Here is a 65464-nt window from a genome sequence, read left to right as displayed (position 1 = left end):
TGTGATGTCATTGTGACATCACTGGCATGTTCAGGAGGTCCCTAGGAGGACCTCTAACCATTTCTGTGTAAAAATAATATATAAAAAATAAAAAAAAATGTAAAAAAATTAAAATGTAAAAAAAAAAAAAATCTAGAAAAAAAGATAATAAAAAAATTATTAAAAAAACCTTACTTCCCATTGCCCTAGCATAACATCTAGCCAGTATAACCCTTCTGCCCCCATTCACAACCCCCAAACCCGTTAAGCCATAGGCATAAAAATTATACAAAATTGTACACCTTATAGTATGCTCCCTGGTGCTGGGAAAGTCTGGAAAATCTATATAAATTTCTGAAATCAGGACACCTGAATTAATAAACTTGGAGGGGATTTTCCATCACTTTACCTTATTTTGTGAGGATTCAGAGGGAAAATGTAAAAAAAAATTAGTTTAATTTTCTAATCTTCGCTAGTTTTTACTAAATTTCTCATTCTAAATTTTCAGCTAATCATCCAACTATGGTATCAAACAAAAGCTCTATCTCTCCTTGAAAAAACAATATATAGTTTATATGGGTACACTATTCACAGGAAAAGAGAATCATCGCTAAACCGACATACCCCAAAAATGGCAAAATTGCTCTGGGCTTTGAGGTACCAAAAACCCCTGGGATTGAAGGGGTTAATGATATTGGGGTTGTTAAACTAATTCTCAATAAAAATGTTCCAACTTGTTATGCTGCATATACTTTTCCATTATGTCCCATTTTGGAAATGCATGTAGGGTTTCTGCAGTGTCCCCCCTATACGCATTTGCCCCCCTTTGCTCACCCGGGGTTATTTTCCATGCAGGAGGTGTGTTTGGCTGAACACATTTTCTCGTATGTGATGAATAACTAGTCAGCTCCAGTGTTGGCTCGGCAAACGCTGTGGGTGTAATTCTTTTGGCTTGTTTTGAAGACATCTGGTTTAAAAGCGAAGGAGTATTTTTTGCATTTCATGCAAAAAGCTACCACCAAGGGTATAATCAGAATGGCATAGGGCAAGTGCGCCAAGGTAGTGCAGTTGGTGGGACAGGTCACTTGTGCAAGGTCCTAACAAGAAACCACAAACAGAATAATTGTATCATTTGCCAAGGGTCGTAGGAACCGGGACAGACAAATAAAAACAAAACCAGCTAGTATTTGCGATGGAGGTGAGAGGTGCAAGGATTACAAGAGCTGTAATGCACCAGGGACTCGCATATTCCCAATGCATTCTCCCTAAGGAGGACAGCTCCAGAAGCTGTTTGTGTCGCTGTAGGTTACTAAGCAGGCTAACAGGCACTCGATGCATAAGGGTTAAAGCCCTGCACAGCATTTTATTTTAAAACACTTCACAGAAATTGGAGATGGAGACCAATATATTCTAGTCAGGACTGGTATAAAAAAAAGAATATTTCCTTTAAACATAATATTTATATCTCTATAGATCTCCCTTGTGGCTTGTTCCTGTACCAAGCCCAACGCTGGGATTTAATATCATACCCTGGGACTATGCAGAATTTAACAACAATATATACTTAAATATACCGTATTGGCTCGGATATAGGCCGCACCCTAAAAGTTTGGTGCTTTTTTAAAGAAAAAGTTTTTTAATAGACATGCTGCCACTCTGTCCCACCCACCCCCGAGATATGCTGTCACTCTGCCCCCCCCCCGAGATATACTGCCACTCTGTCCTCCCTCCCTCGAGATATGGTGCCACTCTGCCCCCCCCCCCGACTTACCAGAGCAGACTCCTGGGTGTCTTGCGGGGCCGGCAGGGGACATCTACGCAATACGCGTATACAACTCCCGGTGCCGGCACTCAGCGGAAGAGCCGGCACCGGAAGTTGTATATTCGTATTGCGTAGATGTCCCCCGCCGGCCCCGCAAGACACCCAAGAGTCTGCTCTGGTAAGTCTTGGGGGCAGAGGTAAAATGCATCGTGCGGACGTTCACCGGCTGCGGCGATGCGCGTAAACAACCTCCGCTGCCAGCACGTCTGCACGATGTGTTTAAAGCACATTGTGCGGACGTGCCGGCAGTGGGGGTTTACGCGCGCATCGCTGCAGCCGGTGAACATCTGCACGATGCGCTTAGACAATCTCCCGTGCCAGCACTCCCCCCGTGGAAAGTGCCGTCAGGGGAGGCTGTCTGAGCGTACCGGAGAGTAGGATACAGGTCCCCTGCACAGCTGTGGGGGATCTGTATCCTAACCCTGCTGCCTGCCCGGCGCTAGACCCCGAATATAGGCCGCACCCCCACTTTAAGTCTTTGGAAAGTGCGGCCTATATTCGGGCCAATACGGTATTACTTAACATTTGATGAACGTCCTTGCTCACAAAATCCCTCGCCTATAAAATAAGCTTTGTCACCGTGGAAATTTGCTCACTGTGCACCCTGCGACTAATTTGGCGGGCTCTTTTCATTCTGTTGCCATGGGCACATGTGAAGGTAATGGGGCTATGAAGGCAATGTCCAACCAGCCCACCAAACCAAGCCCCTACTTCCCCAAATCACCACAGATACCGGTGTATGGATGATAACAGACCATAGCATTTATTAACTCATACAGCATACTATATTTGTCTGTTACCAAACAGCAGAACCTTCATATAACATCAACACAAAATCCAATAGGGCTGAAACAAAAAATTTAAAATCAGTTTGGGGTCAACAGCAAGTAACAGATATGGGAAAGGCTGAACTTGATGGACGCCATGTCTTTTTTCAGCCTATGTAACTATATATAATAATCAATAATGAAAATCGTTGACGCTGACCAACTAGTTGAGTTATGGTTTTAGCGTATTTGCTTATAACCCTATAAGGTTTTGGTAGCAGTATAAACTGGTCTGTGTGCCCACTATGTAGGAGGTGAGAGTAGGTTCTCACCCTATTGAGAGTCTGCATTGACGTGGCAGGTGAGCTTAATTATGCTTTGGCCAATTCACATAACCAAAAGCTTTCATTTATATTATGTTTATAAATTTCTTGCCAACTTTATCGGGGTGAGAATTGCAGACGTTTTTTTTTGTATAGTTTTTATTAAAAATGGAAAAAATAGTTTACATGTGAATTACCGTATTTGCTCGATTATAAGACGACCCCCCAAATCTGAATATTAATTTAGGAAAAAAGAAAAAGCCTGAATATGACGACCCTATAGGAAAAAAAGTTTTACCAGTAAATCTTGGTTCACATAAACTTTTTTTTTTTAATAAAAGCTATGATTGAGAAAAATATTTTGGTTTTATTTCCTTCTATTTTCCAACCTGCCCCCCCCAGTTATGCACATCTGCCCCAGAAATGCCTTATACCCCCTATATGCCACTGTGCCCCATGATATGCCTTTTAACCCTCTAAATGTCACTGTGCCCCATGATATGCCTTTTAACCCTGTGTGCCACTGTGCCCCATGATATGCCTTTTGACCCCCTATGTGCCACTCTGCCTCCATAAATGCCTTATACCCCTATATGCCACTCTGGCATTTAGAGGGTTAAAAGGCATATTATGGGGTAGAGCGGCATTAAGGGGGTTAAAAGGCATTTCTCTGCCTACAGAAAAAATGCCTTATGCCCCCCATTTAACACTCCCTTCCTCCGCCCCCCCCCAAACTTACCAGAGCTTTTGAGTCCCCTGTCATGTAGCCGGGGCAGCGTGTAGAGCTCTACGCGATTCACGCAGACAACCCCCGCTGCTAGCCGCACCGCCTCCCGGCTGCAGCGGAAGTTGTGTACGCGAATCGCGTAGAGCTCTGCACGCTGCCCCGGCTACACACCAGGGACTCAGAAGCACCGCTAAGTAAGGCGGGGGGGGGGAAGACAAGGGGATCCAGGTCCCCTGCAGCTCTGCGGGGGATCTGGATCTTAGTCGTCTCATAGTCAGACCTATTTAAGGTCTGATTATAAGACGACACCGATTATAAGACGAGGGGTATTTTTCAGAGCAAATCTTATAATCGAGCAAATACGGTAATATTTACTAGTAAAACTTTTTTAGGTATTAAAACCAAGGATGAGAACCTTGTACCTTTAAAATATAAACTTGTATTATCTTGTAGTAAAATAAGGTGATTAGAGAAATGCCATTGTGATAAAGATAAAAGTGTTGTGTGCACAAAGTACAATGACGCGTTAATGTAAATTTTAAGTTTTTTATTCTGCTGTTTGTTTTTAGCAATTATTTGAAATAAGCAAAAAATGGCATTTTCTTTATCCGATTAAATAATCAGCCAACTAATCGAGTTTGAAAAGAATTGTTAGTTGCAGCCCTAAAATCCAACCATTACAGCATAAATTAAATAACTGAACATAAAACCAATTGTAGTACTGGAACCTAAACCGTCCTTGTCAGTCACCCTTTTAATTGGGGTTTCTCTCAATTTACTCACCTCCTCCTTTTACCACTAACTCCGACAGCTCGGCGGGCACGTCCAAGGCAATCAAACCATACCACATAAGAGGTTAAGGGAGGCCTTAGACCCAGTGGTGGATCTACCGGGGTCGCAGGGGTCGCGACTGCGACCGGGCCCCGGCGGCAGGGGGGCCCAAGCCAAGGGGCCGCCCGAAATCTTTTTTACGTTTTTTTTTTTTAAATAAGGCAGGGGCGTCCAACATGAGACCTCGAGGTGCGGCCCGCGTAAGATCGGCAGCCAGGGCAACCGATCTTACACGAGTCGCACCTCAAGCCCTGCTACTTACTTGTGGGAGGGTCTTCTGGACAGCACAGAGGAAGCGGAGTTCACGTGACTTCCTACTTCCTCTGTGCTTTAGCAGAGAAGGCAGAGGGAGGCCGCGCCCCCTGCTGAAGTCTGTGAGCGGCATCGAGGGAGCTGCAGTACAGGTAAGGGGGTGGGGAGGGTGTTTGAATGAGTGTGTGTGATTGAGGGAATGAATCTGTGAATTAATGATTATATGAATAAATGTGTGTGTGTGTGTGTGATAGCATGGATGTGTAAGTGCTGGAACCTAGGCATGATGGGACTGTGATTGCTGTTAGCAATCACACTCCTATCATGCCAAGTCAGCCAGTACATGCTGAAACCTGGCCAGCTGCCCCCCTTGTGTAGTGATAATGCCAGCAGTATGGGGTCTGCACTTACAGCCACCCTGTACCAGCATGTACTGGCTGACTTGGCATGATAGGAGTGTGATTGCTAACAGCAATCACAGTCCCATAATGCCTAGGTTCCAGCATTTACTGGATGGATGTGTAAGTGCTGGAACCTAGGCATGATGGGACTGTGATTGCTGTTAGCAATCACACTCCTATCATGCCAAGTCAGCCAGTACATGCTGAAACCTGGCTAGCTGCCCCCCTTGTGTATTGATGCGGCCAGCAGTATGGGGTCTGCACATCACTTACAGCCACCCTGTACCAGCATACAGCAATCACAGCGAGCACAGTCCCATCATGCCTAGGTACCAGCATTTACTGGTTGCCTAGGCTAACAGCAATCACACTCCTATCATGCCAAGTCATATTGCTAATTTTGTCCAATTGTGTGTTACCTACTTTTATTAAACATGTGAGTTTTTATTATTATTTTTAAAGGTGGGGGTCATTTTCGGTTTTGGCTAAGTGAACCCTGAATGTTTTGGTCCAGAATTTTCATTTTAGTTTATCCCTAGAATAAATCTAGGGAATCCTGAATTTGTAGTCGCAAAACTTTCAAGGCCCAGAAATCAGTGAGAGGAAGAGTAAAGGTTTTGTGTCATTTTACTTTATTTTAATCTGCATATTTTATTAAAGGCCATATTTTTTGTCACAGTGAAAAATGAGTGCGGCCCGCGCACGTATACAATTCTGATGAAGTGGCCCACTGCAGAAAAAACCTGGACACCCCTGGATTATGCCCTTTGTACATGCGCCCCTTTTTCTTTGATTATGATTCAATATGTAAATTGAATTTGTTGAATTAGTTGAAAAAAAATTGTTGGGTAAAAATCATGTTTTTTTGGGGGGGGTAAGGGGGTGGGGGGGCCCTTAACAGATTCTCGCACCCGGGCCCTGAGGCATCTAGTTACGCCCCTGCTTAGACCTGACTTGCCATCTGCAACACCAATTTCCTCAATTTACAATCTCTGACCGGCAAGGACATGCCACCCGTCTGCTGTGGCAGAAAAAAGTTGATGCTAGCTGGCTTTCAATAGAGGCACAGACTGAGGTCCCAAAAGCATTAAACTATGCTAATACACGGTGCCTATAATAGGGGCTACTCTAAATTACAATATAATCCTTGCTTGTCTGTAGAGGTAAATACACCACTTTACGGGGTGAATCGCTGGATGTCGTATATCTTGATTTTTCCAAAGCATTTGATACGGTGCCACATAAAAGGCTCGTACATAAAATGAGAATGCTTGGGCTGGGGGAGAATGTGTGTATGTGGGTAAGTAACTGGCTCAGTGATAGGAAACAGAGGGTGGTTATTAATGGTACATACTCTGAGTGGGTGACTGTTGCTAGTGGGGTACCACAGGGGTCAGTTTTGGGTCCTATTCTTTTTAATATATTTATTAATGACCTTGTAGAGGGATTGCATAGTAAAGTATCAATCTTTGCAGACGATACTAAGCTCTGTAACGTGGTTAACACAATAGAGGACAGCGCACGATTACAAATGGATCTGCATAGGTTGGAGGCTTGGGCTGGGATGTGGCAGATGAGGTTCAACACAGATAAATGTAAGGTTATGCACATGGGGAAGAAAAATCCAGGCTGGGAATATGTATTAAATGGGAAAACACTGGGGACGACTGACATGGAAAAGGACTTAGGAGTTTTAGTTAACAGTAAATTTACCTGTAGCGACCAGTGTCAGGCAGCTGCTGCTAAGGCAAATAAAATCATGGGGTGCATCAAAAGGGGCATAGATGCCCACGACAAGGAAATAATTCTACCCCTGTACAAGTCACTAGTCAGACCACACATGGAATACTGTGTACAGTACTGGGCACCAGTGTACAAGAAAGATATAGTGGAGCTGGAGAGGGTTCAAAGACGGGCAACCAGAGTAATAAGGGGAATGGGAGGACTACAGTACCCAGAAAGATTATCAGAATTGGGGTTATTTAGTTTGGAAAAAAGACGGCTTAGGGGGGACTTAATAACTATGTATAAATATATAAGGGGACAGTACAGAGATCACTCCCAGGACCGTATCTATAACAAGGGGACATCCTCTACGGCTGGAGGAAAGAAGGTTTCTACACCAGCACAGACGGGGGTTCTTTACAGTAAGAGCGGTGAGATTATGGAACTCTCTGCCAGAGGAAGTGGTGATGGTAAACTCAATAAAAGAGTTCAAAAGGAGCCTGGACGTGTTTCTTGAAAGCAATAATATTACAAGTTATGGATATTAGATTAATAGGGACAGAACGTTGATCCAGGGATTTATTCTGATTGCCATATTTGGAGTCGGGAAGGAATTTTCCCCCTGGTATGGGGCAATTGGCATCTGCTTCATAAGGGTTTTTTGCCTTCCTCTGGATCAACACAGTAGGGACACAATATGTATATAGGTTGAACTTGATGGACTTTGGTCTTTTTTCAACCTTATGAACTATGTTACTATGTTACTTACAGACACTGAAATGGTTGTCATTTGCATATTAATAATCCTGTGTACTAATGTACTTCAATAACTTTTTTTTTTTACAGAGGTATATGTACGATCTGTACCCGGATTCAACCTGCAGGGGGAGCTAGAGACCCTCTTGAGAACTTGTCATTGAACCTGTGAGGGTATATGTTTTTGAGGTGCTTTAAAGAGTTAATGGCGTCAAGATATATAAATGAGATCCTTTCTTCTGGGCACAGTGTTAGTTGGACTGGATGGTATATATATTATGCACATGATACCCCCAGTACTTATTAGCAAATATAATTGAAAATATCAGTTTTGCATGATTTTGTGTCAGTCTTGTTTGAGAATAATGGTTTCCTTGAGCCAAAGGAACATAATCCATGACCACATAGCATTAGAAATCTGCCACTCGGTGGCCATCAACCAGCCACAGAAAATACCACATAAGTACCACAAGCACTGCCTATATCTTGTTTCGGAGCAGGAAAATATTTCCTCCCGCCATTCTTATACAGACTCTGATAATGTGTGATTACAAATGTCTGAAAAACAGAAATCCTAAGTTATTGTAGGGACAGGACATCTGATCCAAGCGTAAGCCTTAGAACTACCCATTATTTATGTCACCCACTGAGAGGCATCCCTCTCCATGCCTATATGGGGAGGACAATTGTACCCCAAGCCATTTCTCTGAAAATGTAGAGGCCTTGAGCTGAATTTTGAAAATCAAATCAAGCGGTTTAGTGGATGTGACGTCTTTACTCATGGTGTGTAGACCATCTTCTGTTCCAATGGGTTCCCACAAAGCATAACAGTTGCTCAAAATAGACATAGTAGGTCATCCATGTGGAGCTCCTGGAGGGGACAGGCTAGGATGCCATCATTGGATAGTATTTCCAACAAAACACATAAATCGAAAGAACAAATTTAAATTTGAGATGTCGAAGCTAATTTCCCAGCGAACTGTCTGATATGTGTTATTTTGTCCTATTCTTGCTATAAGAAACATAGAATTTGGCAGCAGATTAAAATCGTTGTCTGCCCAATAAAACGATACCACTTATACTGGGAGACTATACCTGCAACTATCTAAAGAAAAATGCAATTTTTTGGAAGACAAAAAAAAAGCAAAGGTGGCTGAGCATAACATGTAAAGGACTACTCTGAAAGGGTGAGGGGGGAAAAATGGATAAAATGTCTAATAATTCATAGAAAAGATAGGCAGTGAGGGAAAGCAAAGAGATTGGGGGAGAAACAACATTTGCCCGGGGAACTAATACCAGAGAGGAGATGCTAGGAGGTTAGGAGAGATCCAGATCTTAAGAAAATGGAGGGGGCAACAATAGGGGAAAAAACTAGAAAGAGTGGCGCATTGAAACTACAACACAAAAGCAGTAAACTAAAAACATCTCTACGTGTAAAAAAACAAAAAAGTATCTCATAAAAGCATGAGCGATAGATAAGTTACTGTGATAAGAAATATTAAACTCTCCAATGTAGATAAGCACGATGCGGCGTCAACCAGTGGAGTCTCCTCCATAGGAGCACATGCGCACGTGAAAATTTGCAAAATTCATCAAAAATCCATTTTAACTTAAATTAAATAGAAATAATACGTATTATAATAATGTTTATTTCTATTTAATTGGAGACTGCAAACTCTGAAATAAACCCCACTGTACCCCCCGGTATTCCCACATCAAGCCTGTTAGCTAGAGACACACAGGATATTACAATATAATTGAACAGGAAGTTAGCCAAAGACAGAAGAGAATGAAAAACACAGGGAAGTGTGTGGGAAAATAGGACTAGAGTAACATTGTGCCTTCAGTAAGGGCGAGGTTGAAGGCAAGATCAAAAGGATACGGATGGCGGTAATAGAAAGAGGAAAGCTGAGAAATACTTGAGGAAAGTAGGACTTGGGCTGGACATTTCCTGTAGCAAACACAGCAACTATATTTCCCAAACAAAATGGACATCAAAGGAAACAAGGCTTGGATGAGAAACTTAAAAACCCTCTGGTTGGGAAGTCACCTGAGACCAGAGACAGCCAATCAACAGCAGCTCTTGATCCCAGCCTCCAATCAGAGGGCAGGGAATGAGGGCCATTGAGGGTCTATTCACTAAAGGGAGATTTAGCAGGCAAGTTCTTTACAATGGACCAATACTCTCAGGTTCCCCTGGCTAGTAGGGCTAAAATTGGCTTCTTATTCAATGAAGTTAGCATCTTATTCAAAACAGAAACCCATAATTATAAATCAATACCACCAAAAAAATGATTTTATGATTAGAAATCAATACCACAATAATACGATGACCATCAGGATGTATATATAAGTTTGGTAGACTTAATTTCTGCATACATAATCGCATGAGAATTTTAAACCCAAATTCCTAGACTGGAGTACAGGGTCCCTTTTGTGTAAAAAGAAATATTGACCAAAATAATACACTCAACGTCGCCACTATGATCTCTTACGGTCTAGGGATCTGTGACTCCTATACCCTCTACCTGCATGACTTGCTTGCTAACACAGGTAAGACCCTAGCGGTAACAACTAAATGCAAGCAGCCATCTAGGACACTATGGTAGGACCAGACCTGTCTATATTGGATCCTGTAGAATCTTAGAGGGATGAGTATATTATACATGAACCATTGAGGACAGTTCCAACACTTTTCTGAAATGTTAAATTAATATATCATTGGATACAATATCTTCAGAATGTATAATCCCTAAATCAGGGTAAAATATCTTGGCGCTGTAATTTATCCCGATACACAATAACGCTTTTTTTTCCCAGTAAATTATTTACAGGTAATTCAATGGAATGGAGAGAGAAGCAATTAAAAAAAAAAAAAAACACTTTGAAACTTTTTTTTTTTTTATTAATTACTAGACATCATAAAATTACACAATTTCTTTAAGTACAACATGCTTTCAACTTGTTTTTAACAATACAAGAGAAGAAAATGGAAAGTTTGGACACGTACAGACATTTTTTCTTATATTTTATACAAAGAAAACTAAAAAGTGCAAAGTAAAAAAAAAATCTTATCCATGGGATAAGATAATTAAGGTACAGACATACAAAAGTGAAACAAGCGATTTTATATACATATCTTGACCTATAGCTTAGCAGAGGCGTTATCTTTGTGCCACAAAACCTTATTATGCAATGGGAATGTAATTCAGACAAATATGAAACTAAAGATTTAGAGATTTCTTTTACTGTGTAGGAAAAGTATGCTTTGGATGGACCTTTAAGGGAAAATATTCCAAATAATGCAAGGTTATGAAAACCCAGTGGTTCTCCGACGCACATTTCTTTTTCAGGGACCATTGCTAGGGGATACATTAATTTATGGTGATTATGGCAAGACAGTCTCTCTAAGTTACTGAAAGGGGTAGAGGAAATAATACCCCCCCTATAAATACAAGTTGATAACTGAGCTAGTTCACCTACCCCCCCCAAGCATTTTGGTGTATTTATACCCATGGCTAGATAAGATGGTTACGGATTCATAGGTTCCAAAGTGTACAATCATGTTAACCTGCATTCAAGTGAAATCAAGTATCGGTTTCTCAATCAACCCTATAGGAATGTTTTGAACAATATGCCTCTTGATGAATGGACCAAAAAAAAAAAAAAAAAAAAAAAAAGCAGGTCATAGACACCTCAAAAGGTCATAATGATTGCATCCACCAAGCTGTTAAGATATTTCCAGTAAAGGAATTAGTTTAGAAAACTATGCTTTAGAATTGTCATAAAACTACTATTTTTTTTCAGTCTATAATTTAAGTTCTTCTTAGTAAGACATAAAGATGATGTAATAGGAAGTCATGTCTGTAAATGTATGGCCATACAATATACAATTTATCTTATTAATATACTGTATTACATATCATAATAGTCGTCTGTGGTGAGGTTGGTGGGCAATCACGTCACAGTATGAAGGAGTCTACAGATCATCAAGAGTCTTTACTTCTGTAATTTAATGCGACAGGGCCAAATCTTCAGCTTTCTATTGTTCATTATTGGGAGAGTTTGTAATGTTAAAATTCTAAAGAGGCAGCTTTTAAGACTTTAGGCTACCTTTGTAAATATGACAACATATGTTCAAGTCGTACCAAGGCATAGATTTATGTGTTTCTTAAAAATAGCTCAAATTGGCACTTAAAGATTGGAAGTTTTTTTTATTTATTTTTTTATTATTATTTATAAGCAGTATGAATACTGCCATCATTTTGATCCAGAGTAATAATAATGAAGCATGAATTGATACATTCCTGATCAGCTTTTAAGATCAATCCAGTGTATGGTGAGGATTTGTCAAGTTCACAGTGTTCACCTAAACATAATACAAAGTGGAAATCCCACTTGCTTTGTTATCGGTCATGTAAGGGTACTCCTAAAACCATAATTGCATGGGGTTACAAGAGTCAAGATCTCAGAGAAAGTATTTCATTTGGTTCCTAGTAACAATTGCACATATTTATTATATCAAATGCATTTTTACATAGCGGGAAATAAATAAGTTAATACTCAAATGACCCAATATACACACAAAAACATAGATAAAAAAAACAAAATTCACATTTCATTTCACACCATAAGTGATGAGGAAGTTGTACATTTAAGGAATATTGTCATTATTTTGAGCCTAATATACATGCAATATTTTGGTACATTTATCCCTAAGACTACTTAAGAGAAAGATGTATTATAAACGAAAATTTACATCACAAGGCCTTAAATATATAGTCATTTCCCCAAATATGTACAAGTGGTCTTTCACTTTATTGCTGCAGGAAAGTTCATTTATATCTTAAAGAACTTAACCTCACACCCATAGACCGTTTAAAAATATACAATCACAAAAAAAAAAAAGGAAAATACAGTACAATAATAGACTAAAATGTTCCAATCCAGACTAAAGACGACATAGTGAATGTTAGAATTGGTTCTGTGAATATTTATACTTTTATAAAGCAGAATGGTCTGTATTTTACTTGATTATTAGAGTATAACATGCTAACATATCTCTGTATTTTCTGTTTGTGGAAGCTGAACATGGGCAAGTAGAATATGAGCTAGATACCATAAAGTTACATTGCTATGTCATTTGTTGCACGACTCAAGACTCCAACTGGCCCTATGTGAGATTTAAGATCGCAATGATCGGAGTCTCCTTAAATGAAAGATTATATGCAAACCAAAACGGGTGCAACACAAAGGCCTCGGCACCAATCAATGTAATAATAGCCCCGGCTTTAGTTTTCTGACCTACATTATCTGGGCTTTATTCACATTTATTTAAATCAAGTGAAAACATACCACACACTGACTAGTAACAGGTTGTCCATGTTTAACAAAATTCAAACTTTTATGGGTCACCAGTTTACAAGACCTAATCCGATAACTAAATGTTAGGAGTAACATAGCAGGAATAATGTAGCCCCTACGCAATCTACATAAACTGTAAACAATACAGCGCAACAAATAGTTTAAACCGATGTGTTGCCTTAATACAGTGCATATTTATGATACAAAATATTACAGTACGTCTTTGCTAAACTACATCAAGAAATGTGTGTTCAAGCAAAACTACTTGAGCTGAGACACTGAAATTTCTCTCTAAGGGACTGAACAATATTTTGCTGATTTGAAGATGGTGGCCTCCAGAGATAGTCACTTAGTTTGTCTTCATCTTCATAAGCTATAACGTCAGATGTCTCTTTGAAGTTTGATGGTTTGCCTGGTGTACTAGGCCTGCTAAAAGAAGAACAGGACATTACAGCACTACACCGACTTTGTAAACGATCAGGATCTTGGTGCACTCTTGGATTTCTGTGACTTGAAGCAGCCTCCTGCTCTTCCTCGTCATCTTCAGATTTTATCTCCACATAGTCGTCGTCATCATCATCATCACCACCATCTCCTTCTGTGTCTTTAAAGTTTGCAAAATAATTTAAAGTGGCTATCTGAGCATTAAGAGAAGACAACTTGCTCAGCACCAATACCTTCTGAGAATCCTGCAGTGTCATCTCACAATTTTCTTCTTGATATACATTTTCCTCGATATTGCGATCTCCAGAATTTCTAAGCTCGGGCTTTCTCATAGCTCTAAAATTACATGGAGATGGTTGTACAGGCATGTTTTTTGATACTTTAGTGGACTGTTCCACCCTGTGAATGAACGTAGACGATGAAGACTGAGGCTGCATATGCAACTGTTTTTGCTCACAGGACACTCTCCTACCTAATGATTTATATGCAAGATCCTGATGGGTGTTTTCATCATATTGTTGACTAACTGTACTCCATCTCTGGGAATGCAAAGCCTTTGGAGTCAATTTGATCAAAGAAGGGACAGAGCTTGCATTTGTGATATTCTTTTGGTGGCTTCTAGGACAATTTCCAGCATAGTCAGATTTTGATTTAAAGTCCTTGAAGTCAGGCCACGTAAAAAAATCTGTAACGTCTCCATTAGTGTTTGTAGAATCCAAGGCCAAACTATCAGTTTGCAAACATTTACTGCGACGCCGAGAGGTTATAGGGGAGGCCGGCTGTTGAAACTGTTTCTTCCTTGAATCTGGTGAATTTTTTGGGCTGTCCTTGGCTTCATTTTGCATTCTCGCAGGAGAGTCACGAAAGATAACCTGGTCATAAAGCTGAGAATATTCAGCTATTCTAGCACCTATAAACAAAAAGAAAAACATCAGCAAGGTTCAGTGGAAAAAAAGCAAAACAATTTAGTTTAATCTGAACAGTCATAAAATTAGTACATTCAATTGTAACGTACCAATAGCAGGCCCTCCTTGCTTCTTTTCTTCCATAATAGCTGCTAGATCTTTTGGTTTTAGTTTCTGTGGTTTACAAAGTGGTTGTTCCTGCTCTGGACTTTTCAACTTTAAAAGCTGATTGGCCTTTCTTATTTTTTGGCTGTATTGGCGAGCCATTGTGAAGACTTTGTTTTTGGATTTATCAATGGTGTCCAAACCCTGAGTACTTAGGGCATCTGAACAAGAAAGGGTGGTTTCAGATGCAAAGTAAGAAGAATCCACTAAGGTCATCTCATTTGCAAGAGAAGTCCTATTTAGACTTAACATTGAGCCACTGGTAGAGGTTTTGGCACTCATTGCATCTTTTCTAATATTTGGACTATTTGTTATGGGTAAATATGAATTCTCTGGTGGACATAATGTTGAATGAGAATAGTCTACATCCTTTTTGAAAACGGGCACACCTGCTGTAAGACGCCTTTCATTTATATCATCTTTGCTCACAGGAAAGGATGCCAAGACACGCTCATTCTTCTTTTCTTCATTCTTTTTAATGTAGTTTTCCAAATCATTCCAGATTTCATCCACTTCTTCAGACAATTTATCAGCCGCAGACTTGTGAGATACAGAATCCGAGTTGGAGGAAGTGTCCAACAAATTAAAATATTCCCCATCTCCAATGGGCACACGATGGTCTGAAGAGTCATCTTCACTAAACTGCAGGCTTTCTTCAGAAACAAATCGATTCATAGGACCAAAACACTGAAAATCTGAGTCCATGCCCAAAAACTGTTTCCTTTTAGAATGCGAATGCGGTTTCACGTGTTCCAATGACTGTTCTGGGAGACATATAGAGTCATAGATGTTTTCTTCAATGATCTGAAGCTCCTGGGAGCAAGAATTGGATATTGCCTTCTGATAGTCGGTCTTCTCTCTGGTTGATGCAACAGAGCCTCTATTGCTGTCACAACACTGATGAATGGAATCACTTGCAGTACTAACAGAAAGGAAGTCAGAATCATGTTTTCTTAGGAGTCCCATCTGTTTCAGGTCTTCATAACTAATATTATCATAAACATGTTCAATATCATCAATAGTAAGCTCTTCTGAAGAATCGAGAGAAGAATGTTTTTGGCCTTGTTCAGATGAACGGTTTGAAAGTTCACCATGAGAAGACTGATAGTTTGATTGCCTGCTCCTCAGATTACGAGGATGGGATTTATTTTCCCCCACGCTACTTGCTCGTCTTACAACTCTGCCATAAGAACCAGACACATTTTCGTCTTGTATCAGTCCAAGGTGCCAACTACAGGGCCGACTAGATGCACCACTTTCTTGCTGTGCCCTTGAAGCAGATCCGGACATCATAAACATTTGGTAATCATCGTCATCCTCATCCTGTGGATGCCGTCTGGCAGGAAAAAGAGCTTGTCTAATTTGATGATCGGTCCAAATGTTTCTCAAAGTACAAGCGCCTCCAAGAATGTTCATGATTAAAGAGTTGCCCTGTGGTGTGCCCTGCTGTCTGCTCAGAGGGCAAACACGTGAACTGGGAAAATGCTGCTCTGCATTCAACTGTGATGACTCTTCATCCGACTGATCCTTTGAATTCTAACAATAAAAAAACAAACTAAAATTTATACCAAACACAAAAAAATATTACCACAACAACAACATTAAAGAGGTATTTTTAGACTTAGGAGTTTTGTAAGATCATCATGAGGAATAATTCCAAGCTGTCCCCCAGAGCGGCTTCTAAGTGGGGTTAGTGAGCGGTTACATTGATATCTTTTATTAATTAAGAAAATATACATCTTACAAAGGTAAGTGATTTGTTGAGAAGAATACTTACATTCATTACGGCCCTGCAAAACTTCCAAGTTTCAAATCAAACACAAGTCAAATATTTTGCCAATTTAAAACAACAGAATTGGCAAACCTGTGTTTATGCTACGTCACCTCAGTGTCAGGCAATTGGCCACAACCATAGTTTCCATGCCTGGTGACCATCAGAGGCAGAGGAAAGCATTAAGCCTCAGAAAAAGTCTTGAGGCTGTCTCACTGGTGCTGTTACCGCTTGCACCTTATGCAGTTGTCTATCATCTCAGTTACTAATTGACAGTCAGGCACTACATTTTTTTTAACCTTTAAATAAAACATTTATATATTCTTGTAACTGATCTATGTGTTTTAAGGTTTACTTTAACAAACAAGGCACTCAGTACGTTGGTCAATGCATTCAACAATACACTCACTGTGCAAGAATAGCTTCCCTGTTTGGAGGCCCAATCACTAAAGGCATTTATATTAGAATGTTTTTAAGAACAAAAAACATCCCATTGCACAACATGGTGGATTTGCTTTTGTGGGTTCCATTTAAGATTAATTTGCATGGGCCAGAGCAGTTGCTATCCTGCAACGATCGGATCTGAGAGATCGAAACAACCGTATGAAGGTGGAAAACTCAGCTCATGCATTTCCAAACTCTATGCTGTGCTCAAAAGTTGTGTCTAAAATGGTATTTGTAAATGAGAGCACACAAGACCAGATAAGTAATGAACAAATGGCACACTTGTATATTTTGTATGTTTGATATTTTATATGTTTTATATTGTTTGCAGTTCTGCTGTTAAATAACTAGACAGCAATGACCGTGTTTCCTATGTTAGCTGTTCTTTGGCAACAATGCATGGCAGTTGATAACATTTATTGCAGGAGATCAAAGCACAACCCAATAAAACTAACCTGGCCGTCACATAAACTAAGATTAATACTTCTGCGTTTTTCCACATTGTCTGACACTTGACTGTTGAGCCTCTTCCGGCCTCCTTTCATCTTCTGCTGAGAACATGGCAGTGAGTTCTAGAATATAATAGGCATGTTAAGCACATCAATATTACACATTTACAGGACTGATAGCAAATAGCCAATATACATATCACACCTGCTCAGACTCCTCCTCGTCATCAGCGTCGGTCTGATCTGATGCTCGCAATGCAAGACCTTCTCCGTAGGGCCTGTCAAAGTAGTCCTGGGTGTTTTGAATGTTACCGGTCTGACTTAGAACGCCTTTCCGGATCATTTCGCTAGACGCCAGTTTAGCAGCTTGACAAAGCAGACTGCTCTGTATGCTGATACGCTGCAAAATTGACAATATATACACTTTAGGTATTATCATCAGTTTGATCCATTTTTCCCCAGAACAAGAGGCCGGTCAGAATATACATGAGGCTCTTCTACGGTCTATATAAAATTGAGTGTGTCTATAAATTATATATGGGTCTATTTATCTGAAAAGCCACATTTGTTTACCTTTTGACAAATAAATGTCACCCCAAACAAGTCTATTAATTGTCAAGCAAACTTGGAGGCGAAACGCCGAAGAAACATTCGCTCAGTAATCAATATAATGTAAAATAGTAGGTATTTTAAATGACTGCAAATTTTTTTTTTATGTAAGCCGAGTCGTAATAATGGTCATTACGATTGTTGAATGAAAAAAAAGACTTGGCATTAAAGAAATAATTACACATCTCTTGGGTTTAGTGTCCCTTTAGAAAACTGTAGTAATATTGTTAAAACTCACCTTCTGAGTATCAGGACTCATATCTGGGGGAACAAAATAAATAAATAAAAAATTTAAACCAGAAGCACAAAGACTAAAGGGTGACTTTTTTTCTTGTGTGTAAAAAAAATAAATTGCCTACCATTTTGCTTCATGACCTTATGCAGGTTAGATGACGGTTCTGGAAAACAGAGATCATTACAATTTTAAGATTAGTCCACCAAGTATTATTTTCTATCACCTACACAATAGCGGGGGGCAGCTTTATTGTCAAGTGGGCACTAGGCCCTACTTAGAAGTCTATGCTTTCCTTCCATATGAATGAGGACCTCTCTTATTCTTCTCCCACATAAAGGGTGGATTTGCACTTTATAAGCACACAGCAGAAGGAAAAGGCACAAATGTAATTTGAAATTATGCACATTGCATTCTCAGCGTTCAATGACAGTCAAGAGCATACCTCCAAACAGCCACATTTGTTTTAAACAGATAAACCATCAAATGTGCAAATATTTTTGGTGGACCTTGCTCAATGTGCAAATAGGGTGGAAGGTCCATGAAATTGGACTATGAGGCCCCCTGGTGCATCACTACTCGGCCAGCTGGGTAGGTAAGATCTTCCCTGTATCCATCACAGTTACACTGTGGAAGTCTGTGTCCAACTAGTAAAACTTGCAAAGTAACCTCACCAGAATAAAATGTCATATCCCCGCCCCTGACCGCAGAAACAAATTGGGGTCAAAGCCCCAGCAAAATTACATCCCTGGTTGTATGTGTTTCTCCCTCTCCCAATGATCTCACACATAAGTTGGAATTTACCCATATATTATTTTTTCTTTATAAAAAGATATTTTAGTTGAAAATAACAGTTACCTGACTTCCTTCTGACTCTACATGTTGCCAGGTCATCTTTCAGTGTTGCAGTGGATTTTCGTTCTGCTTCTGAAGCGTAAGAAAACCCTGGATGATCTGAATATTTACAAAACAAATGTATCAGGACACAGTTACAAGGCAAGCTAAAATTATCAGAGCTCTTCATTATTCCCTTTGGCAATAATGGAATTTATGGAAACCCCTGGGAATTGCCAGTCCCCAATCGCTAGGGTCAAAACACACCATGACCATTACAGCTATGGAATCTGCTGGCATTCTATAAATGTAAGGTAGTGACCCTGTAGAAAGACATCAAAGGTAACTCATAAAGTTGTAGCGTTCTGGGAAACACGTACACTAGGGACAAGATGGGGAATAGAGGATATGGGCCTTACTAAAGACTTCCAAAAGAGAATTGTGGGAGGAAGATGAGACATCAGTTATAAGACTTCTAAAAAGGGACACTGGTTGCTTATACATTATAAAAGTGGCATGGACAAAGACTAATGTTATGTCATTTAATGCCATCGTCAATATTAAATTACTTTTGAGGTCTTGCTAGAAGTATAAGAGGACTGTCTCCAGAACACTAAGATGTTTTTACCTTTATGGAATCTCTTAACATTTGCTTATTCATTTGACCAGGTGATATTGGCTTTACATAGAATGTATTTTGTGTTCATTTTATATAAAAGAAAATATATGAGAAAAAGGAGAAAGAAAAGAGAAATAAAAAAAAAACCTGAATAAAATAACTTACGTATAGCATCCATCTCCAAAATCGCTTGTTTAGCCTAAAAACAAAAACAAATAAAAATGTACTGTGTGTACATGTATGTATGTATATATATTTAAAAGGCATAGGACCATCTATCCCAGCAGCGCTGCGAAACTGTAACAGCTTCCAGCTTACATTAAAATCACTAGGCTTGGTAATATGGTAAAGTGTATTAATACAACCCTCAACATGACATCATCAATCCTGAACATATCCATCTGAAAGCTGTTAGACCAATTTTGTAATGCTGGGGAATAGCCACTAGGTGTCAGTAGAGCACCATTTACATCAACAAGAAAGGCTATTGTTGAAAAATTCCTACCAAGGCTATAGTGCATGCGTGTGTTGCTGAAGTTGCGTCAATGCTGTTATCCGGTTTAATGATTCAGACTGGCCATCAGTCCCATTTTCAATGTTTTCACTTATAAACAAACACGCAAGTCAAGAAAATACCTTTGCAGGGATTTTTGCTGGGTGGTTCTCAAGAATCAACCTCTTCAAATGCAGTATCCACAGTCTCTTATCCTGCTGTGATTTAGCCTGTCAAAACAAAGCCGACTAATCTCCGTACATCAAAAAACAAAGAGACATGGAACATTTCTTAAACAGCTTTCTTTCTTAGCTAGACTGTTTAAGCATACTGGACCATGTAATTATGGTATATAACGTAACACATGCTCTGCAACATGTCTCAAAAATCATAGCATAACAACTTAAAATCAATTCAGGTATAAGGAAGCATTTTCCCCTCTGAACAATAGTTTACTGTTATTATGTTGAGTACTTGACCCAAAAGGCCAGCAATCCAATCACTGCGCACTGTGTGGGCGCGTATATTATATATACATATATTTGCATTCACACACACACAAAAATAATATGGATGCCCCCACGTCATAAAAGATTGGGGTTGCATAATCTGTATGAATAGCACTTCAAATTCTACAACTCTACAATATGTAGTGTGTCCAAACCCTTCACCTACTGACACACAAAGCCCCTTCCTGGTTTCCACCAAGAGAAACATTTTAGATTTTCTCGCTTTGATCCTGCATGCGCCATGTAAAGCCAGGATGATAATGTGAACAATTTACCTGCACGGTATGCTGTATCTTAGGATTCTTATAATGGAACACGCTAAAACTAAGTGGTTCTTTTGGAATCACTTCAACCAGCATGAGATTGCAGCACTGCGGGAAAGGAGAAAAAGATAAGAGTTATTTGAGAGAAAGAAACCCAAACATTTTGTGTTATGTTATAACTCTTGAAATGTTAGCAGCGAGTAAAGTATAAAATATTTAATTTTCTGATGATGGGTGTTTAATCTATACATTATTTTGTCGCATAATATATATTATATATATATACATACATACATACACACATATCTATATATATCTATATACACACACACACCATATTTGCCCGAATATCGGCTACACTTTTGTTTGAAGACTTTAAAGGTTTAGCGCAGGAATGCGCAATACACGAACATGCAGTTCCGGGTGCCGGGCAAACAGCAGGGTTACGATTCAAATCCCCCGCAGCGCTGCAGGGGACCTGGATCCAACTCTCCGGCAACCGGATACGCGTAGACAACTTCCGGTGCCAACACTTCCGCTGTGGGAAGTGCTGGGAGGTGAGGTTGTCTAAGCGCATCGTGCAGACGTTCACCGGCTGCGGCGATGCGCGTAAACAACCTCTGCAGCCAGCACTGCGCGATGCGATTAAACAACCTCCCTTGTCGGCACCGGAAGTTGTCTACGTGTTTTGCGCAGACGTCCACCGCCGGCCCCGCTAGACACCAGGAGTCTGCATTGGTAAGTCGGGGGGGGGGGGGGCAGAGTAGCATATCTATAAGTAAGGTGCATTAAAATGGCTATTGGTTTTCTGTTTGTATTTAATATATGTTGGCCAACTGCATAATAGATACCAAAAATGTTAAACTACAGTACGTTTGGTAGAATACTGTTTTACTATTCCACCTAACTTTTAGGGTGCGGCCTATAATCGAGCCAATGCGGTCTGTGTGCACACACACGCACACTCTCTCTCTCTAAAATATGGTATAGTACATTAGTAATTTTGTTTCTCAGAGATGAAAACTTCCTTGACTCCTCGACACGCTTCGTTTTGCCTTCTTTGCATGTGATTGTTTTCAAGTGTCACAATGCAAAACTCCATATGACTTCTGAATCATTATTAGCATGTAGGGCACTCACAAAGGAAACATTGTTTTAATGAATGGGATGCAGTACTGCCAGCGCCCCAGTGCCGTGACCTACCAGGATATGAGCTTTGTAAGAGTATGTGTCTTCCCTTTTCTTTGTGATGAGAAGCAGTCTATCAAACAGAAACAAAGTACGCTCGTTTTTGGCTCGCTGAATACGGAACGTCCCCTCTAAAACAAGCTCTCCATAACTTGTCAGGTCTGGCCCTTTCCAATTAGTGAGTAAGCTCTGGATTTCCTGAACGGGAAGAGAGAGACACAGAGGGAACTTTAACCACTGTCAACAATAGAGATATTCTCGCTGCAAGTGTCAGATAGAACATGCTTTATCGTACAAAAAGAATCTGGCAATTAATAGGTTAAATTGGTTCTAAACGTTCTCCTGGTCTACGGCTCAGGCTGCTGACCCATATAGCGTCGTGTGTGTGTGAAAACTTGAATATGCTAATCCTCAAGGTCATTTCAGGCCAGCCTTGATTAATTACTAACAAATTTGCGTGAAAAGCGTGAAAATGCCTCTAATAAACAAAGATCCGGTTGCAATTATCTCTGACGTTGCACTCTGTCAAAACAAATTCAAATACTGCTACTTTCCATACAATAAGAAAGCAAATTCCCCTCCATACGATCACATCGTTTAGGCTTTACACTCAAAGAAAACGCCAGATGGCGGAGATTTACGGCTGTCAATCAGCTTATGACAAAATAATGTTATGTTGATGAGAGAGTGATTACCAAATAAAGTATGCAGGGCCCGATAATGATTCAAAATTAATAATTATGTTCTCATATACTAAAGGACTTAGAGCAGCTGGCATCTTGTAGAAACAGCATGTAGCTGTCACAAGTAACATGGTAGTGCCGCCATACCTGGGAACTCTCCGGCAAACCAAAGCCCCCTTTGCGGGATGTGGGTAAGAGGTCTTGCTGTTGTCAGTAGGCAGTCCCGCTGGGACCCATCATTTTTGGAGGAGAAGTGGGCATAGGGTGGGTGGTGCCACAAAACCAGTCCGGTGTCCCCAAAGTTTCCCTGCAGGGACCTGGAGAAGTGGCGCTTTATCTAGGGCATGGGTGTCCAACCTGTGGCCCTCCAGCTGCTGCAGGACTACATCTCTAATAATGCTCAGCTAAGGACCTGGCAGATGAGTATGGGAGATGTAGTCCTGCAGCAGCTGGAGGGCCGCAGGTTGGACACCCCTGATCTAGAGTCTCCGTGCAAAACCCAGAGAGTTTCCAGGTATGGTCAGTGCTCACAAATGAACTGTGCACTCACGTGCTTGATAGTACATCCAAAAGCACCAAACAGCAAGTCCAACAAAGTCCACAGCACCAATTGTAAGAGGCGGTTATGTCACTGACGCCAAAGCACTACTAAATGGAAAATAAATCCCAGCGCGCGATATATTTAAATTACCAGATTACCATTTATAACATTACACAAAAAAAATGTTAATGTATGTTTCGACATTGGTGGCTTTTTCTTTGATGTATCGAAAGAACCCCAGAATATGTTATATTCCGGCACTCTGTTTTAATACATCGCGCATTGGAGTTTTTTGGGTTTTTTTATTATGTTTTCAACTTTAGTTCAGCTCATATGAACTATAACAATTAGAGAAGTTCAAATATGTGTGTATGTTACAGGACCTGGATATTTTTAGTTTTATTGCTCCATTTTATAGCTGGAAGGGCTCTGTGCCATTACATGAATCCTGGCTGTCTTCAAGACTAGCTGAAAAACAACATGATGACAGAACATCATGAACATTTTTTCTTCTACGCTCCGCTGTTACTCTAATTAGCTTTGTCAAAGACTTCTCTCTCTGTCACTATTCTATTGAACAAGTCCTTAGTCAAATGTGATGGCTTTTACTGGGCCAGCATAGAAAAAGACGTAAAGTCATCTGTAAAAGAAACCTCTGTGGTACTGAAGGCTTTTGTTATCCAATAAAAGGCATCACCTTTTTGGATCAATACGGCTACATCCATTTTCCTTCATCTATATATTAAATACATTTATATTGAAGCACTTCTCACTATTTAGAAGATCTTACATTAGGTTTCTACTCTTCAAGACCACATGGGTCATCCAGGCCATTTACATGGGATATATAGGGAATAACAGGGTTATTGGAAAGCGTAAGGATACAGAACTCAGCTCTAAACTCTACGGATACCGGGACTGAACAATATTTCAGCACATTTATAAAAGATAAGAAACCCTGCAAGCGGAGACCAAAATGTTTATACATTAACCTAAAAAAACCTCACCTGAAGGCGAATGTCATGTTCATGTTTCCTCTTCATGTCGTTTATGTGCCACGCTACCCTCTGCATCGTGTCTATGGCATCCAGGACAACATCATATCCCTCTGTGTCCTTATCCAGGTGATTGGATATTTCCTATTAAAAAAAGGACACCATCATTAATTATGGAAAATTAATTTTTTTTCCCCTATGCATCATACTATGGCCTAATCGCAACCTTATTCCTCAATCTTACAGATCACAGACCGGTTAAGGAGAGGTTGTGTAATACAATCATCCATTAAAGCTTTAACTGCCAAATGCCTATTAATCCGTCTGCAGCGCCAAATCCTATTACAAAGAATGCATATGTGGAGCAGGGTTACTGCAGCATGTCCTTTGGTAACCCTTTCCGATGGCATCCAGGACAACATCTTTCATATTGAAAGGTGAAAGCAAACACATAACCTAATAACCAGTGTCATACGTATCGACACCAGTACAATTAACAGCAGGTACCGTTCAGCTAATGTAAAGCCTTAAGGACTCAAAAACAAAATAAAAATTGTCACTTTACTACCGACTAGTAGTACAAAAATATCAAAAACAATTACAGATTGTGGTCCAATGCAGTTGGAATAGCCATGATGAGATACATTATACTAACTCATTAAAATATTTTAGAATCATAGAGACCAATGGAGCGTGCCTTGCAACTGCTCAAAACTTACCGTCAGTATATTTTATACACATAATTCCATGTAAAAAATGTATATAACTGACTTCTATGGCCATCATATGCTGTAGTCAATATACTGCTGAAAGTGACCATCAGATGGTTCATACAATGGCAATAAGTTATGGTTCCTTGCAATACGTCATAGCGTATTGGTGTACTTAAGATGACTGCTTTAAATGCAGGACCGCACGTACGAAGCTAATCTCACAGCAGCCACTGTTTTCCTCTTAATTTTTTTTTTTTTGAGGAACACTTACGTGTAACAGTAGGTGATACTTAAGGATCCTCTGAACAGGTTTCAATAGGTAAGCCCCCAAAGGAAGCGAGTGTTGTAAGACCTCCTGACGCTCTCGGAAGAATTTTGCTTGTATTTTATTTCTCATACACTCCGTTAACACAGCTACAGACCTACAAAGGCAGAACAATAAATAATTGATCCATCAACTGAACACAGGTGCGTCCATTTTCAAGGATCTCCGAAAACCAGTTTAGAGATATCATTTTGAAATATGTATAACGGATAATTTGTGTCCATGACTCGGCCATTTCAATGAATAAATCATTCTTTCCGTCTTAATTCTTACCTTGGGTAATTTGTACAGTATTGTGTATAAATATGGAACTCTTCACTCTGCAAGCAAACAAAATACTTTAACAAGGACACTTGACAAAAGCTCATTGATGCCATTTCTGAGAACAATACTATTAGATTATATGTATGTATGTATGTGTGTGTGTGTGTGCGTGTGTGTGCGTGCAGGTAAGTAAACCAATTCATGTTCAATTTAGTGTAGTGATTTGAGTCACAGACGTTCAAGAGGTTTAATCACTTAAACACAGAAATCTTTAACCTTTTTTGCCGTTCCTATGACAACGTGACAATTGAGTATTCCCAGAAGGAAAAAAAAAAAAAACCACAAATTATGAATGCGGTCAAATTTTGCACGATCAAAGAATTATTTCTGGGAAGGGTGTTGCCATTCAACAGGAACGATGCATCTAATGGTGCAAACAAAGTTTCTATGCGTATACACCTTCGGAAAGCGAGATATCCATTTTACGAGAGTCAAGGAAAAGAAAAAAAGAAATCTTTCCATTACCTAGAGGTTATACTATTAAACACAAAAGAAAAACGTTGCTATACTTTTAACTACTTATTAAATAAAACTTCTCCAGAGATTAGTTATATATAGTTAATGATTTTCTATGATAAGCTTGTCACTGTTAAGAGCCATTCTCTGTTTACAAAGTAATCAAATTTACTGTATTACGCAAACAGATAAAGAACTATTTGGACAATTCCTTTTAGCTCAGAGGCCCACTGGAAGCTCAACAATTTTACAATCAAGATCATAAACTTAAAAAAAACCAAAAAAAACAAAACAACTTTATATCACAACAGGCATAGGATAAAAAGACGTAATGTGAATTTTCAAGGAAAAAGCAATTTTAATGATGTCATGATGATGATGATGAGGTCATCATCTTTTCAAGTTACTTTAAAAAAAGCATTTAGAAGATCCGGCAAGGATTTCAGGTTGTGTGTTTTGAGCAATGTACCTTCTTAATATCAGAAATCAGTTGAATTTGACAAAAACAGTTCAGATTATTTAGAGATGTTTTAGTGAGAGAAAACCAGATATTCACAATACTTGAAATGCATTTTTGTACATTTGATGTAATAAAGTGTATCAAAACGGATAACAAGTAATCTACTATGCTATTGTCTCAGTCTTTGTAACAATGCACAAGTCACAATAAGCCCTTGTTAGAAAACAGACGCAAGAAATGATTTGAACACAAGATTCTCTTCTAGAACCCGAGCAAGTTGTCCTCGATCCCTATTGAACGAGGGGCCATGAAACCTGTTGGTAGTTATCAGGGGAGGTCTACCAATATTCAACCCCGGATGGAAAACCCGACCATGTGGCGGCAAAGCATATCTGGCAGTATACAACCTACTCAACTTATAGAATCGATGTGCATTTTATTTATTTCAAAGAGAAGAAAACAAAATTGAAAACCACTGATGTATCCTGCATTGTGTTTTTGTTTTGTTTTTATAAACCAGTTATGAAAAACTTTACTACTAAAGCTTATCCTTTAACCCGTTACGACATAAGGGAATTATCTTACATTTAATTTAATGACCCTTCCCTTTTTTTTTTTTTTAAATAAAAGAAACCACATATATATTTATGGTTTTACCAAAAAATTATTATTTTGTGTCCCATTTTTAACCAAACCCTAAGTGTAACCATATTATATGTATTTTTTTTTTTTTTTTTTTTTTTTAACCCTTCAGGGACAGAAAAAAAAAAAACTGGGCTGATATACAAAAAGAAAAAGAAGCTAAGTGCACGATAGTAAATTTTCCATGCATAGGAGATACATAACGAATGATATATACTGCCTATGTTAAGATTCTTAAAATCTGTGCTAACCGAAACTTGCAATGTCATCAAAACTAAAGTAGCTTTACCAGCCACAAAGAAGTTGCTATTTGCACTGTACCGCATTACAACGGCAGACACGGCACTGTATAATTTACGTAAAAACCACCATTAATAAATAATCTCTCAACCTGCTAGCTAAGGGAGTGTGTGTGCTGTTCAAATATAATTAATAAAAGAGTCATATCGTGGATTATAACGCCAAATAGGAAAGAAGAAAAACCCTTATTTATAGAACAGCAGCAAATAAGATAATAAACATTAACCTATTTTACGGTGCAGAAGGTCAAACACTGCAATCAATAGGAAATGCTAAATTTTTTTTCTAGATGATGACTATTATGTGGCATATCCCCTCAAGCATTTTGTTCAAGAAAATGTTGTCTGCTAAGGAAGTAAAACTTTCTAATACTGATATTCCTCAACTGCAGGTGGCAATAAGGATTTTTTTTTTTTTTTTTTTTTTAATACAAGATACTCAAGAAGGTAAAATGAGCACTTGAACTTATTTTACTTTTTATATGGTTTTCTTTGTGAAAGAAAAAAAAAAGTAGATAGGTGTAATTTCTACTTGATGAGGCGAGTAGCATTTAATTTTCGCAATAATTTAGATTAGTGCAATATGGGGGTGGATGTAGCCCCCTCAATAATGCTATAAATACCGGTATACCAGGGGAAGTTTAGTCTGGTCAAAAGCGATTTCAATTTTCCATGCTGGTTACAGACAAGAAACTTTGCAAACTAAGATCTACGCAGACTTGTTAACAAACGTCTCTTTGTTTACTTTGTTTACTTTATTAAAAGGAGGTGAATACACTGTCTGGATAATTGGCTGTAAGTATGCCATGGTTGCATACAATTATTGTAATTTTTGCCATACGTGACATAGTAAAAAGACCCAATAAGGTATAGGAACCAACCGTTATTAAAGAAAAGTGTATTGCACTACTGGTTGCAGCGATGCAGACATACATTACCCTGAATTCAACTTAAAATGGATATACATGCTTGTTCTTTTTTCCACATGATCTGTTAAGCAATGTTTGCTTAATTGATTTTCCAAGAGCCGCTTCCTGACTTCAGTCGTGCACATGCGCATTAACGCTTGGTGACAGGACTGAACCCTGCCATGACCTGTCTGTGACACTAGCAGGCAAGCACGAAGAATAGGCTATCATACAGACAGACACACTCTGCAGGCTTTAGTTCTGAAGATCAAGTAATATTCATATAAATAAAATGTAAAAAAATTTTTTTTATATATAATACATTAATGTTCCTTTTTAAAAAAAAAAAAATCTTTAAATACAACCTCATACAATAATATAATCTGTTAGTTTAATATAATGCTTACCTTTGAAACAAAACACTCTGCTATTGCAACTGGGTCGTTGTCACAGTTTTCCAACTCATGGAGGAGTTGACTAAAAAAAATAATTAAAAAAAAAATAAGCCAAATAATCGTTACAATCAAGAAGCAGTACAGCAATCAATATGACCTTAATATACAAAAATGAATTTCTATGGTATAAACCTTTACTCTGATGTCATGTCTATGGAAGGATACATGTTACAGTACTCTGTCCATTTAACAAAGAACACATTTTGGGGTTATTTAGCATTTTTCTCTGAACAAATAAACAGTCTCCTGTTCCATTTATCTTGAGAAAGAAAAAACAAATCTTAAAAAAGTAGTCCCTGCCACAATCAGATAAAATGGATTTTCCTTCAAACAAACCTTCTGTGTGGTTTATTTTATTCAAGGTATTAACACATGTAGAGTTTCACTGGAGACATACATAAATATTAATTTATAATTATAAATATATTGGTATTAGCTAAAAGAAACAAATATCAAAATAACCATAATTGCAAATAGCTAAAAGGTTGGAGATAAACAAAATAAAAAATTATATATATATTTTTTTATTATTTATTTATTTTTTTAACGTGTTCAACTCACCTGTTGAAATGGTAGATATCGCGTATGTTTCCAAAAAGAGCTGACCGTTCTTCTGTTCCTAAAGCAAGTCTTGATTGGTCAGAAATACAATCAAGGTAATCCTGGAATCAAAATTAGAAGCTTTAAAAAGATTTGAACACATTTGTTAACTGTGCAAGACAAAGCTTCTGTATCAGTTTCACGATATAATTTGGATATCCATTCTGTACGAACAGAATATCTATTGTGAAAGTCCCAGTATTATCTGTTACGTAAAACCTAGCTGAGAACGAAAAAGTTTTGATTTTGATTTGGACACACAGAAACGTACCCATAATTCAGTATAAGTGTTCCCGTTTTGTTCTCATCGTCAATTAAATTTTTTCCCACAAAATGAAAAAAACTACTCAAAAACTCAGGTTCTTGCTCTTCACTGTAATTAAATACGGTTGAAAAAAAAAATAAAAAATGAAACAGCAATGTACTTTCAGATTCATTCATCAACAAAAAAAGTAAATTAGAAGTAAAAGGTTTGCGTTGGGATAAACTGGCTCATTTAGGTTCAGGAATAGAAAATGTATAAAATGAAACCCAAAGGCTACATATAAGTTCAGGTAGCAACATTAAAAAAAAAATACATTTTGTAGAATACACACGTTAATTCTAAAATTATACAATAAATACTCAAATCAACAGAACATAAATATGCCCATTTAGGGCTTAGGGGTGTTAATGTTTTTAAAATAGGCCTTTGAACATATGATGGCACAAAAGGCCAGACAAACAAGCTACCCCCTCCTCTCTTGAATGCAATCCTCTTAAATGAACCCTTCACTAGGCATAAAACAAGTTTAACAATGAGGACCCTGTGTTCTGTCGCTAAAACGCTTACAGACAACAGTTGCACTTTGATGGTTTAAAGTACCATTTTGATTCATATAATGCAGAAAGAACACAAATAGTGGGACTTAAAGGAGCTAAAAGGACTATAGACTGGATCTTAAAGTCCCAACGTTATCTATTTTAATTGTTCTAATCTGGGGGGCCTGAACTCACAGGCTCGATGATAACCCAAGGTGGCAAGTAATCAATATGTCTGCAAGCTGACAAGCCATAAGCTGTAGACCTCTCTAGAGTTCTAGGATGTTAATAACTAAATGGTTTGACAATACATTACGAACAAATCTATTGTACCGATGGGCAAAGGTCATACAAACAATATGGTGTCTGTATTCCACAAGGAATGGATGTTGCATTGCTGTTCTTCCTGCATGTCTCGTCTCTTGTGTTCCACAATTGATAAATAGGAGCTTGTGTGGGAAAGCGCAGAAGGTGCGTTTACCATCATGTTATGTCTGCAGTGTGTACATTGTTACATAGGTAATAAGGTATACAGGCACACCTGTGAGGCCTACTTGCCTCAAGCAACCTATGTCCTCCGATTACAAATCCTTCCCACTTATGCAAACCAAGTCAAAAGAAAAAGCCCTAAGGCCTAAAGATGACCCCATTTGTGTCTAAGCTTTCTGCTTCTTCATGGCAGAAGATTAATAGGTGAAAGGAAAGATGTGCTCTTTAAGTAAGCTCAAAATAACGAAACCAAAAGCACATAATACGTTTCCATTTTCCACACATTTATTTATTCTCCAACTGTCAAATTGTAGACTAAACCATTTAATGCGCGCTTAGCGACTGTTTTATACAATATATATATATATATATTATTTATTTATTTTTACACATTTATCCAGCCCAAAAACCACCAAGCTAACTAAATATTACATCTGCTATTACGGAAAGGTTCGTTCTAATTCAAGACACGCTCGTTTCGGTTCATGTCTATCTAAACTAATGGAGAACCTTAAAAATGTTGCTGGGGACTCCCTTAATCCAGTGATATATAGTGTTCGAAAACCAGTCTAAACTATGATTAAAAATCTTTTTTTACACCAGTGAAGCGGTCATTTCAGAGAGAGATGGGAAACTGCCCAGAAGCCCTCTCTCCTCTCCTTGCCAAACTTTGCAAAGGCTGCAAGAGTCAGCTTCCACCAAAGAGGGGGAATAATTAAACAAACATTCAAGTCTTGCTTCTAGTCCCAGTGTAATAAAAAAACCCCAAAAAAACTCCCTGAATACTGTGTTTAGGCGTTTGTAACGTGCAATCATAAACCATACCTCCCACACTGAATACTGGGCCTATAGTTAAGCACTAGGTATAGAGCAAAAACCCGTCAGGTGTTTAATCTCCATTCCTCCATTTTGGGCCGAGTCTCCTTGCTGTGCTGCCATTTAGTGAAACACGTACAATAAATTAAACATGTCGTAGTTGCTGGGAGTTTGGGCCTTCACATTTAATGCCTCTGTCGAGACCTGCTTACTCCCGGTTGCTTTATTTGTGGTGACATTCCATGGTGTGACGAGGTGAAATAAGTAATGGCTTGCCTAATTGTTTTACATCCCTCCTAGATTTCCAGTTTCGAACCAGATTACAAATTCAAAGGCACAGTCCCTCCATTTTTGCAAGTAATGGGGATCATAGACTGGTTAGGGGAGCTCAGAGCATCTCCCAGGAATAGAATACTAAGCTGTAAAATGTATTAAGGCCTGCACTTTTGCAGCACAGACCTGAATCGCAGCTCCCACATAGTCACTTCCGTATGTATTGAAGCAGAATACCTAATATGACACCATTTTGCAAGGTTCGGTTTCAAGTTAGGTGGATAGCCGAGCCCCCCACTAACTATACTACCCCAATGAACGTAACTCACTTTGCCCATCACAAAATGTTGGCCGGCATGAAACATTGAAGGCTTGAAAGGGAATATGCATAATAGAGATCTAATTTCTCAAATGCTTCATTTTATACGTCAGTAAATTTTGGAACTAGATAATGGAGTTTATAGATTAAATTAACAGAAATGATCATTATCTGTATGCCTGAAAGTCATATTAATTACCTGTACCAGGACAGGCATGTTTCCATTTACCATTAACAAGAACCATTAAGTGGAAGCTAGTCTTAGGAATAAAGAGGGAGGCAAATTAAAATGTAGAAGAGACTTTAATATTCATAGCAAAATCTTTATAGCCAACTGCTATTGGTGGTTGTATTAAAATATACAAATACTAAAAGCTGTGTAGGTAGCAGATATACTTTAAAATTTAAAAGCTTAGACAACTTGGGTCAGTATCAAACTGCACCGTTCTCAGTCTCTTCTCAGGTTTAAATTTCCTGTCCTAAATAAAGCTTCAGATAATGGTTCAGCTAACTGATTTCCCCCCTGGCGGGGCAAAAAAACATTATATTCAAAATTACACTTAACAGATTTAGTATACTAAATGCCTGGAGAATAAATCTGACACTATCATTTTCTAAAACGAGGAAAGCCTGAAAGGCATGGATCAATTATATATTTTTCATATTTCATTTCATGAGATCAGTTGCGTCACATTATTTATCAGTCACCCATTTTCACATTTACTTTCTAAAACCGGCCTGTCCGAAAGGTTAACCTTTCAACACTTTCCATACGGCTTAATTGAATGAATATAGAAACCGACTTGAGAAACTGCCAATTCCAGCCAGGCCTGGAAAGTTTTCTGGGAGGGGACCCGTGCTTTACCAGACACTATGTAAACGAAAGGTTTTGCTTAAACAGCTGCAAAAGTCAATGGAACAACTAAAAACAGACACAATGACTTCACACCAGCTCTTCCTCCAGCATTGGATATCTTGGCATTTGTCGAGTCCGGCCGATGTTTGTATATGATGTTGTGTTTGTAAATGGTGTGCCAAGGTAGTCAGATAATATGATCTTATCTTTGTATGATGTAGTACAAGTCATCTACTAGCCTTTCATATGGGTGCAGAATGAACAAGGAAGACGTTAAACAATGACTTTGGTTACATATCGTTAAATACATGGAAGTAGGATATTATTGATATATACCATCAATATTCCATGGTGCTGTACAAAGGGTAAAACAGGACATAATCTGGATTTATAGGCAAAAAAGTTATCTTTATTCTGGAGACCTACAATACCATGTTATACTTAAAACTTGGAGCATTGGAAACACAGGCAAAGTAGGCAAAACCATCATTTACTTCAATTAATAAAAATGAGGTTTCTCCAAGCTTCTCATGAAGAAAAAAAAAAAAACAAAAAAAAAAAAATACTTTCTTTCAGGGGCAGCCTGCATTTTTTACAGTTAGCAGCTGGTAAATAGACAATATGGTTCAAAGATCTGTCCCATGCATCATGACAAGCTTAATAAAAGCAGCTGTCTCTTTAGAATTTCCTCAGTTCACTGAAGCAGAAGTGCAGTCAGTAGGAGCCATCAGAGCAACTTATCTCCCACTCAGTCAGGGTTTACAGACACTGAAGGATAAAGTCGGGCCTTTAAACAAATGCAAATGAGTTTCTAACACACACAAAAAAAAATTATTTACACAGCCAAAGATACTGCCGCCTCATCAGTTAACATTCAAATAGTATAAACACAGCTATCACAAATTGCATACATATGTTGGATATTGTTTGTTAATAGTTTGTGATTTTTTTTATTATTTTTTTTAATTTATTTTAACAAAAAACTTTAATGGCTGGTTTCCAGGAAATACTGAAGTAATGTGAAAAAAGTAATCAACCCCATAAAACTAAATAAAAATTAAATAGATAAAAATCTATTTCTTTTTTATGCTTTTGGCCAAGAGAATCCAGGAAAGGAATATATTTATTTTATTTATTTATTTTTTACAGATAGAGTGCATTAAATTAAGCCATGAATGACGAGGAGGTCAGCTGAAGATTTGCATTTATATAATTTCTCTGAGAGTACAAACATAAATAAAATTACAAACTTGCAGGAGCAGGGCCCTCTTAATTTCGTACATTTTTATTGTTAATTTTAGAAACAGAAATTGATGGCAGATAAGAACCAGCCAATCTAGTCTACCCGTTTTCCCCCAATGTAACATTATTGACTGTAAGAGATATTGAATATTCTGGTGCTCTATAAATAAAATGCAACATAATAGTAATACTTATACCACTACAAAAATGTAGTAGGTAATGGACAAAGGCAGGTCTCTAGCGATGGTTCTCTTCTATCCACCTTGGAGGTTCTTTTGCAGCGATTTACACTAATGACTTCACTTGCCACCTAATTACGTTGGGATAGACCACATAAGGAACATGCCAAAGTTAAAAACATTTACTATGCTGTAGTGTTAATAATAAAAAAAAAACAAAAAAAAAACACTGCAGAATTTGAACAGATTCTCAAAGGCTCAGCCATATCTTAATATGTATAGAGTGAAAAGGCTTAAAGAGGAGGCTTTCTCCTCCTTGTACTGGAGATAAAAAGAAAAATAAATAGGCCAATTCGTCTTGGGTCTCCAAGTCCATGAGTGATTATATTGATTTTCTGCTTGTTTAACATGGCTGAGGGGCACAGACGTGTTATATTTCAAGCACCTCTCACCTTTTGCCAAGTATTGTATTTCACTGGCTTGCTACCGTGTGAAGCCTAGTTCAAATTCATTGTCCACAAAATCCTAAAATTCTTCATCTCTTTTTATTCTGTGACCTCCTAATTCTTTCATTATTCTGTCATTACTACAAATGATAACCAACTTGACATCGGTCCTACTACCTCAGCAGGATATTATTGGTCTTGTCTAACACATTTTTAAACTGACCCATAAGATATCCATGAAAAGTATAAAATACTAGTGATTTCCAGTTATTTATTCCTAATTGGATGTGACATAACTTTTTTATGCTTCATATCCAAAAAGGTCTTTTTTCTAGGAACCATTTTATTAGGACATCAGCTCTTTATTAAAGAATGATAATTACTACACCATTGACTATTTGGAAATTACAACTACTCTGATAAAGATCAGTATTAGGTATACAGTATCCATTACTGGTATTACAAGCGACTATAATGCAAGTTCAGTACTGTAAATGAAACCATTTGTTTTGTATTGTGATCAGACTGGCTTATCCCGTCTACCCATTTGTCAAGTCAACCGAGTTTGATCAGAAATAATTTTCCTTAAAAATCTTGCTTTTTTTTTTTTTTGATCTCTTCACAAATTAGCCTGCGCAGCTCCTATTCGCCTGAATCAGCTGCAGAGGTCGAACATCAGAGAAGCCAACAAAATGGGCAAAGGGACCCATCAAAACACTGCAATTTGGCAGTAAAATACCATATATGCTTGTTGACCTTAAGTGTAGCAAGACTGTGGTCATAAAACACAAATTTAGTTTAAGGCAAAGCATGTCATTTAAGATGTATGTAAATCATTCAACGTATGGAAAGGTAACCTTTGGAGGCTCTGTGGTTAAATCATATATAGATGTCATTGTTTTGACAAGACCAGTAACAATGCTAGATGTCATCCACAACAAGGGGATAAAATTTGGATGGCATTTCCAAATAATAATTCCGTCTAAAAATGGTGAATAATGGAGAACACTACAGGAAGTTTTTCCTTGCCAAATACTTTTGCCAATTAATCCAGACCACACTAACCACAACTATAAAATAAGAATAAAAAGACTAGCACTTGACATTAATTTGGGAAAAAATGGTTGATAAAAATGGTGTGGGTGTGTGTATATATTTTTGAAAATATTTAAATAATGTCTTGACAGCAGTCAGAGACAGGATTAAAAATAAAAATTAAGGGGAAAAAAAATCAAATTACAGAAATGACCGTCACCGCATTAAAATACTGGTATTACGTAAGTCAAGAGTACGAAAGGAGTCCACTTTTACAGAGGCCGCTAAATAGTTAAGAGTACAATACTTAGTACTCAGTTCAAGGGAAAGAAAAAAAAAGTAAATAATTTCCTCAAAATACACAGAGCAGTCCCATCAATTGCTATAATTTACTTTTAAGTGAAAACCCAAATATTTTAGGTTGTAAATAAAGGTAAACTCTCCTGTCCTCCCTGTTAATTATTAACCCAGCAAGCCTGCTATTATTGCATTCCTCAAGAGATAACAAGAAATGGAGGATGAAAATAAGAGAGGGGGAGATACCCTGTCTATCATAAGGAATGGAAATGAAATAATTTCCATTTTAATTGCAAGAAAATCCATTGGCTTCATTTAAAAAGACTTGAGTGTATCCAAGTAGAGCCAAAATGTGACAATTCTCAGACGAGGACCCAAGAAATACTGCCAATGGTTGGTCTTTGATCCCAGCCATAGCGCTAGACTTGAATTATTCACTTGGTTACTGGGATACTATTAAAGTCAATGCACAAAGAGAATCCGTAATGTCAGCTAAAGAAATATCTACCACCAGCTTGGGTCAGGTTAATTTCCTTGGCGTGGAGTTTATTAACGGAGCCAACATTGCCGTTAATCTCAACTCAACTAATAAAAAAAAAAAAAAAACCCACTATGAAGTTTGGTAAACTTTTACCTGTACAAGTCATGTTTACTAGAGAAGCCCTCAACTTTACAGATGGAATTTCCGTAACAAACATATACAGCCACAGTACTTCCCCATATGAAATATTACAAAACACAACAAAAAACAATCCTTAGCTCTTCCTGTGCAGGAAGCTTATGTTAGACTGATCAGGAAGTCAAAACATGTAAAACAAAAATGCTTCCCCCATGAGAATGAAAAACTGAGCATGAATGTTACAATATGCCATATTTTACAGAAAACAAAACACTACAAAAATTGGACACTGGTCCACTAGGAATGTGCCTGCTTTGCCCAATGGCCAGTCCAGGCCTGAAAATATCCAACTGTAGATTCATCCATAGCAGTCATTAGTGGAACCAGCTGTTTCTTGTTATAGCAAGGTACAGGGTATAGGAGCAATAAGAGAATACTTGCTTCTAAATAAAACAGTTATTTAGTCACAAATATAAAATCTGGTTGAAATATTAATTCTTTGGTGCAATATACAAATTATTAAACAGAGTATTATTACACACAAATATATAGTATATACACAAATCACCAGAAGTTATGGTACACACCGACTCTAGTAGCAACATATCCTTAATAGCTCAGTCTTATTTTACATGCCCAATACAACTGTCTAAGTTCACCATCAAGTCAATGAAAACATTTTTATAGGCCACTTACCTCAACAATGCTTTGCAGATCCTGGACGTATGTCCTCTCAGTTTGAAGAATTTCTTGGACAACTCTGTCAACATACATGAGCTTTGGACTTGAAGACTCCACCACATCAGACATTGAACATTTTTTTAATGGTCCTTTCGATTCTTTCCTTGGCGTGTCATGACATTCATTAGATTGTTTCTCCCTTGGGCTTTCATGAGCTTGTTCCCTATAACAGTTCCTGGAAATGTCATCATTTGAAAGCTGCCGAGAAGGAACTAGTTCTAGTTTAATGGCCCCTGCTTCCTTATCCTGGTGGAACAAGCCAAAATTACTGTTTGATGCTAGTGTCATTCGACTGCCAAATGAACAATGGCTATCCCTGGAAGAAGCAGAGGAGGAAGTAGACCCAAAGCTGACTGGTCTATCACCATCAGACAGCTCCATGTTTTTAATCTCACAGTAGCGGAATGGTCTGTTTGCTCTGTGCAGGTCTTCCCCAGTAGTCCTAGGGCTTGATGGCTGTGCTACAGAAGACAGAGCATTGAGGGAAGCGTGGTAGTCATCTGCAAATAAAATATACAATTTTAGAATGATCACATTTTTTATTTTTTATTTTTTTTTACTTTCCAGCAAAAAAATAAATAAAAATAGTTTCCAGAAAAGACACTAATTTCTTTCAAGTTCCTGCAATCAAAAGTGCCAACTTGGTACCAGGAGAATAAGTCATGTCCAAAATAACCAGACCACCAAAATAATAACCTCTAAACAATGACATACAAAGATGTTGCAGTCAAAGTACACAAGTCAAGGTATGAGCAAGTTATAGGAATTCTAGACTGCATGAATGTGTATATACTGATGGGTGATGACCCTATGAGTATACAGCAGTACCAAGTAGTGTCTTGAAACACTGACCTTATTTTTCTTCGTGCCTCGTCAGATTGTACTCTAAATAAGAGTTAAATTAGGCTACCAATCCAAGAAAAGCAATTTGGTAGATGTCCCCAGGTCCTTGTTGTCACTCCAAAATTGCCAATGACAGGGTAAGCTCTTGCCCGAGTTGAAACGTTTTCCGATTTTCTATACTAACTGGGTGTACATTGAGACTGGCAGACGTTTGTTCATTGTCAAAGTAGCCCTACATACAGTATATTCTCGCATGAGATTTCTGAGAAGTCCCCCAAAATACCTAGACTTCTTCAAGGTATGTAGAAAAATTTACATATGTAGATTAACCACTAAAATTTATGGGGCAGTGTAGCTACTGGGTCAGATATGTATAATAGAAAATCATCTACAGATATGGTAGTCTTACGTCTTAAGCCCTGTAGATATGCCTTTGACTTCTGAAGTGTTTGTAATCAGGTAAAGTGAGGGATCTATTGAAATATTAAAAAGCAGAGGCAACAAAAGGACACTCCCATCACATGCCCCTAGGCAATATCAGTAGCGTAATCTCCATGACACTTGTAATAGTCTGAGTAAACTTGGATGTCCCAATCAAGTGAGGCCAGAATACCTGATTAAATTCCTTCCCAACTTAAAATGTTCTCATTTTTAAAATATCAGAAAGTAAGATCGACCAGTGGACAACCACCCATCTACGCAGTTCCTCTAGATCGTAAGCATGTTTGACCAAGATCCTGTTTCTGTAAATTATGTTACATTTTGCTTGTTATGTCCTATTTACCCATTGTACTACGCTGTGGAATATGAGGGTGCTATATAAAACAAATAAAAACCAAAGGTTTCTCTATGCTACTGTATTATGTACTGTAGGCTTGTTACCATAATTCTATCTTAAACTTACAAACACTTCAACTACAATGGAAATGAGTTAATATTTGACGTTTTGAGATCAGTTTCTGTATGTTTAGTAATTATATACAATGTAATCTAGATATTTAAATACAAACAAAACCGTGCTTATTTAGCCAATAGAACAAAAGACATGCATGTTATCTTCTGATAAGTGGCAGTACAGCAGTAGGTAAGGCATTCTCAGCATAAAATGCCACTCTCTTCGAAGATTTGCATAATGCTACGCAACAGATAAATATTTGTCAGTATTCATAGTTTAAAAAAAAAAAAAATCTAGCTATTCTTTAACAGAAGAACACACATTTACAGAACAATTCTGCATTGAGATCTTCTTTACCCTAGCATGAAAGATTAACCTACTAAACAGGGATGGAGTTCTAGATTGATAAACTAGGCATCTCTCAAAGCTGTGACAAGGCATAAGACAATATTTATATCGTAGCCCCTAAAAATGTGCATGGCAAGTGTAAAGCAGAATGGAATTATGGGTGGCAATATTGCATGTATTTGGTGGCATGTTATGTGCTGGCTAACTGGCATTCTAGACATGTGCCAGTCTGCTTTACAGGCGCTTTAAGCAGCAGAATACTCAGTGATATTCAGTCACGTAACCAGAACCTCTCTTAGCGCTTTTAGTCTCAGATGGATGAAGAACACTAAAATAGTTATAAAAAAGAGTTTCTGATTATGTGACTGAATCATACTTGGGAACTCTCCAGATTTAGCCCAGAGATTCCGGGTGAAGCGCCACGTCTCGGGGTCTCCGGAGCAGCATTGCCGCACGCCCCGCTCCCCCACCACTTTATGTCCAACAATACCCTGGTATGGACTGAATATTAGTAAAAATACTTGTTACGATGTAACCTATTAGCCTTACAAAACGGTCTACCAACAACTACAGCCAACAATGTTTTTCCCAAACACTTACATTATTGCTACGATGGGTCATTTCAAAGTAAAAGACTCACATCCTGAAAAAAAACTAAACGACCTTTTCAAATTAACCAGCGCAGAATAGAAACCCACTATTTTTCATACATCAGTTAATGCACGATGCCAAATTCATTCAGAATTAAAAAACCTTGAAAGGGTAAATAGTTGACTTGTGCATGCAGTACCTGTATGTATATTTAGTATTATGATATTTTGTATAGTTAGTTTGACCTTCACAAAAGAATATAATGTTCAGCTGTATTCCCAGGGAAACGCGACTCCCAAACAAGGTCCATTATTGTTCTGATCTTCCATGAATTCTGTAACCACGTCCCACCCATATGAGGCTACACCCTTTGCAAGAAGCTTACAGTCTAAAATAAGAAAATTAAATACATAGCACGTGCCCACTTAACTGACACCGAAGCCGCGTCCTCATCGACCCTAATTCTCACATATAAAATAGGGTCAAAATGCTTTATCAATCCTTATTGTAAAACATCCTGATGCACTGTGTTGTAATCTGGTATCTTCTGTCATATATTTCTCAATAAACTGAGAATTTATTAAAAAAACAAAAAAAAAAAACATCTGGTAATTCCTACTATGATAAAATTACAGTTACAAAAACTAGACTCATACTCAAGACATTGTTTCACCTCCCCAATGAGCAGGACGTTGAGGGTTAAAATAGGATTTAGACATTAGGTGGAAACAGAATATCAATTCTTCAAGTATACTGCATTTGACATAAAATAAATGTAAAATGAAGAAGAAAAAAAAATACCCGTTATCTTAATGAAGCAACTTAAGGTCAAGCACAAAAAAGGCTTTCTGTTTCATATCAAGGATTTACAGAAGACCCAACACTACTGAATTTAGAGAGCGGGGAGAGGGTGGGAGAGAGTTGCCGACTGTAGCTCATCACAAAAGAATGTCCCTTGTACAGTGAAGGAATAAGCCTCAGCCCACATCTTTAAAGCTTAACTCCATAAAAAGCTGCCTGCTGTGACCTACCCAGTATATGCCAGGGTTACATTTGGCCCTAGGTCTATGCCGAGATTACATCACAAGGCACTCGGGTAAATAAGAGAGGCTTTGGCTAGCTCCCGTTCTTGCTGGGTAATATAACATAAGTTAGCTTTTATCTAAAACCAATAAAAAAAAAAAAAAGAAAAAAAAAAAAAAGAAAAACAAAGGAAACAAAAGACTTGGGTGAAACCCGTCTCATATAACCTGCTTTCTCACTCCATCAAACCTGCTTAACATCCCCCCGCCTCTCATTGCATGGGGCTTCGGACTTTAGCAAAAGTTAAGAGCCTTAAATTGAAAATGACATCATTCAATTCAGTTAGAACAATAGATATGACTGTGGGTAATTTTAAAGAATACACTTCACTGAGCAACACCCTTCCAAATTCTCCCCTGCACATGGCTGAAGAAACCAGTTATGTTCCCACAACATTTACAGTAAGTGATAAGGAATCTTCAGACGTTGGGGATGTCTACACCTTGAGTACCTGCATAGTTGTGCCACAATGGCTCAGTGTTATCTGTTTACTGGAAATTACTGCATACTAGTTCAAGAAAAACAAGAGTTTAAGCTATGCATGAAGAGTTCATCGAGTTGTGGGAAATAGAATGAAAAGAAAATCTACCATCTTCTCTTACAGAGAGGGCGATGAATAAGTGGAACAACCTTCCAGGGGAAGTGGTAGATGCCATTACTGTGAGGGGATTTAAACAAGCATGGGATAGGAATTTGGCTATCCTGAATCAAAGATGAGACTGATTAAGGTCCGAGTCTTAACATCAGGAAACCTTCCACTCTTCAGGGAGTGGTTGTCACCTGAACTGCTCCATGACACAGACCTTAAAAAAAAAAAAAAAAAAAAAAAAAAAAAAAAAAAAAAAGACAGCTTTAAATTCAGCTGGAAGCATTCTGCAGGGCTGTTCAGCTTTGGCCCTGCTGGCCAATTAGCCTGCCATAGGGCCATGTGCGAGACAGTGAGATCAATTCTGGTGCGATCACTAGGGGAGAATGCACAGAGAGTGTGCCAATGTAGTCCTAGACTGCTCTTTCACATGAAACTAGCACCAACTTTTGACCCAGTAATACCTGGGAATTAATGTTGACATTACTATCCCATCCACTACATTAGCTTCCCTTCTTGCACCCAAACTGCTGACCACTACCACCCTTACATCATTAAAAAAAGTGAGTCGATGTATTGTGCTCTATACTGGTGTTAGAGGTTTTTGAGCATCCCTTCTTTCCAGTGCTGCAATGTGCACAGCATCTGGTAGTCATCTACATGTACCCAAGATCACTATTAAGTCTAGTCCAATTGAAACAGTGCCCCGTTACTGAAATGTGTTTTTTGTCAGATACTGGAAAAGATTAATGCGTCAACGAAATAAGAAAATGTGATCACCCAACCATCTTATTTAAACAGTAATTTGCAAAGCTTGCGCTTTGTCTCCACATCACTTAAAGGAACAGTGATGTAAAGAACCTACAGCCCCTTCCATTTCAATGACCAAACACATTCACCATTATATAAGCGAGATGGCACTGGGTTAAATCAGCCAAAACCCAACCTTTAGGGAGAAATACATTGGGAATGTATGAATGATTGTTGCTAATGCACAGCAGTCCCTTACAAAGGGTGTGACCGTCCCTTTAAAAGGCAAATATATATCTTCCGAAAAATTGGAACTGGTGAACTTCTGTATCTTGGTTAGTTTTTAACACTGGATTCCTCCAAAACATTAAGACTTGATTTTTACGATCGTATCCTGCAATGCAGTAAGTGAGAAGAAAACCTCTGCATTGATTCCTACACAATAAATAAATGCCAAGTGAATACTGCAACTGCAGATGCCTTCTTGCTGCAGTAGGCAAGTTAAAAAAGCATAGTCATACCACGTGATAATAGGAGCTTCTTACAGTATACCAATATAAAAACACCACCACGGTGGATGAGGCTGCAGCCTCTCACTCAATTTAGTGTTTTCGTTTTAACCCGTACATATGAAATCGGGATTCGTTGGAGATAGCAGGAGTTGCACTATTACTGAGCAACAAATTAGATGAATATGCCCATACCCATTTTTGCTTCCGATGAGCATTCTGCTCCTACCAGCGTAACCACTGTGTGTATATCCCTCACACAAAACACCATAAGTGGTGAGCGCCCAGGTGGACCTGACTTGGGGGCTCCATAAAGACAACTCATTCTTCCCTGTATTTTCAGCCTTAAAGCAAAACACAAACTATGTACTCAATTACACTGAAGTCTCGGGAACAGGTAACATTTTCCTACATTTCTCCTTGCCAAGAAAGACATTGTGTCTAACCCTTAGCATGTCAACCACTTACAAGATAAGCGGTTGACAAAGAAGGCTCCAGAGGTCAACTACATCTCATGTGTGGTGGCAATTTAACCGCCCCATCTTTCTACACAACAGCATGGGGGAACAAGTCAAAAAGGTCTACATCTTGCAGGATCCTGCCCACCGAGGTTTAGGCCTGGGTATTATTTGGTGCCCATCGTTGGGTGCACTTACAATTTGATCTTCAATATTAAACAAGCAGACCATTTTTAATGGTTGAGTGTGGATCTACAAAAGAAACTTCAACATTGTTTATGCCGATTTAATATATACTATTAAAATGTAGATATCTGCCCTTACTATTGTGCTAGCAATTCTCTATATAATATGTTTCTACATATATTCAGCTGTTCCATCAAAGGTCAATCATTTTAGTAGAAAATTCATCAATCACTCGGGGTTTTACTATCAGTCTAAAAAGTCTTCATTAAGGGCACAGCTGTTTTCATGGCCTTCTCAAGAAAATTACTTTTCGGCAAAAACCAGGTTTGACTTCAGTCCTGATTACTTTTCTAACCTGATGCTAAATTGATGCTTTCCAAATGTCTACTGTCTTAAGGACACCTGTTCCGAAGAATTGATTTTTCTAAAACATTTCATTGTGCCATAAAATTGTAGGTTTCAGCAACAGATGTTTCAATAGGCAACTTTCCTTTGAATTAATGTCCAAAAATGTGTACTAATTGTGAATTCAACCATGGACATTTCCTTAAATTGTAAAAGTGTGCCTTCAAATTAAAAACATATTAATTAAACGGGACAGAAGCTTTTAGCACTATTCCTACATTTCATGAAGACTCCCTATGATCTATGGTGCCATAAATGGGAAATAACCTACTTCAAGTGCTATTTATGTGAACAATTATCATAATTGCTACCTTTTAATGTAACGTTATAATGTATGTTATATAGTATACAATCTGCATTCATTTCCAATGATGCTTTTGATTTATTTTGTTTCTCACTGTTGTGTTTATTACATTTTAGAATTTTTTTATTTATTTATTTTTTGTACATTTTGCAAAACTCTATTATTCTCCAGAAAATGAGTACTTGAAAGATCTCTGTTAGCAGAATACACATTATTAAGGTAGAGCGTGAATTGTGGAACTATGGATATGCGAGTAGTTTCCGAGCTACATCGTTTTGTCAACCCCCGATGGACAACCCAAGGATAAACAATGGAAGCCAGCTGGAGATCCAACAATATGAGTGAGGACTGAAGTACCAGCTGCAACACTGGTCTTGAGGCTCTAAATAGCAATTTATTGTGTTATACTGCTGTTTGAAACAAGGCAGTATGGATGAGCGATTTCCTTTATCAATAACCGCTAACATTAACTGACAGTTAAAGATGGGCTGCCAAGAAGATGGATAGACTTCAACTAACCTTACAGTGATTGGTGGGGGGGGGGGGGGGACATTTGAATGCTCGTAACCTACAGCGTCTGTGAAAGAATAGGGTTCTATGGCATACAACTCCTTGGGAGAGATTCCATATTTGCAATACACCCTTTTTTTATCCCATTCTCAAAAGGACCTGAACAATACTCCTTGCTTTCTTAAAGGGCTTGTTTTAGTGCTCCATTCCTTTTGACAGTGCCACCTGTACAAAAGCAGGCACAGCTATAGAATTATACATTTTTAACCATAAGGAATGAAGTACGATAAGGCGACTTTAACCTATTTCTTCCCAGCACTCACTTGCTCTAATTAGTATGTGAGAACAATATAGTTTAAAAACATCGCAACATTGTGTACTCTCGAACGTTTTTTATTTTTAAGCCTTAATGATGTCAGCTGTATGAAACATTACTAAGTACAATACAATAGACTAGAGAAATATAAAAACAGTATACAAGTTGTTACAGCGCATCAGTCTAAAGTAGAAATCTGCAAATTAATATAACGAGCAGGCATCACTGAACATAGAACATCCACATTCATACAATGTTAAATGCAACAATAAAGCCTATGCACACAAGACGTGTATATATATATATATATATATATATATATATATATATATATATATATTACACACACACACACACACACACACACACACACACACACACACACACACACACACACACACACACACACACACACACACACACACACAGCCACAGCCTAGGACATGTGTTGAGTGCACTGCTTAGAGGTCTGCTAATGATAAGCACACATGCCATAAGCAAACAAATCATTAAGCCTTGCAGGTTAGAAATGAGTTAATAAGCTAGGAAGGCTCATCTTAGTATTTCAAAGCGGAGTTTATCAGTCTATGGTATACATGCACCTTTTGGACAGGGTCAATGGAAAGTCTAGTATTTGCTGGGTTCCATTAAATGAGGGCGTTTGCTGGAAAGTACTGAAATTAGGGGTTACTCACAACCAACTACAAGGAAACAGATTGCCAAAACAAAATAAAAAATGGGGCTAATTGATTAGTACTCCAGCCTAACAGCAGACATGCTTGCAACAGTTATGGTGAAACAGGAACTAAGAGACAAACAAAATATTTGGGGTGAAATCGCACTTGTCTAGTTCTATAATAATACATTCAAGAATATAGAAGAATGCTTAACAAGTTTTAGTTGGAAAATAAAGTGAAAAAACAGGAAAAGTGTGTTTGCAAAGCTCCAAAAAAAACCACCGAGCTAATGTCAACTTTGAGCCCAATTTAGATATACACTAAAGAGCATTAAAACCTGTTTTGGGGGGGTGTTTAACCCTTTAACTTCTAGGGGGGATAACCACCACAACAGTTGGCTCCACTAACAAATGCAAAGCAGGAAATCCTAGTTAAATAAAAGGAGAGATTTAGGAGAAATGTAACAGCTTTTGCAAGAGAACTTCAAAACCATAAACGTTAATTTCACTAATAATGAACATGGGGAAATATTAGCATTTCTTTTGTACTATGTTTAAACCTAGACACAGTTTAGGGTAATAGATATGTAAATCTAAAGTGACCCACTGCAAGTCCCTAATTAAACCTCAGCAGGAGGGTTTAATTCTGTACAAGGTTTAGTAAGTTGTCTAAACATTGAAGGCAATTCTCACATAATTAGCATAACAGAATGTTTAAATGTTTTTATTAATTAATTAGGACACAACTGCCTAGGAACCCAAGCATTCCCACCTGAGTGATCAGACATGCCATATAATACTGTACAACAATTTCACAAGGATGATCACAATCAAACATGATCCTTATCCTATCAGTTTACTAAATTGGACAAATAAAAAAATCACCATTAGAAATAAAATCCCAAGATTAAAGTTACAGAACAGGAAACGAGCCAAATGTTAATATATATATATATATATATATATATACTTACCAGTTGGCATGATTTCTTTTGCATAAAACAACCTCATTGGGGGGAAAAAAATAAAAAAATTAAAATAATTTTAGGATTTCAAAATAAATGGTTTTCAGCATGCTTCAGGGAAAGAATCAACTGTAGGAGTTTTAGCCTTGCTTAGCAGAATCCTTGGAGAGGCAGCATAAAAGATCCACTACAACCATCAGACTGGTGGAAAAAGAAAAAGAAAAAAAGATACCCAACCTGTTTGTCACCCCTCCCCCTCTCACTCCCAATCCCTCCCTCTAGCAAAGAGAGAGCTGCCAGCTTAAAATCAGTTTCTCCCACTCTGCTAAGACATTATTTGCCAATATCTAAGACTTTTTTTCACAAAGGAACAATACAGCATATTCAGTAGAAAAGCTCTAATGCACAGGGAAGCACTTGGAGTCCTGATCAGTGGTATTATGTCCGTGGGTCCAGCCTATGGCCACAGCTATTAGCCAGCATGCTCACTTTTCAAGCCCTAATCACTGTGGAAACCCATAGCTACCATTATTCCAGCACAAAGAGACACATGCTAAAAGGGGGAGGCTTTGCTTGATTGTTAGTATCCCAGACCCCCTATATACTAAAAAAAAAAGAAAGAAAGTTTAATTATTGAACACGATTTGTGACCTATTAGATGGCTAATCAATAGATTGCTCATCAAGAAAATAATTGAGAGGGTGGTAGGTAAATGGAACAGCCTCCCATCAGAGGTGGTAGAGGGTAATATGGTGAGGTAACGTAATCCAGAATCTAAGACAAGACTGATTAAGGTCTCAATGTTTACATCAGGACAAACATGGGCAAACTAGGTGGGCTGGATGGTCCATCTGCTGTCAGATTTGATTTATGTTTCTCTTCTGTTGTTACGTAAAAGTTATTACAATAACAGGGAAATAATGATATTGTTTATTTGTTTGTTGTACATCCAAACAAAAAATGCAAAAATAAAGGGAATCACGTCTGAAAACTATTTGGGTCGAGTGGTTCTTATCTGCTATTAAATTCTATGTAACTTTTTGTGTTATTTAAAACAATAAAAAGCATCTTGTTGCACGTTGAAGATCTGCAGAAATTTAAATGAATTTAGGTTAAGAGAAGTTTGCTAACCGTTCCACCTGGTCATTTAAATTGCACCAAACCAGCCATCAATGTTACTGATATTAATTAACATTTTGTGGCCATAAACCGCACTTTTAGAGTAAAAATATATTTTTCTTTGTTTTAGCCTCCCATAGAGTACTCTATATAGAACTACCAAAATTATTATTTTATTTTTTTTTGGTTATTGTGTTTTTATAAACCATCAGATTTGGATACAATTTCTCTGTTGTAACTTTATATGATTTTGTTTTACATAACGTCAGTGATTAATCGTTGCAAGTGAGGTTGTGATGATAACGCATCCTATAGAAGCCCCTCTGCCCGTTTTTGTTTCCATGCAATGGGAGTAAGGGGTCAGTTTTTGTGATCTATCCAGACATAGCATGAGTAACCAACAGAAAGATCCCCAGCTGTTGTGACGTCCAACTCCCACTATCATTAGTCAACCCATGCTTACTCTGAGGCTGTCAAAGAAACATGGTAATTGTAGTAAAGTTAAAGCTACCTGTTGGCTACATGTGAACCAGATCTATCTGCGTCCTTATCACCCTGAATGATAATCAGTGGGGGGAAAAAAGATATGATATCAAATGCACAACTTCTATCCACTGCTGATGTGGAGGAGACATTAAAGCCACGTGAGATACAAAACATCTCTCCTCCTTCACAATATATCTCACAGTGCAGAGCATGGTAAGCAACCAAGTCCTGGTCCACCTACAACCCTAACCCTATTACTGCATTACTGCCGGATGATCTTAGCAATCCATTAATTTAAGACAAGATTTATCTGATGCTGTAAAGGAAAGATCCTTACTTATTCAATTGGAAGAAGAGATGAAGGAGAATGTTCCTTATACACAGTCATCTATGTTAAGTAGACTTGGTCTTCTGGCAATGCCCATAGCAAATATAAATATCTTTTCTTGAGTGGGTAAGGTTCTGAAAAATAATAAATTATGGATTTTTTGTATTCCTCCATGTCCCTTTATCTCTCCATCCACATTCCAATGCAGGCACAGTTTTGCATGGATTTCATAATTGAAGTCTACTTTACATATTTCTAAGGCAAAATGCAACCGTTGTGGTGCAAAGATCCAAACATGAAGACATCACAACGGCATGGAATGAAATGGAATGCTTTTACCACCCATGTTCATTGTCACTTGGCCTTTGGGGCAAATTCTCCAATGGACAGTGGTGGCATTATATTTACAATTATTGTCCACACCTTAATGTTTTTAAGTACCGACATACCCAGGAAAGGTGCATCCAACCATGAAGGAGGCCAGTAATTACAAAAAAGCGAGTCAGCACCTGAATGTAAAACTCTTTGATATCTGAATATCTCCTTACCTCACTTCCAGCTGCTCTCCTACAGACATTATTCGGTGGCAATGTGCTACAGATGCGCTGTCATTACTGTCGCCAATTAGCATGGTTGGCAAAGTGGTCACCTGTGGCCCCTGAGGGTAGGTGGGTCCTGCCCAATAAGTGCTGTGTAATATGAATGTATATCCATTTTCTAAAGCATTGTGTTTTCCCAAGGTGTAATTATGCACATTAAAAAAACTGGGGGGGGGGGGTTAAATGCTGTTTTTTAATCTTTGATCTTTTTTTGTAAGTTTGGCAATATATCTTAAAGATGACTCTAGCTTATTCAATGGTCTCATCAAAATGTGTCCAAATCTTTAAACCCTTGTCCTCTGGGATGAGGTTTATGGATCTAGATTGTAAGCATGTGTGAACAGACACCCTTACCTTTTGTTACTGTAAGTGAAAAGCGTTATGTACTATCCGTTGTGTCCTGTTTACCCATTGTACAGCACTGCGGAATATGATGGCGCTTTATAAATAATATTAATCAGTCAGTCAGTGGCAGGAACGTGCTGTCATTGAATTCATGGGAGCGCTTTGTAGGCATGCTAAGACCTCCTTGAACTCTTGTGCAAGCCATTGCTGGCTGCCAGTTAATATAGGCTGGTGTTTGACCAAATACGTCTACAATCCTAGGAGCAGGGGGAGTAGAATCCCTTCATGCATTTACAAGGGGCGGGGGGGAACATTTATATATATTATAATATATATATATATATATATACATATTATACAGCAAAATGTATTCTTTCTCTCTTAAAAGTAAAGATTTTAATACAAATATTTTATTTTTTACATAATATACATATACATTATACATAATATTTCAATGTAATGTATAGAGAGAATTGGGTTACAACTCATCCGTTAACTTGTACAGGCCACCATATGGTGCTAACAATTACAGTGTAAGAATGTTTTGCTTTGCGTCATTTAACTCAATAAGCCTTACGTAAACATCCTTCAAAAAGGTGAACAGAAGAAGCCAACCCTTTCCTTGGTCGCAGGAATCGTAGCACATGTGGTATGTCACATACTTCTCCAAGAAACCTGGCCACCCACTGACTGCATTTAGCTTTGTAAAAGTATATCCGACACTAATGAGCACATAGCATGTTTTTTTGGAAGTGTGTCATCATAATGTTTTTGGTTTTTTTAATTGATACATTTTTGAAAATTGGTCAAAATACGCAAAACCAAAGGCTAAGGAGTAACCGTTCCTATTTATAAAATGTATTATTTTATTTAACTAGACATACAGATGTATTCACTAAAATACTAGGTGTAGCTTGGAGGAACTTTTTAGTCAACCTATGTATGGATTATATAGGACCTAACACGGCAAGTTTCTCTACATAGATGTGCCAATGCAGGCATATATAATGTATAATTAATTAGGTGAGACACCTTTAAAGAACAAACTTTCCAAGGGCATTGTTTGTTCACTAAAGCGAGAATTGGTAGTCGCGTTTGCAGGATAGGTGTCATTGTAGTTATCTTACATCACTACTATGGGGGAGAGCCAGCCCTTTAGAATGCATAATTCAAGGTGGACGTAGACTTTGAAGACTTTGAAGTTATGGTTTAACTATAAAGGGCCAGCCAAACTCTTCCTGCAGCAGAAGCTCACCGCGGTTGGCCCTTCATGATGTACAGCGAAGTCAAGGAGCTAAAACTCAATTCTCCTGTATACTCTACCTTTAGTCAACAGACCCCTATAACTGGCTCTTCATGGTCCATAGTCAAATCCCTGAAATCAAATATAATTCCTCGTACCTACAACTCACAGAGATGAAATGTGGTGTTCCACCTACTCTGTTGAATGTCACATTTTGGTAATTAATACGTATCATTAGAATCAACATTCCTAGTTCTCTCATATGCCCCAAACCATCCCCAAGTAAATCTTTAATGAAATAAAATTTTGTCTCATCCATATTTAACGTTTAGTTGTCATGTGTGTGATTAGTGATTGGTTGTTGCCATAGGAACAGATAACAAAAATGTAAAAAAATGATGAAATAGATGAAAAAGTAAAATGGCTGCTAATGTTCTAAAGGGTGCATTTAGTGTTTTAGTTGAATGGAAACTTTAAGCCCATATGTACAAGCAGTTACCTTAGTTGCCGTAGTAGGCCGTGCTGAGCTGGCGCAGCCTTCATATTGTACATAGACCAGTTGGAGAGATCTCCCATCTAACTGTTCATTGTGCAATAGGCTTGATCGTCCCTGTGTATATTCTACCTATTGATATGCTATCTTTACCATAAATTTGTATTTCATTATTATTTATAGACAAATTAAGAATTAAGATTTTGTGATATTATAGGTATATCGTTTTAATGATAAGTGTCAAAGAAATGTTACCATAAGTTCTTTGGAGGTTGAGATTACATAATATATGAGGGGTTCTATCATACTATATGCAGACATGCCCACTTTACTTTCTCATGGCCGCTCTGTTGCTTAAAAATGTGGCCACCTCCTGCATACAAGTTGCAAATGTATAAGAGGGTAGCCAAATGTATCCAGCAGGTGGCTGCATGGATGTCGTCAGCTGCTGGCCTTAAAGTGCCAGGGCTGATTTTTTTTTGCCCCAGTCTGTTCTTGTATATGAACCTAAACTTGTAAACTGCATAACCCAAAAACCTCTACTAGTCCATATGCTTTGAATCTCAGCGCTGATACTGTACTGTAACATGGGTTGGCCCTGGACCCTCTTGTACCCCATGTAAATATAGGTATAGAAAATTCACTCCATGGTAGTTTGTATACCATACAGAAAAGGAAGCATGCCAAATACTTCAGAATGGTGCAGATGCTATATTCAGCACCCCATGGTGGGGGCATCGCGGAAGGCAGCCAGTAATACAGCATCCCCTGCTGGATATCACCTTGCTGCACGTAGGTGGAACAGCACCTTTAAAACACTTAAAAGAAGTGATGGTAATGGATAATGTGATGTTAGCTTTTTGTTAGCTTGCACAAATGCACCATGGATTTTTTTTTTACTTAATATATTATCAAGATGGGCAGTAAGACAGACTTCAGGAATGAAAGATGTAGAGGTATGATTAAACTGTCTGCAGCAAGAAGTCTCTGTAATGAGTATAATTAACAAATGTGCAAGCTGAGTATTAACCAACCTATAATTTTAATGAATTTGTTGATTGGGGTGGTACTACAACCATAAGGTTCTCTGCTATGTTTGTGACCTTGCTTCTAAGCTTAAAATGTTTGGGTCCCATCCTGTGTAATGTCCAACTGCATTTCAACATTGCTTAATGCGACTCTCATCTCTCCTATTGTTTCACTTCCATCTCAACCACCGACTAGATTGTAAGCTCACAAGAGCAGGGACCACATTACTAAGTACTTTAATACCGTATTTGCTCGATTATAAGACGAGTTTTTTTTCAGAGCAAAGGCTCTGAAAAATACCCCTCGTCTTCTAATCGGGGTTGTCTTCTAATCAAACCTCAAATAGAGGTCTGATTATGAGACTAAGATCCAGATCCCCCGCACCGCTGCAGGGGACCTGGATCCTCCTGTCTCCTCCCCCTATTTAACACCCCCCCACACACACTTTCCGGTGCTTCCTGCTGTATTGCCGGGGCAGCGGGTTGACGTCTACGCGATCCGCGTAGACAACGTCCGCTGCGGCTGGAAGGAGGTGTGGCTAGCAGCGCGGGTTGTCTGCGTCCGTCGCGCATACCTTCCCCGACTGTCTGATCTCTGACAGCCGGGGAAGGTATGCACGACGGACGCAGACAAACCCCCGCTGCCAACTCCACCTCCTTCCGGCTTCAGCGGAAGGAGACGTCAACCCGCTGCCCCGGCAATACAGCAGGAAATTGGAAGCACCGGTAAGTGTGTGTGTGTGTGTGTGTGTGTGCGTGTGTGTGTTAAATGGGGGCATAGGGCATTTCTGGAATGCCTTATACCCCTATATGCCACTCTGGCACTTAGGGGGTTAAAAGGCATATTATGGGGCAGAGTGGCATATAGGGAGGTATAAGGCATTTCAGGAGGCAGAGTGGCGTTAAGGGGGCATTTAATAGAGCACTCTGCCTCCTGAAAGGCCTTATACCTCCCTATATGCCACTCTGCCCCATAATATGCCTTTTAACCCCCTAAATGCCAGAGTGGCATATAGGGGTATAAGGCATTTCTGGAGGCAGAGTGCTCTATACAATGCCTTTTAACTCCCTTAATGCCACTCTGCCTCCTGGAATGCCTTATACCTCCCTATATGCCACTCTGCCCCATAATATGCATTTTAACCCCCTAAATGCCAGAATGGGATATAGGGGTATAAGGCATTTCTGGAGGCAGAGTGGCACATAGGGGGTCAAAAGGCATACCATGGGGCACAGTGGCATATAGAGGGTTAAAAGGCATATCATGGGCCACAGTGCCATATTGGTGTGGCAAGCCTGGGGGCAGATGTGCGTAACTGGGGGACAGGTTGGAAAATACAAGGAAATAAAAACAAAAAAAATATTTTTCTCAATCATAGCTTTTATTTAAAAAATTAGTTTACATGAATTAACATTTACTGGTAAAACTTTTTTCCTTTAGGGCCGTCTTATATTCAGGCTTTTTCTTTTTTTCCTAAGTTAATATTCAGATTTTGGGGGGTGGTCTTATAATCAGGGTCGTCTTATAATCGAGCAAATACGGTATATATTAATCATTAGTGATGCTGCCCCATTAAAGTGATCCCCCCCCCCCCGGGGCAATTGCGATCTGTGGCTGAGATCCACTTTAAATTAAAGATCAATAAACTACAACACTTGATACAGAATGTCTTGTGAAGAGCAACATGCCTTTGGGGTATGCTTGAACAAGTTGAAAAGCCTCTCCGAAATATGTGTAAGGCATGACGCCTTTTGCTGGTAAGGCCATCCCATGCCATTAGCAGGGTGGCCTGTATAAACAATTGTACCAAGAGGACAGCAATTGAACAAACGGACTGCTCTAGCAGCTGATACATTGTGTACTCTGTATGAAAAGATTCCTTACAAAAATAAACTTAGCTCCAGAAAGGCTGGATTTACTTTATTTCCACCCCCTTTTCTTAACTTAAGGTATGCTTGGTCAAAAAGCAACAATGTAAAGAAGATGGATTCCGTCCTTGGTAAATGATATTGAACAAAGACACAAGAGGATACCAAAATTGCTGTGCCCTCCACTTTATTTGTTAATGTAATTAAATGTTTCACTTAGTAAATTGCATTTTCCCCGAACGAAACCGGTACTCTGCTTCAGTAAGATCTAGCGCTCCGCCAGATTCATTCATTTAAATAGATAGTGCAGGCATTCAATATCCACAGCAGGAGGTACAAGATGTAATTGTAGACGAGGACCATTAACTACAGTTTTCTATTACTGAAAAGAAAAGAAAAACAGCCCATACATTCTACTGATAGACACTTAAATGGGACCAGCCGCTGTTACAGCTTTTGCTATAGGTAAATTATTTTTTTTATTGAGGATTTTCATACCCTAAAGACCTAAAGGTTTTTTTGGTCTTTTTTTTGTCATTTTCACCATATGTTTGCTAAATCATGATTCTCCTTTTCCATATTTGATGTACTTACAGAAATTAGACATTGTTTTGTTTAGGTCGGGCAACTCTTTTCCTTCAAATCATGGAAACACATAAAACAAATTGATTATAGTATTAATACATAAAAAAAAATATTAATTTTTTAGCAATTTTGCTTAGGATTTCTTCTGCACCGTGGCTGCCAGTGCTGTACAAAAAACCCCAATTCATGCTCTGCAACATTCCATGATTACATTTATATCCCACATGCATAGTTTTGTTTTTTTTTATGTAATAGAGGACCTCCGATTGTTTTTTATTTTATTTTAATGAATTTGTTGATTGGGGTGGTGCTACAACCATAATGTTCTCTGCTATGTTTGTGACCTTGCTTCTAAGCTTAAAATGTTAGGGTCCCATCCTGTGTAATGTCCAACCGCGTAAAGAACATTTCAACATTACCTTGCTTAATGCGACTCTCTCATCTCTCCTATTGTTTCACTTCCATCCATGTAACCCTTATTTGTTATTGGATGTCTTTTCTCAATTCCCTTTCTGAATCATTATCTGCTTGCTTTCTCACTCTCCTTAGATCTGTACTGGATATAAGGCTGTGTTTACCCCATAATAAACAGTTTCTCTGAACCGCTTTTCAGCCGGTTCTTGGTGGGATACAAATACTTAAGAAAAGCTATTTAACTTCCAACCAGCAGAAGGCAACGGGCAGCCGCGAAGCTTCCCTGGGACCCTGGAAGATGGATCAGCTAGGGTTTAACCCTTGCAGCCATTCTTCCATCACACTTAATTGCCTTTAAGCTATTTTTTAAACCGATTATATCTATGTTTTTAAGAACGCAAGGATCGATCAATTCATTCATTTTTGCCTCTGGCCACGTTACACAAATAACCTGATTTATAATTAAGGTTGTTTTAGAAAAATGTCATTGTTAAAGGTTAGGCAGGTTTGGCATGTTCCGATCCCTGATCTTTTGTAACAATTTGTTTTGGCATAACTAAAATCAGGACTGTTTATATGACTCCCAGAATCCTAGGGCTAGGCAACAGAAAAGAGTGCAAAAGCTGCATATTAAGTAGGTAACGTCTTATAAAAGCCCCCAAACACAACGAAAGAGTAAATATTTAGATAACCTTTAACAGATCATCATGGATTGTTTCTCTAAACTTCTGACCACAATGCTTCCTATTTGTATGTATCATTCTGAGAATTTTCCCACAACATGGAAAGGATATGTAGAAAAGCTCTTTAAATTATATAAAGTATCAGTATGTAACAGTGAACACTTGTTATCTAAATAATAATAATTTGATTTGATTCTTGTATTCAGAGCTGCCGTCAGAAGGTACAACCAGTATCTGTGTCACAGTCTATCTTACTGGCCCTTATGGTCCAGCCTGCTAACCATGTTTGGGCTCTTTTGGGCTTTGAGACCTAGTGGCCCAGTGGCCCCATTATGGACCTTGGATCCCAGTGAGGATGGGGCAAGGCAGTGGGAGAAGCAGAGACCCGGGTGGCAGGAGGAGCATGGGAAAGGGCAGGGGGTGCTGTCTTTATATTTGTACTGCCCCCCAGGATTTATTTGGATACGAAGGCTTTACAGAGAACCTCCTGTAACTTGCTGATTTTTCATTTGGCGTCCAGCCAATCGAAAATAATCTTGAAAAGTAATATGTTTTATTCAGCCAATCACAGAACAAGAAGATTATCTAACACTATTTATCACCAATCAGGCATGGAGAGAACGACAGGAGTAGGGCATTTTTGAAGGATGTTAAAGTTGGTAATTGTAATATAAGGGCAAAAAAGTATTTATAACTTTTTTTTCCATTTGGTCATATTACAAATGTACAACTACACAAAGTCTTTAATTAGGCACTGCCTCGGAAATGTTTTATTTAATCAAATTAAAATGAAAATATTTTATCTCAAACACTGTTATCTTTCAACTTTGATCAAAGGCAATAAACATGTGCGGATTTATTATTATTGTAAAACTAATGGTTTTACTGAATCAATCTTTCAGTTGGGTTTGTGTACATAAATTACTTCAGATGGGTAAACTTTGTTCCACTTTATAACTTGGTCAAAGCCAGTGTTATCATTCACTCCGATTTCCTATACCCGGTATCTCTCCTAATGGTTGGGAAAACATGACAATTTATGACTTAAGTGGCTTGGCTAAAAGAAATATGTACATTTGGTAGTTATGTACCATGTACTTTGATTTAATAATACCCTGTTTAATATTATTCTTTAAGTTGGGATCATGCATAGCTTGCAATATATATAAATGTAGGGTAATTGTGATAAATGTGAATTTGCACACTTCTAAATATAAAATGATTTCCATGGTGGTAAGGAAACTCTTTGCAACATCGTATAATACAAAAGCCGAGCCAGGTCAGTGAACACAAACACATCCTTTGTGGGCTTTCCCAAGGACAAGCCTACAATACAATGTTTGGGGTGCTGCTGGAACACAGTGCAAAGCTTATACATATATTTTAAAACAGCTCAAGGGACCCCAATTTTGAGAGCTAAGAATGTCAGGAATGTTACCTAAGAGATGCCCATATCATGTCATCTAGTACTTCAAATGTTTTATTATTTTTGAAGTTAGCTCTTGGTAGGTTTACTAATGATAGTAGTATGGGATGCACATCCACTTAGACCAGGATATGAATTGCACAGCATTCAATCCACTAGACATAGTGTGGTGTACTCTGCTGCTATCTCCAAATACTCTCCTAGCTGCTCTTCCCACAATGTCACTCTTTCCACAACTTGCGTTTCTAGTTCTAGTTTACATCTTCCCATTGGCAATTCAGGATTTCACCAGTGCAGTGCAGTACCTATTCTCTGGAATTCGGTACTTTGTTATGTCAAACTCCCACCTACTTCTGCTCACTAGAAAACAATTAATTCAGAGAACCGTGCATTCTATCTTTCAAATACCCACAACCTACATTATGAAAGAAACCACATTTTCTCTTCTCCTTTTTAATCTCCAGACAACTGACAGCTACACGTCAGCCTCACTACAATTAAATTATCCTCACCCAAGCAGTCCCTTTACTTCTGTTGCAATCTGCCTCAACCGGCTAATAGACTGTAGGCTCACAGGAGCTGGGCCCTCTTCTCCTACTTTATCGGCAAGTCTTACTGTGGTTTTTTTATATTGTCAATTTTAATGATATTCATTTTCACTCTCCTCATATTGTCCTAATGCTCTGGAATCTGCTGGCACTCTATAAATAAATCTAATGTACCCAGAGTTATAGCCATTAATATCTTAAAAGCTTTATGTTTCATACAGTTTTCAGGGGTAAAAGTTGATTGGTCTAAATTAGTGTTGTAGTCCAGACTACAAGATAATAGCAATTGATAATAAAAGTTAAGATTCTACTCAAAATAAAATCATATCCCTTCATATCTGTCCAAATACAAATTTGCAGATGCAAATCTATAAGCTGTAGATGGAACACACCCTAACACAAGTACAGCACTCCAACAAATAGGGAAAGTACTATCTACAGAAAGGAGTTGATGTGTTTGGACAGAAAGGAGATCCATCTCCTTCACATCTTTTGGCATAACTAAATTGTTATAAAATATATTTATAGTGTCCCTGTCATTCAGTGATATTTTCTACATATACTGAGTGTAATAGTCTACTTCAGAGCAGGATAAACAGATTCACGACCACCTACCCCCCATTCCCGTTGGTACTCCAGCCCAATTGTACCTCTTCTTCCTTGGTAGTAAGTGTGTGAGGGGTGTGAAGCAACTGCCGGCCCAAACCTCTCCACAAACATTTCCTCCTATGTGGTCTGTCTGCTGCTGGGATATGAAATCATAGGCATTGATAAGCGAAGTGTCCATGCCAAGGTTTGTGAAGATCCATAGAACATCATTAAATTGCTGGTGCCTACACCTGATCATAGGCTCTCTACAACAGTAGGTGGTACACAGCCCGTGAAGAAGGAAGTGTTACTGTATCGGTCTGTGCTGGTAGCTGCATAGACCTTTACCTCCAGACACTGGTGGCTGCTGAGAGGGGCCCAATGGACAGCTGCTGCCCACGGCTAAGGTAAGCCTTGGCCCAGAGCAGTTGCCCCTTTTGCCTCACATTAAAGACGGCGTAACATGCTTGGATTGAGCCCTTTTATGGGGCCATTGTTCACAAGTGAATTTCCCTAAACAAACATCCATGTTATAACATAAGTTATATTAACACTTGCTCTTGCAGGCCAAAGACATTGTCTCTGTATGTGTCCCCAAATTTCTCATAATAAAACTTGAACCTATATAAGGGTAACTTTTTTACAGTGAACATGTCTTAAATATTCTTTACATTTACATCTTGTGCTTCACAATCAATATTATTCAGCTGTAATAAAACAAATTAAATTACATTTCATTATAAAATCTCCTTTTCATAATAGGCTAGTTATAGTCAAACGTCAGTGCATTGAAGCAAGGACTAGTCAGGCTATTTCCATAGAGACATGGAGGCTCTTCATACTTACTGTACTATATGCTGAATAAAGGACAACACTCAAAAATGCTATTTTTCTTTTGTTTGGTGTGAATCTGACTTAAATGTCTGTTTTATTAATAACACTTCTAAGTAATTCTACTGTATTACATAAGAAGGCACGATGTATCAAAGAGTCAATAATAATTATCTTTAGCATGGTTGAGAAAAAATGGTGTTTTCCTCTTTAATACCATCTTGAAGATTGATCAGATATAAATTACTGAGCTAAGCTTTATGCTCTATGAAATTGATCTGATTAAAAGCATTTCTTAGTGCCTGCCAAGTGTAACAATAAATCACATCCATTTAGCCACAGTTCTATTTAATTCACTAAATTTTACCTAATAGCTAATAAAATGTTGCCTCTCATGTGAACTCACTGAAGCAAGAGATAACAGTTTGGGGGTGAAAAGCCAGTACCTAAAATAACAGTGGCAAGTGTTTGCCCCTGTAAAGTGGCAAGCTGAGTGAAACGTTCACATTGACTACTTACAACTTGAATGCTAAACAATTTTTAGTGAAATGTAGTACTGTCTCTGCATCAGAGGTGGAAGTTGGAGAAGGGCAGTCGACCCCTTCTAGCAGATGTCCCTCAATGGATACTTGCAGATATGAATGATCCATTGTCTGGTTCTGCTCTTGCAACTCTCTAAGTAACAGCTCTACTATGTTAACACTTACATATTAAAAGATGTCTGCTTATGAAAAATACATTCTGCAAGGAAATGCAGGTAGCGAATCATGTAAATAAATTAAAATTCTTCACCCAATACCAGAAAGATCCCTGTTGCGCAGAGTCGCTGAACATTACTTGTGTCCTCCACAGTCAACGGCATATGTTAATTACTAAATTAGGGAATGTGTGTATGCTAGCATTATAAAGAGATAAGTGTCTGACTAATGTATACGTTACAAAATACTGTTGAGCCTGGATTCATGTCTGTACCAAGTAATGAGTCTTATTTACATCAATTAGTCTTGAGGGCAGGCATGTCGTTTAACAACCGTTACATGGCTTACGGTTTCCTACTCTTGAACCAATTTTAAAAGATAAGCGGAATGCAGAATTTATTCTTCCTGAATTTTTTTTGTTTATTTACCGTATTTGCTCGATTATAAGACAAGGTTTTTTTCAGAGCAAATGCTCTGAAAAATACCCCTCGTCTTATAATCGGGGTCGTCTTATAATCAGACCTCAAATAGGTCTGACTATGAGACGACTAAGATCCAGATTCCCCGCAGCTGCAGGGGACCTGGATCCTCCGGTCTCCCGCCCCCCCGCCCCACTTACTGGTGCTTCTGAGTCCCCGGTGTGTAGCCGGGGCAGCGTGTAGATGTCTACGCGATTCGCGTAGACAACTTACGCTGCAGCCGGAAGGAGGTGTGAGTAACTCTGATCTCTGACAGCCGGGGAAGGTCTGCGCGATGGACACAGACAACCCCCGCTGCTAGACACACCTCCTTCCGGCTGCAGCGTAAGTTGTCTACAAGAATCGCGTAGACATCTACACGCTGCCCCGGCTACATGACAGGGGAGTCAGAAGCACCGGTAAGTTTGGGGGGGGAGTGTTAAGTGGGGGGCATAAGGCATTTCTGCAGGCAGAGTGCCCTATAATATGCCTTTTAACCCCCTTAATGCCAGAGTGGTATATAGGGGTATAAGGCATTTCTGGAGGCAGAGTGGCACATAGGGGGGTCAAAAGGCATATCATGGAGCACAGTGGCATATAGGGTTAAAAGGCATATCATGGGGCACAGTGGCATTTAGAGGGTTAAAAGGCATATCATGGGGCACAGTGGTATATAGGGGGTATAAGGCATTTCTGGGGCAGATGTGCATAACTGGGGGGGCAGGTTGGAAAATAGAAGGAAATAAAACCAAAATATTTTTCTCAATCATAGCTTTTATTAAAAAAATAGTTTACATGAATTAACATTTACTGGTTAAACTTTTTTCCTATAGGGTCGTCTTATATTCAGGCTTTTTCTTTTTTTTTTCCTAAATTAATATTCAGATTTGGGGGGTCGTCTTATAATCGAGCAAATACGGTATTTTCTTTCCGAAATTAGTTTGAATAGATTTAGATTGTAAGCTTGTTTGTGCAGGGCCCCCCTTACCCGTTGTTACTGTAACTCAAATTGTTATGTTATATATTACTAGTTATGTCCTGTTTACCCAGTATACAGCGCTGTGGAATATGATGGCGCTATATAAAACAATAAGCAATAGATGTTTATTTCTGCTTTTTTTTTAAAAATCAACTAATCAGTTTTTCACTACACATTAGTTATACACTCGCCATTATCTCCATTCATATTATTGACATAGCATTTTATCTTTAAATCGATTTGAGGAAAAAGAAAAAAAAAGAAAGGCTTAGCATTTTTTTCTGTGCAGTTTTCAAGGCGTACAGTACGAGAGGTATGGTTTACAATGAAGGATTATAACAAGTCACAAGGAAGTATTACAATGACAATATTGACAATGAATGATGTCACCCTCTCCTGATCAACTTACATACAAACGGCTTTAGCTCCTGAACAAATAAAAGATCCAATCCATCCCAAGGCTCAAAGCATTCTGGGATCTCAGCCTGCTTCGAGTGAAACTGGCACACAAGAAACTTAATATTTGCTGATACTTTCCATGTTTGAATTCTCGGTTCAGATTTCATGAACTGCCTTTAAAAAAAATATAAAATCTTCTTCAGATACAAGTTGCTAGACAGAATAACAAAATATATTACAAATCAGTACCAAAAAAAGGTTACAAACAAGCAAGCAAGAAATTAAAAAGACTCAATAGAGTGTAATAACCCTCGGAACTTGAATTCTATTCCCTACTGGGTGACATTGCCTTTTACACTGTTGCCTACATTTATAATATTAAAATTTATAATATTAAAAATTTATGTAGCTAAAATTATAATAGCAGATTTTTATTTATTTAGTAAAGCCATAACAATTCTGATGCATCTTGTTTTTGACCGTGTGATGGTCATGTCATTTTATATGTGGTTTATCTTTAAAAAAATTTCTTTAGCTTCTCTGTCACCTGCAGAACTGCTAAGTCCTTTGACACTCCTAGCATTCTGAAGGTATAACAGCGCAGCTTGGGTTCAACCTTGAATGCATTAGCAACAAATGAATCGTGCAGTGCAGATACCCGAGACAACAGCCTGACTGGTGGTAGGGCTATCACTGGGAAAACAAAGGCATAGTGTGTCTAGTGAAATGCTGCTGGCTTTACAAAAAGACTGGGGTGTTGGTTTCACTCTTCCCTGAAAAAATAGATACTTCTGTTCCTAGTTGTCACCTGGAAACAGATAGTATAGTCCACAACCTCTAAAAACAAAGCATGTCCAACATTTCACATGTCCAACTCGGGTCACATGTGTTGAGGTTGAGGAGCTTGGCGGGACTAAGGTTAGGCATGACTGGACCAAGTAGAAGGCATAGATGGGGCAGGACCACACGTCCACCATACCAGAAGAGCCACCTCGCGGTGCTCAGCATCATCAATGTTGTAATTAAGCGTAAAACATGTTTGTGTATAATTTAGAGGTAGAGGATGATTTAGGTTAGGTGTCAAAAATAAAATCTGCTGAATTTAACACTTGCATAATTTAATCTATCATAAGAAACATTATTCCTGGAACTGTTGAATATCAAAACTCTTCCCACAAAGATTTTTTCCATTTTCACCTCATTAATATTTTTTTCAAGGAATGCTTATTTGTTACATACCACAAAAGCAGGCACTGATTATAGTTGGTGAGACACCTCAAAACAATCCAGCACTTAGATTGCAAGAAAAATAATGACCTCTATCAGTATGTAATGCTGTAGATATGGCTTTGTTATCACATAGTTATAATATATCCGTCATATAGTAGTAAAATACACTAAAAGAAATTGTTTAACTTTGTGAGATCATAAGTTTACATGTTATGGTTTCTTTCATTCTCTGAACCCAATTCTAATAAAACTGAATTTACTCATTTAATAACATAATAAGAATATAGCAACCAATTATAAAAATATGTGTTGTCTACTAGCAGATGATCAGTCAGGGCAGTAAAGATTACAGATAAAGGGAGTCAATACCAAAGTCCTCCTTGTATTTAAAAAGTAAACATCATTTTAAAGAAGCCGATTTACAGAGACACTAGATTTCATGTAACAGTACAGTAATCTTTCTTATCTACAAGTTCTAAAGCTAATGGGGAAACTTTATTGATGAATCACGTATGGTGAAGGCATCTTTATGGTGCCTAACCAACCCAAGGATTCTGGTTATCTTAAACATAACTGTCGTCATTTTGTAATCATTATTCTTTCTATGGTATAGAGTACTATGGACATAAGACTATATTTTATCAAGATAAAACTGGAGCAGTTGTGGGATAAAGTGCTAAATATAGGGCAATCATCATTAGGAACTATTGGCATATACCTGTTGATTTAATAATTTTTTGCAAAAGAACGGTTCCTGTTGACCCTTAGTGTCTCTAGTGCTTATTTTAACACTTCCTGGCACGGGCCGGCCATCTTGCACAGCTGCCTGACAGTGGCCAATACTTAATCTGCTGCTCTAGCAGATCGGGTTTAGCACTGCTTGCAGTATGCCATGTGAGCATGAAAATGTAACACACGGAAGTGCACATCCATCCACATTTACGTCATGAGGCAGCTGACAAACTTAACATACCAGGGCTGCCTTGTCATTGTCAGTCCGGCACTGAACACTTCTAACTATTGCCAGACTTTTTTTGTCAGACTACAGATAAATTGTGTAGAATATTTTGTAATCCTGTTATACAACATAACAGGATTACAAAATATTCTACAGAATGTATCTGTAGTCTGACAAAAAAGTGTATTTTATGTTAAAACTATATTAGAACATTTATTACATATAAAACATATCAATATGTATCAGAAGTGGCTTATCACCATAGCAACTAATGAACGCTCCCTTCTGATTGGACGTTACTATTGGTTGTTTTGGTGATAAATGCACTTTTCAAAGTTGTTTTGTTGTAAAAACGAAACTTGATACTACAGCAAATGTGTTACTAAAGCATCTTGAAAACACCTGAACCAATGTAATAATGTTTACACAACATATAGACAGCTATTAAGCCATCATTTATAAAAAATTTTATAATATCTATATTTTTATCGATGTTTCCATAGGGACCAGTTCTTCTTCAAAATACTGTGGTTTTCATGTTATTTTTGAAGCTTTTACAACTTGGATTTTTAAGCCAACAACTGCTTGCTATTATAATTGCTGAGAATTCACTCCTACAAGAGCTACTTATCCTAGTTGTGATTTCTAAATCTGTTTGAAGAGGTGTACCTGACTGGAATACTTAACAATTTTTGGCTGCTTGCCTGTAAAAAGAACCCACTATAAATACTTGAATTCTACTGAGTCCTTATTCACCCGGCAATAAACATATTATATTTAAAGCTATAGTACCGCGTAACAATACACAGCAAGCTACTCCACCACGAAACTTGACCATGTCCCATCAACAATACAACAGTCAACCCAACAGTCATGGGGAGATAATGGAGAGAATAAACACGTTGAACCTGACATTGTATGTAGTAGTAACCATTTTTTACACAACTATTTCTGCTCGGAATTGTACGTTGTAGCAAAGGTAAGAGATGTGCTTTATGACTTGCTAGGCTTTGTAGTACTGAAGGACAGGGAATGGAGGAAAAAATGTCAACAGAAGAAAATTACTTTACATCACAGGAATCAAGGCCAAAAGTTGATGAGGGGAGTCATTTATTGACGTGAATCGTCCCACTCTGCACAGCAGTATTTCAGTTTAATAGGCAGCTGGCACAGAGCTTGAATATACCATTATAAAATGCCTCATTACTGCAATGCAGCTTGTAAATCTGCCCATTCATGTTTTAGCTACAGACAGCAATCTTCCAACTAAAAAGCCAGCAAATATTATAAATATAGTTCTTGTATTCGCATTCAGCTTAAATGCAGACGCCGCAGACAGCGTCTGC

General features: G+C 38.3%; 1 protein-coding gene across 1 annotated transcript; it reads right to left on the bottom strand.

Annotated features, from left to right (window-relative positions):
• Positions 1 to 13198: 13198 nt before the first annotated feature.
• Positions 13199 to 37833, bottom strand: LOC149289891 (pleckstrin homology domain-containing family G member 1-like). The gene is made up of 17 exons (XM_089490148.1): positions 37342 to 37833; positions 29235 to 29335; positions 28626 to 28695; positions 25403 to 25449; positions 25076 to 25226; positions 24104 to 24235; positions 21888 to 22070; positions 20697 to 20792; positions 20056 to 20142; positions 19585 to 19618; positions 18825 to 18920; positions 18094 to 18132; positions 17973 to 17995; positions 17331 to 17525; positions 17132 to 17248; positions 14407 to 15997; positions 13199 to 14301 (listed from the first exon to the last, which is right to left on the bottom strand). The coding sequence occupies exons 1-17, from the start codon at positions 37765 to 37767 to the stop codon at positions 13199 to 13201; spliced, it is 4491 nt and encodes a 1496-aa protein (XP_089346274.1). The 5' UTR covers positions 37768 to 37833.
• Positions 37834 to 65464: the final 27631 nt, after the last annotated feature.

This window comes from Sceloporus occidentalis, unplaced genomic scaffold (assembly GCF_023333645.1).
Source record: "Sceloporus occidentalis isolate IW3139 unplaced genomic scaffold, rSceOcc1.0.p SCAF_42, whole genome shotgun sequence".
NCBI classification, from domain to species: domain Eukaryota; kingdom Metazoa; phylum Chordata; class Lepidosauria; order Squamata; family Phrynosomatidae; genus Sceloporus; species Sceloporus occidentalis.
Note: the sequence above shows the minus strand (reverse complement) of the source record. Positions and strands in the feature narration are given on the sequence as shown.

Bases quoted from the DNA above. Each gene is read 5' to 3' on its own strand.
- LOC149289891 (XM_089490148.1), bottom strand. From the start codon at position 37,767: ATGGAGCTGTCTGATGGTGATAGACCAGTCAGCTTTGGGTCTACTTCC. The intron at 17,996-18,093 runs GTAGGCAATTTA...TTGTTCCCCCAG, and splicing joins TAAGGTCATGAAGCAAAATG to ATATGAGTCCTGATACTCAG. The intron at 15,998-17,131 runs GTTAGTTTTATT...TTTTATTGTTAG, and splicing joins TTAGTTTATGTGACGGCCAG to AATTCAAAGGATCAGTCGGA.